The sequence below is a fragment of the Schistocerca serialis genome, chromosome 1 (assembly GCF_023864345.2).
Source record: "Schistocerca serialis cubense isolate TAMUIC-IGC-003099 chromosome 1, iqSchSeri2.2, whole genome shotgun sequence".
In the NCBI taxonomy this organism is placed as follows: domain Eukaryota; kingdom Metazoa; phylum Arthropoda; class Insecta; order Orthoptera; family Acrididae; genus Schistocerca; species Schistocerca serialis.
This window is the reverse complement of record NC_064638.1, coordinates 873,847,288-873,919,376: the sequence shown is the minus strand read 5'-3', so window position 1 is coordinate 873,919,376 and position 72,089 is coordinate 873,847,288. Positions and strand designations below refer to the sequence as shown.

General features: G+C 42.9%; 1 protein-coding gene across 1 annotated transcript; it reads right to left on the bottom strand.

Moving 5' to 3' along the window:
* Nucleotides 1-30,809: 30,809 nt before the first annotated feature.
* Nucleotides 30,810-69,002, bottom strand: LOC126442426 (proton-coupled folate transporter-like). Its single transcript, XM_050090698.1, has 9 exons — nucleotides 68,903-69,002; nucleotides 65,445-65,723; nucleotides 65,098-65,272; nucleotides 60,646-60,832; nucleotides 60,395-60,542; nucleotides 47,812-47,949; nucleotides 47,438-47,521; nucleotides 41,635-41,791; nucleotides 30,810-30,891 (listed from the first exon to the last, which is right to left on the bottom strand). The coding sequence occupies exons 1-9, from the start codon at nucleotides 69,000-69,002 to the stop codon at nucleotides 30,810-30,812; spliced, it is 1,350 nt and encodes a 449-aa protein (XP_049946655.1).
* Between the last annotated feature and the right edge of the window lie 3,087 nt (nucleotides 69,003-72,089).

Here is a 72,089-nt window from a genome sequence, read left to right as displayed (position 1 = left end):
GCTTCCACTTGATGAAATTCTTCGACTAAACCTTTTTCAGTCTTTTATAGTTTGTGCCACTATTTACTCAATTTATTACTTCCGTACAGGGTGCTGTGAAATAGCGTCCACTGTCGCTTACAGTTCTTTTCGCGATTGACTCATGCTACCGCCTTTCGTTGATGAATCCACAGTGGTCGTGGTCAAATTATATAATTTTTGTGTTAGTTTATCTACTCAGCCATAATCATACTACACAGTGTTATTTAATATTAGTACGAGAAATACCTGCCTTATAATGTTGTAAACGAATCTAACAACTTTATTACACATCAATATGGAGATTAAAATTACGTTTGGCAGGAATTACAATTGTCCACGACGGCACTACAATCTCGATCACAATTGTGTCTCCAACAGCAACATTATCTGACATGCTTCGCCTAACTATGCCTACTCATTTACAAGAAATAGAAAAATAATACATGCACTACCATCAGTAAATCTACGACTAATCATTCCGCCCGTCACTTCCTTCCTTCTTTTTATTATCTGTTTTAATACACTCCGTCAGTGTGTTTGATAATGAAACAGAAACTTACAAGAAATAATTTAACATGGAAATGCATAGGTTACAATTCAATTTCTTAGAACAAAATTAACGTTTGAAGCTGCAAGACAATGTGTTCATATCTAAAGTTGCAGTAATTCGACATCTTGATCCCCGGTGGCCACTTTTAAAATATTTAGGTGCTAGAGCATGGACTTGGCTTCCTACTACTGCTAAATTCCAGATACAGCTGATGATGGGGCTAAGATCCCGAAACTGTGGTGGTGTTTAGCGACTTATGTCGTGCAATACTTCGATCAATCAAGTATCTTACAAATGTGGCGGATTTGTTTACCACGATCATATTAAAAATATTAGTCGCTCTATTGCGTGGCAGTGGTACTTACTAATAAAAATTACTTTCACCTTAATTTATGGCTTCTTTAGTTTCGTTAGACAGGTGTACTACACTTATAATGCTGCACTGCTAATGTCGACCTAGTGAAACAGGAGTGAAATATTAAATACTGCATTGAAAAAAAAAGTTGCCGAGCCTGATGGTGATGTTTGTTTTGTGGGGCGCTCAACTGCACGGTCATCAGCGTCCGTTCAAAGTCCTAATTTTTTCACGCTCCAATTTTTTTCACAATCCAATCTAGCCACTGTCACGAATGATGATGGTGATGCAATGATGAGGACAACACAAACACCCAGTCCCCAGGCAGAGAAAATCCCCAAACTGGTCGGGAATCGATTCCGGAACCCCGTGATACAGAGATAGCAACGCTAGCCACTGCGGATTAGCCGAGCCTGGAAATATTTTCTTAACGTAACTTACCACTTCATTTTGCATCTTCGGAAACGTTCATACATGCTACACATGATCCCTTAGTCACTTATTGAGGCTTCAGACTTCCCTCCCGTCTAACAACGGAGAGAGTCTGAATCAATTTTTTCCCCAATACTTCTTCTTCCACTTTTGAAGAAAAATGAAACTGAGGTGACCACGTAGATGTAAATGCTCAAGTGAGCTTCTGAGCGGTGGAAAAATCTAAATATTACTGTAAATCACTAAAATAAATCGATCAATGCACATCGCAGGCGAGGGAGGGTTAATACGAGGTGTTTGTGACGATGTAATGTTCTGTGCGACAAACTCAGCAAGTACACATACAGCTGTCAAGTGGCAGAAATGAACTGATTTTAAGAGGACACAGTAAGAACCCGAAGCCGGTAAAAACCACAAAATCTATAGACATTTTGACGCAGTTGTAACACTCTCCTTGAACTGTTCAAAGAGGAGCGATCACAGATTCGCTTAAGCACAATAGTTACTGCATAAACTGATAGCTGGCCCAAAATAAAAGAAAAAAAATACAGGCGTACACTGAAATATACTAAAATAATGAAAGTAGCAGTATCTCTCTTCATTACTAATGAGTTACAACCAGCTTCATCATACAAGTGCGCACAAGTGACAATACACACGAATGTGAACTGAGTGTTCAAACTGAATCAGACGTGGTTAAGACATGGGGCGGCCTTTCCGTTCTTAGCCACAATATTGGGAAGTTCTCATATGTACGATAGATACTGCCTGTATAGCTCATACGCATTCGACTCTGGAATACCATTATTTTAAGTACCCCAATCTTTTCGTGGCCTCTGGTTTAATATACATTCAAAGATGTTAGATTAATGGTGAAATCAAGACACGGTTAATAATTATTAGGGTAAGTGATTTTCAACAGCTACGAGAACAGCTGTTTGATGGGGTAACCATAAGAGTATTACTGAGCGTTACTGGTAGACTTTTGTTCTTAATTTGCTGTCCCTGTGAACATACTTCCTTGCGTTGAATACTGCATCATGTAGATGTGTAATCACTCTGTCTATTAGACACATCAAATTATTTTATGACCAAAATTTTTTATGTAAAGTGTACAAATCGAACTCTCTTATGATAACGGGAGCCAAAGGACACATTCCATGACCGATCTGTTTGTAGATTGACTCAAAACCCACATTACAAAAATGAGAATGAAAATCTCTTCTCAAATAAAGTGAAGTTTCACCTGATGACGCTTAGGAACTCTATCAGTTATATCTAGACTTCAGTCATATTAACATTTATGACACATTAATCTCGCATTTGCAGCATTTTAATTAAAATACAAATGGTTCAAATGGCTCTGAGCACTATGGGACTTAACATCCATGGTCATCAGTCCCCTAGAACTTAGAACTACTTAAACCTAACTAACCTAAGGACATCACACAACACCCAGTCATCACGAGGCAGAGAAAATCCCTGACCCCGCCGGGAATCGAACCCGGGAACCCGGGCGCGGGAAGCGAGAACGCTACCGCACGACCACGAGCTGCGGACAATTAAAATACAGAAATATCTCTGCGTCATCTATCAGAAAAGACATCGGCGCGTTGCAGAACATCTTACCTGTGGCCCAGATGGTCGACTCTGCAAGACTTTCTCCTGCCTGCTGTGGCTGAGATAACTGAATGTCTCACCACATTGTTCCCCGATCGCACCAATCTCCGAGATAAGTTGCACGTGACGGTGTATCAAGAATACTGGTATACACTTGTTTTCCTCGTTTTCGCAACCACTTCTAAAAACTTCGCCACAAGACCGAATGGTTTTGGAGTGGAAGCATCGAGCCCCATTTCGACACCACATCAACAGAAAATATTTGACGCCCTGGATACTTCCTATTAAGCGAACTTAAACTTCACATTTTTACAAAAGCTAAAGAAATGTAAAAATGGCCTCTGTTTCTTGTCTAATAAAGCGGAAATTGCTCATTCTACAATAACCAAATTCGTTAATCAAGTTGAGTGTTGTCCTTCATCACTTATCAATAGTGAGGGGATCCTGGACAGTTTATTTGAGTTGACAAAAACGATTGTCACCCTTTGGGGCAAGCATTATTAGAACTTTAGACCTTGGCAGTCTTGTTCAGTTACTTCTTACGCTTGCAGCGCTGACTGACGGGAACTTTTCTTTCCGCAGTGACGTCGATACCTGCCTACATTGTGGGCCTGACCAATAATGTTCCCTCCGGATTCGCTCAGTTCTCATCGTTGGTTCCTTCTGCCGGAAGACACATCACTGATGATAAATTCAAGCTACCATTTTACAGCCTCGGATGGTGCCTGACTTCTCACACAGAGGGAATTTAGTTGGGCGTGTACATACGTTTGGACACACAATGTACGTCTGAAACTGAAAGCCATACCGTTTGGGGACACAGCGAAGCAATATCTTAAGGGATTTGACGAAAGAGACCAAATTTTTTAATCTAATTTTTGGAGTAGGTAACCTCCATGGCCAATAGAAAGAGCTATGGTTTCCTGTTTTCGTTTCCTAGTTACATGGACTCAGAATATCTCGCAAGTTTAGATAGTACGAAACTTATAACTCAATGTATATGCAACTGAATCTAAGCTGCAGAACATAGCTGAAAGTAATGCAGTCCCGTAGCTAGCGCAATTGATGAAGGTCATAAAACTATTACTTACATTTGTGTTGCACACTCAGGTAGCACTTGTAATAAAATAATTGCGGCAGAGAGGTATGCCTTAATGGGAAAATGTTTGATTTCATGTAAAGGAAATTGGGCTGCTGAGGTCTACAAGAAGGCCAGTGAGTAAGCTAACACGCTGTCCTGATGGGAGTCTTGCCTCACTGCCGAACGCAACTGTTATATGATAGTAGCGACTTGCCACGTCCAAGAAAACATGTTTCGTCTCAAAATAAATATTGAAACGTCCCCTTTGCAAAAATATGAATGACTGTGCTGGTAAACTTCTACGTTATTCGATTTTCAAACAGCTGAGCAAAACTGAACGTAATCCGACATTTCTCTCTTTAGTTATTCTGATCATCACTAAACTGACACACAATATTTTAGCGGAACGCAATCTAACTTTCAATAATCCCTACAAAAGAATGGCCCTGACTAACAACAACCTATACTTTTCACGAATCACTTACCTCACAAAAATCTTCGTTACTCGAACTACTGCAACGCAGAGAGCGCTAATACCGCCAGCTAAATAAAAGATTCTAACTACTGAAGGCACTAACTACTGATAAGCATAGTTAGCAATGAAAGATTTTGATAGAGAACAAACAATGTATTTACCTTAATAGCGTTCAAAAGCCATATATATATATATATATATATATATATATATATATATATATATATATATATATATATATATATATATTTAATTTTGTGACATCCAATTAAACAAATTTCCTTTTTCTGACGGGCACACGTATAGATCGTCCGCTCAAAACTCTGGCATCTATCTCTCTCCCCCCCCCCCCCCCTCCCACATCCACCACTGCTGGCGGCTCATCTTCAACTGGGCTGATCTTCAACTGCGCAATGCTACGATCTGTTCGCATCCAACTGCCCAACACTACACAAGAGCCCAACCAGCCACAGAATGCACACAGCGCAGTCAGCGATTTTCATACAGAGCACTACGTGGCGTTACCAACATAAAAACCTAAACAGCCTACTTACATTAGTAACAGTCTAAATCGCAATATCTTTTATTCTATTGGTGATGACCGATTATCATAGTTATCACATGGCCAAAATTAATTTACCCAGACCTTATTTTGAGCCTGTGCCCGGGGCTGCTGTGAACTAAATAGAAATCAAAGTTACTGAAAATCTGTTAGTAATGATTACAATTTAATTACAAAGGGATAGCATATTAGAATGAGTTTCGTTTGCTATGCATCGCTGTATTAACGGCATTATTGGAACCAATGTAAAATGCTACACTTTAACATACATATAAACTAGTAGTAACCTAGTGAATCCCCAATCCAGATTCTGTAAAGAACCGATCTCTCATGCATAAAACCGCTTCAAACGTCCATGAGTTGATGCAAATGAAGTGATGTGGTAAATATTTGACTTTAAATATATAAACGACAAAAAGTTTAGACAATGTTTGCAATCATGTTTAAAGTTTTTTGGAAGTCGCTAAGTGCTCTCATTATCAAACATTGAATGATTACAGTCTGGGTAATTTAAGCCCTATTTTAAGCAAAAGTTAGTTTTTCATGCATTTCTATGTTTATGACGTCGTATCTCATGAACTCTAAGTAGAACGGATACTGTCTGCAAAGTGTGTTGCGAACAGACTTAATGATACTGAAGTAATAAAATAAAACGTCAAGCCTGATGCAGCAGTTCTATTGCACGAACAGCGAAAATGTAGTAAGCGATAGTCTTTTTTGTTTTGATCATTTTGTGGGGGTTGTAAGAGATAAAATGTTTCGAAAAGTTTGAAATTATGTGTAAATTTTGTTGGTATTCGCTAAGAACTCCCGTTCTTAAATACTGGATTAATAAACTTTCGATAATTTGTACGTGACGAGTTGCACTGCCCCAAGACACATTCACCGTTTCTATCCGTAATATTTATTTTACTGTGTTAAACTTCTATCATAAGACATCCCTGTTAATGAGCAGATTGTGACAATCCTTTAAATTAGGTGAATAATGGTACAAAATACTGAAAATCAAATGTTTATTTACTGCTTGCGGAAGCCGTTTGAAAGGCAATCTGCAATTGGAAACTGCACCGTGAAACATGAACCATAACCGGCCTGGCAGTTTAATAATGAAGATGTGAAGGATAATAAAATGATGACGTCAGTGGTTCTGCAATAGTCGCCAGAATTATTGTCTTTCATCTCTGTGGACGATATGGCTACTTAAGCTCGTGTAATAAATATTCGCGTGTTGCTTACGAGTATCTGAACACAAAATTATCCTTTTTCTCATCTACTATGAAATCGAAGTTAGTGAGGTAAATCAAAAGCCATGGAGTCTTGAACATGGCAGCAGTCAACTACTGTAGAATTATGGATTCAATGATAATCATACAGCTAACCACAAATGTTTATTCAAACCTTTACCTGTCTTCCTCAGGAGAAGTAATAAAACGTGTTAAGGGGAGTACGTACGTTCTATACCTACAGTGTTAAATTTGCAATATTAATGACCCATTATCTCAGAAGCTTTGAGAGATAGAGATCTGAAATTTTAGGAAGTATAGTTTCGCTCCTTTTCTGATTACTGAACCAGGATCAGAATATGCAGACAAATAATTAGTTCGTTATTATTTTTCAAAAATTATGTTCTATTTTTTTTACAAAATAGTTCCCTGTTCCTTCTCTAAGTAAAAACCGTTACAAGTAGAGATGTTTTGATGGTTCAGCAGGTGCAGTATACTAAGAGGGAAAATACTATAAAATGAGACATATACTGTAATAGTTCCTGAGATACTGGGTCAAATATTTTAAAAAAATGTTATTTCCGGGAAATCAAGATAAACATTTGATTTTATATTAGCTCACATATGAAGCCATGCCAGCTCCTAGAAACAGCCAGGCCCATAATCAGAATTATCTGAATCGTGTACTTGATCATCCTGCAAACGTAGAAACTTCCTTCTTTTCCTACCTCTTGCTTCTTTAGTCATTTCCTCTGCAGCACGCTGCACTTTCGTGATCCTGAGTCGATCCATTCGCTGGAAGACTTGCAGCCCGTTGGCTCCTGGAGTGGTACCAAGTTGCTCTAGTATCCTAATTCTTCCCTTATTGCCATCATTAAACGTTGTCACAGCATCAAAAACATCTAAGCATAGAGTTTTCATACCTACAAATACATATTTTTCGTATGGGGTCCAAGTGACATTATTCAAAGACTTATTAGTGTTTTGCGTTCGACCGTGGAGACATTTGGAAAGAAGATCAGGATTAGTTAACTCTGTATATATTGGCTTAATTACCTCCAACACTGCAGATCGTATGCTGTTTCTGTGCCTACCCGCTGCCTGAGCTATGAGTACTTGCACCATGAATCAGCACCAGGCGGGGAAGAATGTAGCCCACACTGCTCTTTTCATTCCTTGTAGGTTATGTGTGTTGTTCCTTAGTGCCTTTCCATAATGTTTCTGGAGTTCACAAAGTTTTTGTCTGTAAGTCTTCCTTTACCATTTAGAGTCTTTCCATCCGATAACTTCTCTTTTCCTTTTGTCTGATTCAATTTTCGAAGGCTGGTTCCCACCCGTTTTTGAACGTGGCCCACACATTCAATCTTCAAAATATGCTTTTCACCATAAGGTTGGCTTTCCACGACTGATTTGAAGGCCTTCGAATCACCATCCCCCAAGTACTCAGAGCAACACACACCTCTTTCCTGCTGTGGGCGCCTGAACATAGAAACAACTGCAGCAGCCTCCATCGCCCCCTTGTTTTATTGTCAACTGATTTACATTGATGGCAGTATATAGTTAGTACTTCGATGTCCAAAATTTTACCTGTGTCTACACTAGTGACAGTTTCAACTGCATTTTTAGATGTGTGGCCTCTCTTCTGCCATGTACCATCAACTGCCACAGATAAGTCTCTCGTGTAATTTAATTATACTGCTTCTTTAGCAGCGGCTTTCATAGGAGCAACAGCAACAGATTTGTCACATTCGCCAATTACATCTGTCTACTTACTTGATCTGGTTGGTGGGTCTGACAAATTCAGCGTCACATATAATACTTGACTGCAGTCAACCCTTTACCTATGCGCCTTATTCCATAGAAGAATGTAATATTGCTCTCAAGCAAGTCATTCTTGCACTTTTGAGAAGTCCAAAATGACGTAGAGAGCCTGCAAACTTTGCACTGAACAACAAGTTTGTTAGTTAGTCCAATCCTTGCAGATGTGTTCTCAAAGATGCTAATTTGCCCACCAGAAACCTTACACAATACAGCATCTTGTAAAACTTGTCCTAACACACTCAAATACAATGAAACATAACCTAAACTTTTTACAAGATCTCCTTTCACAATAAATAAATCCTTGTGGTTTCCTAGTCTCCTCCTCGAAACATTAGAAGGTACGTCCTTTTCATGTGTCCGTGAAACATCTGTTTCAAGATCAGCTCTGGATTCAGATCCAGTCGTATGCTTATTTCCATGGAAACTTCGCTTCTTAAAAGAACTCTTTCTTTTCGCCATGTTGAAAAGAGGTATAAGAACGTCTAATAGTACACCAAACCACTATGTTTACAGTTCAACACCTATAAAACAATACACCCGCAAAGTAAATCCACAAGATGCATGTGCAATACTGCCATTTCTGTTTACACAGTGCGTCCAACCTCTTAACATGAATTCAAGGAATAAATAGCTGAAAGCCCCAGCCTTGTAGATTGAGTAGTTCCAGAGATAGCAAGTCAATGCAGAAAGACCAGATTTTTTTACACTTGCACTATTAACTTTGAAATGATAAAAGGAACACTTACAGTTGGAATTAATCACCAAATGACGCATCAAATTATTCAGAAGAGATTAAATATTATTAAGAGAAATCAGAAAACGTCACTTTCTGACAGATTTCACAATATGTACTCCCTTTAAATATTGTGTGAAAAGAGAAAAGAAGTCACAAAGTTTAGTCAACAGTAAAATGATCCATGTAAATACTATGTCGTAGCCACAACGCTTAATCAACAGTAAAAATGATCCACGTAAAACCTGAGACTATGTGCAACATACTCTAATGTAGTAAATGTCTTCGAATCCATTATTTTCTGTGAGTTCTCCAACATATAGTCACTTTGCATTGTTATTTGTAGAAATGCTGATGTCATATATTCCTTAGTCATATCCATATTTTTCCATACATTATATTTAAAGTAATTTGTAAACCTTGTCGGCACATCTGCAAGAGCTTGTCCTTTTCCCAACAGTATTGTTATTCTTTCTGCAAGGTAGTTTTTTTCACCAAAATTCCAGTCTGTGTTTTTTGACTTCCACTTCTTCAGTTTCCAGTATTCTTTTGTATCCGCATAACACATTAATTGTGCATAAAGTTGAAAATTGTTTAATAAGGAGTGGTTTTAGTCTGTATGATAGACTGCTTATTCTTCTTAAGTCCTGCAGAATAATATTACTTGTTGTAACCAACCTTAATTTAGCTACTTTTCTATTTGACAGTATTGAGGAGAACAATGTCCTGAATTGAAAAAAAAAAGTTACTCCAGCTTAAATATAACACTTATGTATAACCTTTATAGTGTCGTTATTGGAGTCTGTGTTAACAATTTCTATGTAGTTTACAGGTACATAATAAAAACTATAGGCTGACAGAACATACTTTATAATCGTTACTCAGTCTTGGTTATCTGGAAGTGTACTTTGTCTAAAGTGCACATGGTCAAACACACCATCCACTCTGTAGTTATAAATCGTAGCTTCCAGTCTGGTTACATCATTTTTTTTATCCAAGGATGACATAAAAGTTTCTCTTAGATACATATCAGGACACTTTATAAAATCTATAATATAGTAAATGGTACTTTATTCACTCCTGGGCTTGAAATTTGACATATAAGTTTGTCATATACCTTCACCTTACAACTAGAACTCATCCACATTAAAGTATCTTTTCCAACTGTCTCGTCGTTGAAAATCACGTTGCTGTTTCGTTGGTAGTCTTCTTGCACAAATATGTCGTAGTTTAGTGTTAGGCAATCACTCAACTCCATTTTGTAAAAAATCCCCAAAAAACCTTGTGATATATCCAGGTTCATAAGGTGAAAATCGCCTACATGGAGTTGCTGCAGATGTTCGAGGCATTTCGCCCATTAGTACAGCCTTTACCACGTCAATCAATTGCACCTTATACGACACAGCCACAAGAGTTTTTATATTTTTCTCTAAATGGTTTCCAGTGCTTCCTTGCCAATTGTTTTCAATATTTCCCTTGCTGTCACGTTGTTGCTTCCATGTTTCTACTTCGCACTGTGTTTCACCAAGATGAATTTGGAGAATTTATGGTGTAGATATACTACACATTCCTTCTTTAACATTACAGGCCGTCGCCTCTCTTATTTATTCTTAGCAGTCTGCTAGTACACAGTAGCTGCCCTCTGGCAGCAACATGATACATAAGCAGATCACATGTCTGTAAAATGGGGAATAAGACGTGTGCAAGTTTGAACACGTAAATAGGTCTCAACTTGTCTGAAATGTATCTGCCTAAACACACACAACCGTCTTAGAGTTACAGCCATGAGGTCACATGCATGTTGGCCCTTTCCCCATCCCCTCCACAATCTTCATCACTATCAACTGTATTTACAACAATCTCAACACTAACCTGTGCCAGTTGCTTCTGTGTGGTGTAAGCTATCGGCTAGCTTAAAGAACAGTTGTACTGCGTTTAACAATGTTCTGGAATTTGTCTACTGGGCAATAAGAATATAAGAAAGTCAACTGTGTACAAGTAAACCTTCCAAATAATTAAGACTGAGAAACAATTATAGACTTTGTTCTGTTTGCCTATAGTTTCAATTTTGTTGTTGTTGTGAAATCTTATGGGACTTAACTGCTAAGGTCATCAGTCCCTAAGCTTACACACTACTTAACCTAAATTATCCTCAGGGCAAACACACACACCCATGCCCGAGGAAGGACTCAAACCTCCGCCGGGACCAGCCGCACATCTATGACTGCAGCGCCTGAGACCGCTCGGCTAATCCCACACGGCTAGTTTTAATTGTTTACCTCTAAAATATGTGGAAATGGTTAATCAGGCCTCAACAGGGTGAACGTAATTATTACATGTAACTATTATGTTAAAGATAGAGAAACATATTATTACAAATCAAGACATTGTGTACCACAATACTGACAAATATAGGTACTGCTGAATTAGAATTGGTTGCAAAGAGTAACGTTACTCTTCGGGTCTTAAGAGAAAGAAGCAATGTACTGAACAGACCTAAACCATTCCCTAGTAAAGAAATTACTGCTTTAATTGCAATTAACGTTGTATGCATGTACGCATGTAACTTTCAGGCGTCTGGAGCGGGCACAAAACGTCCGATTGGCGGAAACGAACTAGGAAGGAGTAAAGGACAGAGATTTCGACGCCCTTGTGATTGGCTGAGAGAGTTTCCGCAGAAATAAGAGGAACGCTCCTATTGGTTGAAAAAAGCCGTGACGTGGAGATCGAAAGAACTCAGGTGGCGAAACAGTGCGGCTACGAGAAAGACAAGAGCTAAATTTTCGAGGACTCTTCTCTGAACTGGCGTCAAGTGAAGAACGCGGCGCATAACGCTCTGCACGACACAGAGGAAAAATTTGTGTGAACACTGCGTTCACTGCGGCTGACATTCAGCTAGGTATCATCTGTAGCGCCGTTTAGCTCCAACTGTGGAGAAACGAACCAGCCAGTTAGTTAATTGTCCTTGCGAGGACTGTGAGGGCATTTTAATATGCACACTGCTTTAACCATGCGCTTGCATATCGCCATATTCCAAGACTAGGGATGGGTACATGTTTTGTCGTATCACGAGAAACACAGGGAGAGTTTCTACGGAAAAAATCAGTTTTCCTAGGAATTTCAGCGGACGAGAGCAGCAGCCATGCAGACGACGGCTCATTGCAGCTAAGGTAAATACCGCGAGCAGAGGCGTAACTTGTTGGTTCACCAGCTTGCGTCCACTGTAAACTCGAGCGACCTTGGGTAATCTTTTGCGCAACTTGTCACAAAACTAACCATCCTCCGTAGACTTGATTGTCACCCTAAATAGTACCAAACTTTGAACCGGAATCGGATGATTTATCGTAGTACTGGCCAACATCATGATGTAGTCGTAAGAATAATTTTGTGAAGAAACTTCTTGTAAAAATTTCCATTATTGTGTTTAGGATTATTTCACTTTTTGGGGACGAGGTGCGTTCGTTTGACAACTGTCGAAACATTGTCACGTTGTAAACTGTGTAATTGCGTGTATTTCTGTGATAAGATTGCAACATTAAACCAAAGTTATTTACAGCTTACACAGTTGTTGTTCTGACCTCAAAACCTTACAACTGCTTAGATATGGGAGAAGCAATTTGTCGTCTGTCAGTCTTGCTAATCAAAGATATTTTCCTACCTTTAACATTCCTTGTAAAACTTGTAGTCATTGGTACTATCACAGCTATTTCCCTTCTTGACGTTAACTAATTCAAAGAGACCCCATCCGTTACTTACTGGGAGGTCTAAGACATTGTCCTCAAACATTGAGTCTTGAACAATCTGGCCGAAGTAATTTTCAAAGACATTCAGAAATATCTCACACAAATCCTTTTCACTCATACTTGTTTTAATTGCGTGCCTCCCATTCTACGAATAGCAAGGTGAAATCCTACCCTTCTACAATAGCATGATCAGGAGGCTTGCCTTTTATATTTTCCAAGTCGTTTCTAAAACACTCTGCCACTACAGCTCCTGATGCAGGTATTCAAGCATCTGATTACGTCGGCTGAACACCTTTGATGTGTGACGGCTCGGAAACTGGCAGCTGGGACAGCAGCGCAGCAACAAAATCATGCCACCGTCTGTCACCCAATGCCCTGCCAGCTCAGGAGCGTTAGCAGAGACGCCTTTTCCATAGCTGGCACTTCCGTGTCGATAAGAGAAACGTATCGAGGTCTCCTGCTGCATGACCGACCGAGCTACCTGTTACATCACGCCAGGCCATCTACTCCAGAAGTTTTGATGTGGGCTTAATATAGTGGCATTCATCAAATATAAGCACGTGGAAATGGGATTTAAACTGTCAAGACCGGCCCATCAGTGTGTGGTCACAGCTGGGGAATCCGATGACACACAGTCCGTGTCAGTCATCACTGTGTCTGTAACACTGTCTTTGTGGGCTATGAACCAGCAAGCGCTGCCTGAGTGTTCAACGCAGGTACAGCGACGTCGTCTTCCTGCCAATCCGACACCCAGCAGCCATCAAACGCCATTTGCCATCACAGTGTTGGTAGCTGGGCCACTGCTACCATCGACGGAGAACGCCTGCGCCGCCCTGGCCAAACCAGCATGCCGGAGTCTGAGGATCATCCTGACCCCCCCCCCCCCATGCCCCATCGTCTGCTGTCTGTCTTTCTGATGTTCTGAACCACGTGTGTTCGTGTCCACCAATGAAATGTTCTATCAACAGATTGGCTGCCTTCTTCAGCCACTCAATCACCAATCTCCACTAGCCCACTCTTCACCTGCAGTACACCCAATGAGAAATTCTCTGTTGTTCACTGCCTTTCATGAAGGGTTGGTGGATCATCACAGGAAAACCACCACACGACATTATCAAGAACAACATAATGGTACAGTGCAGAAGCAAGGAGAATCAACAGAGGGTTTCGTAGACCACATCAGTAAAATCAGTGTCAATATGTATGAATTAACGAATGATGATCATATCAGTAAAGCCGTTTTGCAGGAGGCAAAACAACGGGAACCCGATGCGTTTTTGTGGTGCCTGCCATCCACAATGTCCTGGAAAGTACGCAAGGAATTTCCGAGAACCCTGGCCAAGCAGTGGCAACTGCATCAGTTTTGACTGAAACTGAGTCTGTGATTAGACCAAGGGTCAGGTTGGTAATGTTTAATGCGGAGCTGTGGTGTGGATCGCTGAGCCACATTCAACGTTTCTATACGAAACCATAATGTCAGAGAAGCAGGCAAGTGGAGAACACTGTTCAAGAACGTCCATGGGCACAAAGACGGTGGAGCCAGCATAACACTTACGCCTCTGGATTAAACTGTACAGGGGACGGTGTGACCACTGTGCAACGCTCCCCGTAAATTCGACTATGGGACACCCCAGGCCAAATCAGTGGCAGACATTTGTCTGTTCAGCTTTATAAAGGCATGGTCGTGTAAGTTGTTGTAGGACACAAGATCGCATGTATCTATGATAGCCAAGTGTACTGAGTACACTGAATTTCAGCCCACCATCCTCTAGATTTAATGGTGTGGGTGGTAAAGGTGTGAATTCTCTCTGTTCCACATTGTTGGGTTTCCTAGTGGGTGGGAGGGATCTGCGAATATATGTGAATGTTGTGCCTTCTGTAGGCGTTAGCTATGACATCGTTCTAGGTCAAGACTGCCTGATCAAACTTCACATCAAAATCGATCTACATCACTGCATGGTAGAGATGGAGGGGCCATCTGTACATCTTTGTTTTAAAGCTTGACTCACAGGGCATGGCACTGAAAGCTACAGAAATGATGGTCTGAATAAACATAGGAACTGATCTGTCAATTAGTACTGTATGTGTGGTAGAGCTCTTGCAAGAGAATGAGATGCTGGATCAGGTACAATGTTTTGTACGACTTCGTTTATCGTATGTGTAGCAGTTAGATGGTAGCTGAGTAGTGCCTTTCAGTACAGATAATTTTGGTTCAGAGAAGGTGAAGCTATCGAAAGAAACACTGATAGCTAACTTAGAAGTTTTAGAGGATGAGTTAAAAGGGATTTAAATGCACAATACCAGAAGCCGCAACAGTCTTTTGGTTAATTGCACTGAGGGAAAATCTTTCACATCTGAAAGGATATGATAGAGAGATGTGTAGAAGTTATTAGAATAATATGCAGGATTGTTTAGACTGCCTGGACCACTGACCCCTACTCCTCTAAGACAACACAGAATTTCCACTACTAATAAGCTGCCTGTATACAACCCACTATTTGTAACTGGTAACGGAGGAATTCATAGACAGACACCTTCGGAATAGAATCAGAGGAAATCACTAAACTGTGGTCAGCCTCGGTAGTAATAATGCCAAAGAAGTCCTCAGACGGGACAAATGCTTATAGAATCTGTTGTGATTACAGATTTCTAAATCAGTCAGTGGTCACCAGTGCTTACCCCATGCCTAATATCACAGACATTAAACAATTTCGGGCAATGCTGTTACTTCACTGCCTTAGATTTACACAGCAGCTATCACCAATTAGAAGTAGCACCAGGAAATCTGCTCAAGACAGCATTTTGGATCATGTTGGGACGTTTCCGGTATTGTTGAATTCCTTTCGATCTGAAATACGCTCCAGCTACTTTCCAACGCTTATTAGGCGATCTACAGGCCTGAAACCAAAACAATGCCTAGTTTATTTAGATGACATAATAGTACACTCCGAGGACATCCAGGAGCACATGGTGCATCTGCAGGAAGTATTCAAATGCTGCATGCATCTTGGCTGACCCTTAACATAGAAAAGTGTCGCTTTGTATTGTATGAGCACTATTTAGATACGTACCGATCCACGACTCGTGAAAGCATGTTAAAAGAGGTACAATCAAATCTTAGAATCGCGAATTTATATAGAAAATGCATTCCAGAACTTGCAGAGGTAGCAGGATACCTTATGCATTTGTTAAAAAAAGGTGTAAAATTTAATCGGAGTCTAGACCGTCAAAAAGCATTTCAACAATTAAAAGATTAACTGACCACAAGTTTGTTCTCATTTTTCCGTACTACAAAAACGGTTTATCTTGTCTTGTGATTCAAGTAGCCATGTTCTGTGCCAACAGGTGGATAGGGAGGAACACCCCACAGTTTATGCTTCCAGGCAACTGAATAAGCAGAAGAAAACTTTTCAGCTACAGTAAAGGAAATACTGGCGCAAATTTTTGGTATCGTGAAATTTAGTTGCTGCCTGTATGCTAGGTCTTTTAAGGTCACAACAGATCACGTCGCAATAAAATGACTTCTGAGATGAAAGGATCCAAGCAGTACGCTAACCATCTGGTCTTTAAGGCTTAGTGATTTCTATTTTGTGGTAGAGCTTCGTTCAGAGAAGCCTCATAGTCACACAATCACCAAGTATGCGCTGTAGAGCGCAATGGACTAAGCCCAGAAGAGTGGCACAGAACTCAGACCGCTCATGCAGCTGCATCACTGTGCCAACCTGTTTCTAGGACTAAGTATTGAGGCAAGCCCATGTTTCCTTCTTAGCTGGTCAAAGCGGATGACGAGACACGGAACGTTGCATTGCCGAAAACTACTGATGGCCACACAGAAAACAATATGTTGAGCACTCTGTAAAGAATTGCATCCCTTCAGCTCAAAGCCAAGCTGAGAAATCAGTGAATCCCATTGCAAAGACAGCCTGAGGCAGAGAAATCCTTTCAAACGATTGGCCTTTACGTTCTTGGTTTTTCCGCACCAACATCAGCGGGAAACCGATATGTATTAACTATAATTGATAATGTCTCACGTTACTTGGCCATGATCGCCATACCAAACCAACAAGCAGACAAACTGGCTCACGCTTTCGTCAATCGTTGGCTTTTTAAATGAGGCACACCGGAAGCAATAATAACAGACCAAGGCACAAATTTTGTGTATGAACTGTTTAAGAAGCTGTGTCGACTATTGTACGTTAAGAAATTAGGAACAAGTTCCTTCACCAGCAGGCCAAAGGTAGAACAGGGAGAGTTCTTAGGAGATAGAAAAAAAAGCTAAATTATTACAAGCATAGTAGTCCAATAATACAGACATCCCTACCACAGTAAGTTGTAAACGTGTACAATTCAAAAATCCACTAAAACACGCGACGTTCACCGTATGACGTTGTTTTTGGACTTACAATATGTCTATTGACTCCAGGGGACTTTACTAAATAGCGAAAAGGGATACGGCATCAAGTGAAAAAACTGAACACAATACTCTAGAAAAACAGAAAAACACAATTAAAAAAAGCGAAATCACGTAAATTTCACACTGGGCAGTGGATTATGTTGTCTAACCGCCACGTTCTGACGGGAAAAACGAAGTTCATTCCTCAGTACCAAGGACCTTATCGTGTAGTCGAAAAGACCTCCCCAATTAATTTTGAAACAACACTTTTGACCCAAATCACGATTGTCCATATGGGTAGAATCGCCTGTTTCAAGGTGAACCAGAAGCATTATCTCAATTGCCGGCAACTCCTTCCGAAGGGGGAAGGGAACTGCGTAAAGGAAGCAGAAGAAAGGAAAGTAGAAATAAGCCAGTGATGCAGATTATACCTGAGATTGTTCCAACACATCCACACACCATAAAATCGTGAGGCGGTCTACAAACTGGATGGTCTGTTTAGATATTAGTAACTGGGTGTTATGGTTATGTCTATGTTGTGTTCACAAGTAACAATTTTTTGTGTCATTAGTCCTCTGCCTGGTTTGATACGGACCACCACGAATTTCTCTCCTTTGTCAGCATTTTCATCCCATTTTACAACCTATGCCCTCAATTATTTGGTGGATGTATTCCAGTGTCTGCCTTCCTCTACAGTTTTTACTATCTACCCTCATGGAAGTTACTCCTTATGTGTTAGCAGATGTCCTATCATCCTGCCAGTGTTTCCCATATATTCCTTTCCTCGCCGATTCTACAGAGGACCCCTTCATTTCTAATTTTCAACATTCTTTTGTAGCATTATTTCTCAAATGCTTCGATTTTCTTCTCTTCCGGTTCTCCCACAATCTGTGTTTCACTGTCATGCAATGCTGTGCTCCAAACGTACATTATTACAAAGTTCTCCAAAGTTTGATACTAGCAGACTTCTCTTGGACAGGATTGCCCTTTTTGCCAGGACAGGTCTGCTTTTTATGTTCTCCTACTGCGTCCATCACGGGTTGTTTTGCTCCCTAGGTAGCAGAATTCCTTAACTTCGTCTACTTTGTGATCCTCAATTTTCATGTTATTAGACTCTTCATTTAATGCAACACATCCTGTAATTCATCTTTACTTTCACTGAGGACAGTAACTTAATCAGCGAATCATATCATTGATATCCTTTCACCTTGAATTTTAATCCCACTCTTGAACCTTTGTTTTATTTCCGTCATAACATCTTCGACGAATAGATTGAACAGTAGTCTTACACCCTTGTTAATCCGAACACATCGTTGTTGGTCATCCAGTCTTAATGTTCCCTCTCGATTTTTGTACATATTATATAATAACCGTCTTTCTCTGTAGTTTAACCCTATTTTTCTCAGAATTTCGAATATCTTGCACCATTTTACATTGTCGAACGCTTTTTCCAGGTCGATAGTTTCTATGAATGTGCCTTGAGTTTTCTTTAGTCCTGCTTCCTTTATCAACCGCAACGTCGGAACTGCCTCTCTGGTGCCTTTACCTTTCCTAAAGCCAAACTGATCGTTATCTAATACATGTTTTTATGTGTATTATTCTTGTCAGCAACTTGAATGTGTGAGCCGTTAAACCGATCGTGCGATAATTTTCGCGCTTGTCGACTCTTGCTATCTTCGGAATTGTGTGGATGATGTTTAGCCGAAAGTCTGATGGTATATAGCCAGTCTCAAACAAACTATGGAACAACGTGAATAACCTTTTTGTTGCCACTTTCCACAACGATTTTAGAAATTCTGATGGTCTGATATCGACCCCTTCTGCTTTATTTGATCTTAAGTCGCCCAAAAAACTTTTAAATTTTGACTGAATACTAGATCCCTTATCTCTTCCCTATCTACTCTTGTTTCTTATTCTGTCGAATCATTTGATATACCCTCCTCCTCATAAAGGCCTTCTTCCCACCTATCCGCTCTCTCCTCTGCGTTTAACAATAGAATTACCACGCACTCTTCATGCTGCTGCCCTTGTTTTTCACATTTCTGGCGTAATGTTTGTACCTGTTATTTCGCTTCTTTATACTAGTCTGATGCAGACACTGTGAACTACATGAAGGCATCTAAGAGCTATTATTGTATTAATGGTTCAAATGGCTCCGAGCACTATGGGACCTAACATCTGTGGTCATCAGTCCTCTAGAACTTAGAACTACTTAAACCTAACCAACCTAAGGACATCACACACATCCATGCCCGAGGCAGGATTCGAACCTGCGACCGTAGCGGTCACGCGGCTCCAGATTGAAGCGCCTAGAACCGCACGGCCACACCGGCCGGCTATTGTATTAATGCATTCAGTATTGTATTACTTGGCCGGCCGGGGTGGCCGAGCGGTTTTAGGCGCTGCAGTTTGGAACCACGCGACCGCTACGGTCGCAGGTTCGAATCCTGCCTCGGGCATGGGTGTGTGTGATGTCCTTAGGTTAGTTAGGTTTAAGTAGTTCTAAGTTCTAGGGGACTGATGACCTCAGAAATTAAATCCCATAGTGCTCAGATCCATTTGAACCATTTTTTGTATTACTTGTTGCATATTTTTAGGACAACGGCATTTTGCTATATGCAGTTATTATTCACACTCGCAAATAATGCCATAGGTATAATCGTCTGAAAAAGGGCACTAAGTGCCCGAAACTAGTAAAGAAATTAAATTTCTTTTATGCAACTCTCTGCTTATTATTTCATTATATACGACTATAGTTGCTGAGGATGGATAAAATACTAAGCTTAACGACAGAGTAAACCTCTATATTACATTTGTATTAGACAAGTGGCGATTGTTTAAACAGTTTACTTGTGTACATCTCGCATGATAAGATTGTCTCCAGAAAATAATTTCCTTGTCCCTCTAACTGTTATGAATTAACAAAATGTTATTGCCACGACACGCATCAATACAGCAGCGCTTCTCAGATACAATTAAGCCTATCCTGCTAAAATTTCTTTCGCTTACAGCGCTACTAGCGGGAATGCAGAGGACTTCTTTCGATACTTTAAAGAGCTCGGGGAAGGCTTAGGCATTGACCCTTCTTGCCGTTATCAGCCGGGGCTCAATGTTCAAATACTTCTAAAATTCATCTTTGCCTTTAGACTTTGATGAACGCAAGCTTTCGAGCTTCATTACGGGAGAAGGAATGAAATCTCTTTCTCTCCTTCCGCGACTACTCTGATGAACAGCCCGATAAATATTTACTTGCTTCTCTTCACTCAGTACCAAGAGTTCCTTGGAAAATGGATGAAAAACTGTACCCGTGTAGTGATAATCCTGCATTTCGTTCACAAACTTCTCTTTTAGGTGGGTTTCTGCACGCCCTTTCAGCAATTTAACTACTGCATTGCCATCTTCACTTTCCATGTATTTAGTAAACTAAATACCCACGGCATCACAAAAGGCAGTGTCGGTTCTGTTTATCCTTGAGGTCAGTTGTAGCCTCTTTAAAAGGTTCAAGGAATTTAATTATGCCCTCCACTACATCATTCTGATACGAATACGACATCTACTGCTTGATTTTTTCGGTTAGTCCTCGTGAGAGGCTAATACATCGTTCCCTACTGACAATGTTGATCGGCCGTAGATCCAACGCACACATTTGAACATACTTGTCCCTGATTGGCTCTTTATGACTGTTCGAAATTGTTGTAGATGTCGAATGTGTGATACTTTTGCACGTACGTCTTTTCATCCTCGTGGTGCTCGCCTTACATACGAGTAACGCTTTGCATCCCTGTCTTGGCTCTGAACGTAACTCACAGGATCACAAGTATCCCTTTCAGCCACTATCTTCAATTAAAAATAGCACTAATAAACATCCGCTCTGTCGAATACAGCTCTTATTTTTTTCTCGTATATATGCATAACATAATGAAGCAATTTTTCGGAAACTATATGACAACAAAAGGTGAAGCGGAAAATATCATGATTATTATTCCCACAACGTCCCGTTTTGAAATCTGTAGGACAGTGCCTTCAGGGCATTATAAACATCATTCAAATCTAGATCTAGATCTACATCTCCAATAATACTCAGCAAGCCACCCAACGGTGTGTGGCGGAGGGCACTTTACGTGCCACTGTCATTACCTCCCTTTCCTGTTAAAGTCGCGTATGGTTCGCGGGAAGAACGACTCCCGGAAAGCCTCCGTGCGCGCTCGAATCTCTCAAATTTTACATTCGTGATCTCCTCGTGAGGTATAAGTAGGAGGAAGCAATGTATTCGATATCTCATCCAGAAACGCACCCTCTCGAAAACTGGACAGCAAGCTACATCGCGATGCAGAGCGCCTCTCTTGCAGAGTCTGCCACTTGAGTTTGCTAAACATCTCCGTAACGCTATCGCGCTTACCAAATAACCTTGTAACGAAACACGCCACTCTTCTTTGGATCTTCTCTATCTCCTCTGTCAACCCGACCTGGCACAGATCCCACACTGACGAGCAATACTCAAGTATAGGTCGAACGAGTGTTTTGTAAGCCATCTCCTTTGTTGATGGACTACATTTTCTAAGGACTCTCCCAATGAATCTCAACCTGGCACCCACCTTACCAACAATTAATTTTATATGATCATTCCACTTCAAATCGTTCCGTACGAATACTCCCAGATATTTTACAGAAGTAACTGCTACCAGTGTTTGTTCCGCTATCATATAATCATACAATAAAGGATCCTTCTTTCTATGTATTCGCAATACATAACATTTGTCTATGTTAAGGGACAGTTGCCACTCCCTGCACCAAGTGCCTATCCGCTGCAGATCTTCCTGCATTTCGCTGCAATTTTCTAATGCTGCAACTTCTCTGTATACTACAGCATCATCCGCGAAGTCGAAGGAACATATTATCTAATTCTGTTCGTAGAAAGTATTGTCCACTTTATATTATTTCTTTACTTTTAACAGTGACTTTCGTCCGTGCCTGAGCTTTTCAGCTTTATATGGAATTAAGTTAACTTATAAGTGAAAGAAGTGCACCAGTTTTTATAGTCTCTAATGTGCAGCGTTCTGTCTCTCTGGCGTTAATCGCGTTTTGTAAGGCTTCAAATTAATGTGAATGAGCTTGACACCGAACTCGGAAAAACAGAGCAGATTTTAATTTGTGTCGTGTTATTGCAATAAAAACACGGCACATAACGAAACGTTGCACTGCACAGCACAAGAGCAGAAGGCACATTAGGAAATTTAGAATTTAATACCTAGAGGCTCTTAGATAAACTGACATTCAGTGATGATGTGATAATTTAAACCATGAATTCAAAATATCGTGTAGACACTAATATATTTCCACTATTAAATACAGACTTTCCTAGGAAATCTTAAACAGACGAAGCGAACACAAGAAATAAGTACGAGATCAAACGAAATTTAGTTGTACCATCTTTTCGGTCAGTAAGTAGAAGTAATTAGCAACGTGAAATACAAAAGTTTCAGCTCAGCGTAGCGTCTTTGCTTCACTTACTCGCAAAGAAAATCTGACCTGTTACGAGCGCTCAAAGTTCGCATTAGTAATAATATTCGCAAATAAACTGAATGCTCCATTAATATATCACAAGCTTTAACCCATCACTGTTCAGAAAATGAAAGAAATATGAAAATAAGTCTTGACCACTCTTGTTTCGAATGTCGCTAACAGTAAACTTCAGAAAAATTGTATAACATTAACGTGGACACATCGCTCGTCTAGCATGAAATGACACAAGTTCGTAATAAAATTAAACTGGTAGCTCGAAATTATCCCAACAGGAACTACCCCGACTTGTTCCGGGTCTGTCCACCAGAACGTACGTCTCGTCTGCTAACATTTGTAGAACATATTATTTCGTCGTCATAGCTCTGTAGGAAATGGCACTCGGGGGTCTACAAGTTTCACAAGTCTCACGAGTGTAGCGGAAACTCGTCGCAGGCAAGCCGCGACAGGCACGCCGGACCCCACTGCCCCTCGTGTCTGCGAGTACAATTCGGAGCGGCAGCGAGCTACGAATGAGCCTGAAGACTAAGATGACTGTCGCTAGAAGAAACCCTAATAATGGTACAATGGGATGTACCCTCTGCTATGCACTTCTCGATGGTTTGCAGAGTATAGATGTAGATGTAGATGATGGGGATAAGACACCGAAACCGTGGTAGTATGTAGCGACTTCTCCCGTGCAAGACCTCGGTCAATAAAAATATTTTGCGACTGTGGCAGATTTGTTTACCACGTACACGTCAGTATGTCGCGACAGCTGGGCCGCCCGATGATGCACAGTCTGTGTCAATCGTTTCCGCATGTAGGACACTTCTCCGATGGGCCGCGAACCAACGACCACTGCCTAAATGTCCAACCCGCGCACGTGGACGTCACTTTGTTGCCGCGCACACCCAGCAGCCATCAGCCGTCATCCGCCGTCATACTGTGGCAACCGTGCCGCTGCTACTATCCACGGGGAACGGCCGCATCGGCAGATCCATCTTGGTGTGCTGGGGTCCGAGGATCACAGCCTCCCCCCTCCCCCCCCCCCCTTCCCCAATGTTTTGCAGTCTGTTTCTGGTGTGCTGAACCATGCCTGTTCGTGTCTGTCTGTAAAGTGTTCTATCAACTGATTGGCTGCACTCTGTTACCATCCTCCCACTCCTAACCTGCAGTACGCCCATTACAGGTGCTCACCTTTATCGGGATGTCCGTGCATGTTGGCGTGCTAGGGTCCAAGGATTCCCCCCCCCCCCCCCTCCCCCCATCCGCAACCTTCCTCCCGCCGCAATCGTCTGTCGTCTGTTTCAGATGTGTCCATCAGTTAAGTGTTTTACCAACTGATTGGCTGCCCTCTCCGCCCACTCCATCACCAACCTCCCACTCCTACCCTGCAGTACACCCATTACAGGCACTTACCTTTTTTCACTGAAGATAGAAGATGTTTTAAAGTCAGATCGCGTCATGAGGAACAACTTTTATCACACACAAAATATTCGCCGACGCTTCGTGTCGACATTAGTCTTCTTTAATTATTGATTATGTGCCTGAAGGGAGTCAGAGTGTAGGTACTCTGCAGCATTTGTATTCAGTGTGTGTTGCCTACAAGCTAGTCATGTGCCTTGCGTGTAGCGCAACAGGTCATGTTTCTAAAATATCTTTCTCCGTCCAAACACACTCGTTCTTAAGGTTGTCTTTTTGTGTACCACTCTCCCTATTTACTGGGGTAGGTAGTACAAAGCACACTTGGTTAGTAGACGCTACGAATTCGGTGAAATCTTGTCGTCCCAGAACCGGCAAATTCAATAAAACGACGCCAGGCGTCGCCAGCAAGCGTCAACGAATATTTTGTCTTCAACAGAAGTTTTTCCCGTGTCGTGATTCATCAGCCCTAGACGTTTGTAGCAAACACTTTGAAACACCCTATACATTACAATCCCGAATTAATATTTCGTTGCTGTTCATTTCCAGTTTCAAGCAGGTTTATGTTCTTAATAGGAAAGTCCGGAGAATTGGACCACTGGGTGAGATGGATCAGTGACATATTTCGCAGATGCCCTGCTGATGAGCAGCTCCCACTACGTGTGATTAAGCTCTTTTGCGAACAAACGTGGTGCAAAAGTGTTGCTGTTATTTTCGTGGTAGTTCTGGAGAAAAATCTCATTCCCTGTTCTGGTAATCGGAAAACCTTTATCGTGCAGTTACGTAATTATAGTGTTAAGGCTTAGTCTACACGATATTGATACAGTTTTTTCACTGTGAACTTCACAAATTTGTAGGCTTGAAACTAACCTAAAATGGCCGCAGAGTTCGCTATCTGCAGATAGAAATCGTGATGCTCCATCTCTCCCACTTGTTTTAATGTGGGAGAGATGGAGTGCAATTAAATTTTGCTTCAAGCCTGCAGAATAATCCCGCTGAAGATGGCCGACGTCTCAGACTTTGTCTAGTTGACAGAAGATACGTCTGTGCCAACAAATGGAAGAGCAGAATCTTGCACACGGGCCAACCAAGGACTTCAAAGACCACCAAAAGATCTAATAATTCCAAGCACATCAAAAGAGCAAAGTTACCTGCACAAGTCAAATTCCGTCATTGTCATAGCTCCTATTAAACCTAAGACTTCTAAAATTTCCACTTCAAAAACTACTGCTAAGCCAACAAGGACAAAATTTTTGCAATATATATCACCTGTTCCTTCTATTGATAAAACTAAAAATTTTGAGGGGAAGGCAGCATCTGTATCCAAAGGGCTAAACTCAGCTGAAAGTATTGAATCTGTAAGGAAAATGAGGGATAAGAAAATAAAGGAAACAGGAAAAGGCACAAAACTATCATCAAAGGGAAATACTAGTGAAGAGGAAAACAGACTGAAGAATCTATACTGTATACTCTTATTATTAAAAGTAAATACTAGTGAAGAGAAAAACAAACTGAAGAAGCTATACTGTATACTATCAAAGGGAAATACTAGTGAAGAGAAAAACAGATTGAAGAAGAAGCTATACTGTATACTATCAAAGGGAAATACTAGTGAAGAGAAAGCAGACTGAAGAAGCTACACTGTATAGTGCAAATAGCTCACTGACTTTGTAGATGATTACGAAAATAACTTTGATTAATGGGATGAAGATTACTGTGATAGTTGTTTTCAATCTATTACGAAACTAATAAAAATGAGATTGAATTCAGTGTGTTTCCCATTCAGGATGGTCAGATGAACATTGTTCAACATTTCGTAATAAGTGTAATTGCTGTGGTGAACAAAACCAACAACTAATCAGAAAAGACAAATTTTAATCAAGATTTATAATAAACGGATAAAATTGTTTGGACTAAAATTTTAATATTGTAATTCTGTATATATAGTACTCGTATATATGTGTTATATATAATTCTGTATATATCCCAAATATTAGTAAGTAATTTTAATTGACTCTTTTCTTCATGTATAGCAAATTTATATGGTCCATCTCTCGCAGTACACTCGTCCATCTCACCCATACACCTTTGGGTGAGATGGACCAATCATGTATATTTTCTTGTATCATATCTTTTGTATTTTAAGCGGCCGTGCCTCAATAATATATAGCACTTAACTTTGTATGAGACTCTATACAAAAATGCTGCCGGAAGTAAAAAAAAAAGTTGGAAAACAAATTTTATGCTGAAGAAAAAAAGTTGTCCAACTCTCCCGGACTTTCCCTACAAATGTGGGTATTATTAAGTTTAGTGAGCAAGACTAATTCTAGGACCTTATCAAGGATGCTCTTGCTGTTTACTAATAGCACGTTAATATTTCACATACCCGATCTGCAGGGCCGAAAGTTGTCTTTTAGAGTTGGTATATCTTCGATTGTAAGATGTTGTCTGACATCGTAGAAACTCCGAAGGAGTGCCATACTTGTACTAAACCAATACCCTCAGCTTAAGCATTAATCGTTTCGGCACTCTGTTACGAATTAGGAAGTGTAGTGCTGCTATCCTTTTCTGTTAAAGAATGAGAAGAACACTTCCTGAAATTGGAGACACCCAGAGCAGTATTGACAGACGACACCTGCGTTGAAATGTATGGTTTATGATATGATATATTTGCAAAATGGGGGCACCCTATCAATGAAAATATTGAATTTCAAGCTCTTTAGTATACAGGGTGGTCCATTGATAGTGACCGGGCCAAATATCTCACGAAATAAGCATCAAACGAAAAAACTACAAAGAACAAAACTCGTTTAGCTTGAAGGGGGAAACCAGATGGCGCTATGGTTGGCCTGCTAGATTGCGCTGCCATAGGTCAAATGTAGACTGACAATGGCAAGGAAAGCGTTTCTGAAGAAGAGAAATTTGTTAACATCGAGTATAGATTCAAGTGTCAGGAAGTCGTTTCTGAAACTATTTGTATGGAGTGTAGCCATGTATGGAAGTGAAACATGAACGATAACTAGTTTGGACAAGAAGAGAATAGAAGCTTTCGAAATGTGGTGCTACAGAAGAATGCTGAAGATTAGATGGGTAGATCATATAACTAATGAGGAGGTATTGAATAGGATTGGGGAGAAGAGAAGTTTGTGGCACAACCTGACTAGAAGAAGGGATCGGTGGGTAGGACATGTTCTGAGGCATCAAGGGATCGCCAATTTAGTATTGGAGGGCAGCGTGGAGGGTAAAAATCGTAGAGGGAGACCAAGAGACGAATAAACTAAACAGATTCAGAAGGATGTAGGTTGCAGTAGGTGAAGAAGCTTGCACACGATAGAATAGCATGGAGAGCTGCATCAAACCAGTCTCAGGACTGAAGACCATAACAACAACAACAGGTCAAACGGATATAAACTGCGTTTTTAAAAAATAGGAACCCCATTTTTATTACATATTCGTGTAGTACGTAAAGAAATATGAATGTTTTAGTTGGACCACTTTTTTCGCTTTGTGATAGATGGCGCTGTAATAGTCACAAACGTATAAGTACGTGGTATCACGTAACATTCCGCCAGTGCGGACGGTATTTGCTTCGTGATACATTACCCGTGTTAAAATGGACCGTTTACCAATTGCGGAAAAGGTCGATATCGTGTTGATGTATGGCTATTGTGATCAAAATGTCCAACGGGCGTGTGTTATGTATGTTGCTCGGTATCCTGGACGACATCATCCAAGTGTCCAGACCGTTCGCCGGATAGTTACGTTATTTAAGGAAACAGGAAGTGTTCAGCCACATTTGAAACGTCAACCACGACCTGCAACAACTGATGATGCCCAAGTAGGTGTTTCAGCTGCTGTCGCGGCTAATCCGCTCATCAGTAGCAGACAAATTGCGCGAGAATCGGGAATCTCTAGAACGTCAGTGTTGAGAATGCTACATCAACATCGATTGCGCCCGTACCATATTTCAATGCACCAGGAATAGCATGGCGGCGACTTTGAACGCTGTGTACAGTTCTGCCACTGGGCACAAGAGAAATTACGGGACGATGACCGATTTTTTGCACGCGTTCTATTTAGCGACGAAGCATCTTTCACTAACAGCGGTAACGTAAACCGGCATAATACGCACTATTGGGCAACGGAAAATCCACGATGGCTGCGACAAGTGGAACATCAGCGACCTTGGCGGGTTAATGTATGGTGCGGCATTATGGGAGGAAGGATAATTAGCCCCCATTTTGTCGGTGGCAATCTAAATGGTGCAATGTATGCTGATTTCCTACGTAATGTTCTACCGATGTTACTACAAGATGTTCCACTGCATGACAGAATGGCGATGTACTTCCAACATGATGGATGTCCGGCACATAGCTCGCGTGCGGTTGAAGCGGTATTGAATAGCATATTTCATGACAGGTGGATTGGTCGTCGAAGCACCATACCATGGCCCGCACGTTCACCGGATCTGACGTCCCCGGATTTCTTTCTGTGGGGAAAGTTGAAGGTAATTTCCTATCGTGATCCACCGACAACGCTTGACAACATGCGTCAGCGCATTGTCAATGCATGTGCGAACATTACGGAAGGCGAACTACTCGCTGTTGAGAGGAATGTCGTTACTAGCATTGCCAAATGCACTGAGGCTGACGGACATAATTTTGAGCATTTATTGCATTGATGTGGTATTTACAGGTAATCACGCTATAACAGCCTGCGTTCTCAGAAACGATATGTTCACAGAGGTACATGTATCACATTGGAACAACCGAAATAAAATTGAAACGTCCCCTTAGAAAATTTTATGAATGACTGTGCTGGTAAACCCCTTACGTCATTTAATTTTCAAACAGCTGAGCAAAACTGAACGTACTCAGACATTTCTCTCTTTACTTATTCTGATCAACATTAAACTGACACACAACATTTTTAGCGCAACGCAATCTGGCTTTCAAAAATCCCTACAAAAGAATGGCCCTGACTAACAATAACTTATACCTTTCACAAATCACTTACCTCACAAAAATCTTCGTTACTCGAACTACTGCAATACAGTGAGCGCCACTACTGCCAGTTAAATGAAAGATTCTAACTACTGAAGGCACTAACTACTGATAGGCATAGTTAGCAAATGAAAGATTTTGATAAAGAACAAACAATGTATTTACCTTAATAGTGTTCAAAAGTAATGGCTCTGAGCACTATGGGACTTAACTTCTAAGGTCATCAGTCCCCTAGAACTTAGAACTACTTAAACCTAACTAACCTACGGACATCACACACATGTATGCCCGAGGCAGGATTCGAACCTGCGACCGTAGCGGTCGCGCGGTTCCAGACTGTAGCGCCTTTAACCGCTTGGCCACCGCGGCCGGCTGTTCAAGTCATGCGCTGTTAACAGCCAATTGCCCAATACTACAATAGCAAATTCCAACCATGCAAACCAGCCACAGACTGCACACAGCACAGTCAGTAATTTTCATATAGAGCGCTACATGGCGTTTCCAACATAAAAACCTAAACAGCCTACTTACAAAATGTTCAAACGTATCTACGTTCTGTATTTTAATTTAAAAAACCTACCTGTTACCAACTGTTCATGTAAAACTGTGAGCCATATGTTCGTGACTATTACAGCGCCATCTATCACAAAGCGAAAAAAGTGGTCCAACCAAACCATTCGTATTTCTTTACATACCACATGAATATGTAATAAAAATGGGGGTTCCTATTTTAAAAAAACGCAGTTGACGTACGTTTGGCCTATGGCAGCGCCATCTAGCGGGCCATCCATAGCGCCATCTTGTTTCCCCCTTCAAGTTAGAGAAGTTTCCGTCTTTGTAGTTTTTTCGTTTGACGCTTATTTGGTGAGATATTTGGCCCGGTCACGATCAGTGGACCACCCAGTATACGGAATGGTGATTCGTGTAAAGAAAATAAATAAAACATTACACTACTTTCAAAAACTTTATCAAACGAAATATTTGTACGCATATCAGACACATTTTACAGAAATTTTACACGTATGTATAATCGTAAAATCTTATAAAACTTACGTATTACCTCTAATGACTTCCGTAATAAACACCTCATTGGTCTTAAATAGGATTGAAAATTTCAGTGAAATAATCTTTACTTTGCTGTAATTGTGGCAATGCAAATTCATATACAAATAATTACAATTTTATATACAAAAAAATGGTTCAAATGTCTTTTGAGCACTACGTGAGTTAGCTTCTGAGGTCATCAGTCCCCTAGAATTTAGAACTACTTAAACCTAATTAACCTAGGGACAGAATACACATCCACACCCGAGGCAGGATTCGAACCTGCGACCGTAGCGGTCGTGCGGTTCCAGACTGAAGCGCCTAGAACCGCTTTTTTTTTTTTTTTTTTTTTTTTTTTTTTTTTTTTTCGTTGCAATTGTTCGTGGCGGACGTCCCCTGACGCCCGTTGAAATTCGTTATAGATCCATTCACTCAGCTTTTTTTTTTTTTTTTTTATTAGAAAGGGCTGTTAACCCTCTGACGGAGCACGCTGAGCCTCCGTGCCGGCTTAAACCGCTCGGCCACACCGGCCGGCTATAAAGAGGCACACACAAGCATTAGGATGTGACGCAACAGAACGAAAGAGTGGTTATGTTGTGCCACGTCGCACTCGCGCAGCCAGCGTGTAAGCCGCCCCAGCAGCGTCACTAAACGCCGGTCGAGGCCGTCATTGAGCCTGCAGGCAGTGTCCGGTATAGAGCACGAGACTGAGGAACCCGCAGGCAGACAGGCAGGCGTCAACAGATCCCTTCAGTACTCTGCCTTCCTTGGTGGAATCCATGACTCTTCTATCCTTGTGCTCTAGCTTCCGGAGATGTGTTTTGGCTCCTCAGGCGGGCAGTGGGTACGCCTCCTCTTGTTGCCGCTGCTGCGGCTCCTTCTTCGCCCCTCGGTTTAGAAAAATGGCAAATCTGCAACAACGAGCAGTCTCTCAAAACTCGTACCCAACACATTTAAATAACGATATACAGGGTGAAAAGTATTTAAACCGACAAACTCTGGGAGGTTGTAGGGGACATCGAAACAAATATTTTTTCCTAATATCATTTTAAACCGGTAGAGGAAGATTTCTCTGGCTACGAATTAATTAAACCAACAAACACTTTTCCATTTTTTTTATGACCAAGAGACAACACATTAACGCAATCCAATTTCAATTACAGTAGATTTTCAAAATTGCCTCCATTGACACGTAAACAAAGGTTACACCGTCGGATCATGTTCTTTCTGTCTGACACGGGAAAAAACCCCAGGAGTACACTGAACTGTTCCTGCTGCTGCTGCTGCTGCTACTATCCAGGCAACCAGATCCTCTTCTGATGCAACAGGAGTTGCGTAAACAAGATTGCGCATCTCTCCGCACACAAAAAGTCCAGAGGGGGCATGTCTGGTGATCGAGCAGGCCATGGTACAGGACCACGTCTGCCAATCCACGTTTCTGGGGACTGTCGGTCCAGGAATCGACGCACACGACGACTGAAATTTGCCGGCGCCCCGTCATGTTGGAACCACATGCGTTGTCTTTTAGGGAGCGGGACGTCTTCCAGCAATTCTGGCAATGCTCTGACGAGAAAAATTGCTATAGTGCCTGCCATTTAATGGTCTAGGTAGCAGATACGGCCCAATTAAACAGTCCCCAACAACACGGACCCACACATTAACGAAGAACCGCACTTGATGAGCGCTAGTAACTGTGGCATATGGGTTATCCTCACTCCAAACATGCGAATTGTGCATGTTGAAGACTCCATCACGCCCGAACGTTGCTTCATCGGTAAACAACACAGAGGATGGAAATGTAGGATGCATTTCACACTGTTCCAGGTTCCACTGCGTAAACTGTGCTCTGGGTGGATAGTCAACTGGTTCCAGGTTGTGGGCACGCTGTATGTGAAATGGACGTAACAACTGCTCTCGAAGGACTGTTCGTACATTCGTCTGATTCGTCCTCATGTTACGTGCAATTGCACGAGTTCTGATTGAAAGATCCCGCTCCAAATGCTGCAAGACAGCTTCCTCAAATTGCAGCGTTCTTACCGTGCGACGGCGTCCCTCCCAGATAATCTGCAAAATGACCCGGTCTCACGCCGACGTTGGTACAAAGCAGCAAAGGTTGTATGATGCGGGATACGGCGATTAGGATATTGTTGTTGATAAACCCGCTGTGCAGCTCGTCCGTTGTGGTGCGCTACGTAGTACGCACCAACCACATCAGTGTACTCACTCCAGGTGTATTGCTCCATTAGTAAACAGAGACAATGCACTACTACACTAGTGGACAGCAGTTGCCTACAACTGAAGAGCGTAATAAGCCCTCTAACAACTGAAGATCGTAATACGGCCTCTAACAACTGAAGAGCGTAAAACGGCCTCTACTGGTTTAAATAATCCTCATAGGAAAAAATGACACTAGGGGAAAATATTTGTTTAGATATCCCCTACAACCTCCCACAGTTTGTCGATTTAAATACTTTTCACCCTGTATACACTACTGGCCCCCCAAAATGTAACTACAAGAAAGACCGAAGATATCACAGCCAAATTTATTTGGGAGTTCACATATTGTACAAAGATAACACGATTGAAAATACAGCCCCTTGTGAAGTAAGGAAGATGTTGACGTCAGTACTGAATGTAGCCGCCATTGCTGGCTGTAACTGCTGCTAGACGTCTTGACACTGAATCAAAGAAGCGCTAGATGTGTCGCTGGGCTATAGCAATCCATGCTGCTTCCACATGTTACCAAAATTGATCTGGCGTAGTAGCGGCTGGTATAGCCCGGACCAGTCGTCCCGCAATCACCGACCAGATGTTTTCCATAGGCGAGAGATCGGGAGAATAGGGAGGCCAAGGCAGCAATGCAGTCCGAAGAGCGACGAAGGATTCTTGAACATTGCACATTATCCTGTGGCAATGTGGCGGGGGTGGCACCGTAGCTGTGGGAGGACAACAGACCCCAACACTTCAGAGATGTAACGCTAGCTGTTTAGTGTACTGCCAGTGCGTACTAGGGGAGTGCGGGAGTGGTATACAGTATCACTTCAATCCATAATACCAGGTGCAGGAGCAATATGACGTTGCACAAGGCAACAGTTCAACAGTGTCTCACCACGGTGTCTCCAGACTCCAAACCGACCATCTTGGAGGTGCACGCATAATTGGAATTCGTCGGTAAAAACCATCGTTCATCGCATCACTGCCGGTACAAACGCGTATGGCTTTGACTCAGTGTTAAACGCAGCAATGGATGCCTTATGGACAATTCATCCTGCATACGACATCAATTGGTACCCGCGGTAACTGCTTTTTGAGCAATACACCGCATTTTTTGTGAAATGGTTCGTGATGTGACAGAGCGATCCCTCACTGTCATGCACAGAATATACCTGTCGTCACGTGCATTGCTGCAGTGGGATGAGTGCAATCGATACTCTCGGATCACCGTTCCCTCCTTCATCCAGAAATTACAGATCCGCATTACAGTGGCTTGGTTCCGTCCGAAACGATCACCGATTTATCTGAACGGTAATCCGCAATCCCCATAGGCAACTATTCTTCCTCTGTCGAACACCGAAACGTGCACGATAGACGCTCGGTCTCTTCTACGGGGCATACTGAAGATGCATACACAAAAAAGCCTAAAGAAAGAAGAATTCCAGTGCGTCTGTTACCCCTTTATACACTCCTGGAAATTGAAATAAGAACACCGTGAATTCATTGTCCCAGGATGGGGAAACTTTATTGACACATTCCTGGGGTCAGATACATCACATGATCACACTGACACAACCACAGGCACATAGACACAGGCAACAGAGCATGCACAATGTCGGCACTAGTACAGTGTATATCCACCTTTCGCAGCAATGCAGGCTGCTATTCTCCCATGGAGACGATCGTAGAGATGCTGGATGTAGTCCTGTGGAATGGCTTGCCATGCCATTTCCACCTGGCGCCTCAGTTGGACCAGCGTTCGTGCTGGACGTGCAGACCGCGTGAGACGACGCTTCATCCAGTCCCAAACATGCTCAATGGGGGACAGATCCGGAGATCTTGCTGGCCAGGGTAGTTGACTTACACCTTCTAGAGCACGTTGGGTGGCACGGGATACATGCGGACGTGCATTGTCCTGTTGGAACAGCAGGTTCCCTTGCCGGTCTAGGAATGGTAGAACGATGGGTTCGATGACGGTTTGGATGTACCGTGCACTATTCAGTGTCCCCTCGACGATCACCAGTGGTGTACGGCCAGTGTAGGAGATCGCTCCCCACACCATGATGCCGGGTGTTGGCCCTGTGTGCCTCGGTCGTATGCAGTCCTGATTGTGGCGCTCACCTGCACGGCGCCAAACACGCATACGACCATCATTGGCACCAAGGCAGAAGCGACTCTCATCGCTGAAGACGACACGTCTCCATTCGTCCCTCCATTCACGCCTGTCGCGACACCACTGGAGGCGGGCTGCACGATGTTGGGGCGTGAGCGGAAGACGGCCTAACGGTGTGCGGGACCGTAGCCCAGCTTCATGGAGACGGTTGCGAATGGTCCTCGCCGATACCCCAGGAGCAACAGTGTCCCTAATTTGCTGGGAAGTGGCGGTGCGGTCCCCTACGGCACTGCGTAGGATCCTACGGTCTTGGCGTGCATCCGTGCGTCGCTGCGGTCCGGTCCCAGGTCGACGGGCACGTGCACTTTCCGCCGACCACTGGCGACAACATCGATGTACTGTGGAGACCTCACACCCCACGTGTTGAGCAATTCGGCGGTACGTCCACCCGGCCTCCCGCATGCCCACTATACGCCCTCGCTCAAAGTCCGTCAACTGCACATACGGTTCTCGTCCACGCTGTCGCGGCATGCTACCAGTATTAAAGACTGCGATGGAGCTCCGTATGCCACGGCAAACTGGCTGACACTGACGGCGGCGGTGCATAAATGCTGCGCAGCTAGCGCCATTCGACGGCCAACACCGCGGTTCCTGGTGTGTCCGCTGTGCCGTGCGTGTGATCATTGCTTGTACAGCCCTCTCGCAGTGTCCGGAGCAAGTATGGTGGGTCTGACACACCGGTGTCAATGTGTTCTTTTTTCCATTTCCAGGAGTGTATAAGCACTTGCAGGTCGCGCTACTGGGGTCCGTGATGTGCGCCTGCGCTGAAATGCTAATCATGTGCATCTCTCGTCGCCACAAACGCACGCGCACGCTGCAAATTTCACTTGAATGGGATGCTTCTTGCAGGGTGATGCATTTTGGGTGATCAGCAGTGTATATATCGTGTACACGATCTCTATCGACAAAATTTCGGAGGCTGCTCTGGAACGTTCTCTGATTATTTCGATATAATGGACCTGTTGTCTCCAGTGACTCGTTGCAGAGTTATAGTTATTTGCTTTGTTACTTAACGTGATGAAATCTTCTCAGGTCGCGCGGCCCCCACCACCAACCCACGCGTGGAGGGGGGGATGGAAGGGGGGTGGGGGTGGGAGATGGCGGCCGCTCAGCTATATAGGCGGGACGCCCGCGCATCATCGACACTTCGCCAAAAGATGATGAGAATGACGTCGCGGAATGTGAACGCAGCCACCCGGATGGAAGGCCCAAAAGATTTCATCATCAGTATACGCCGGGAAGGCCTACATTCACGTTACAGTTAAGTTACCTTTGTTTCTGTGACAATGGTTCTGTAATAGTGGAAAAGTCTGTAATATAATGTACAGCACAAAAAGCTGACGAGTGCAACAACCGTCAGACAGATGCAAAGGTACTGTGATGTGATTGCCGTCACTGCTGGGACAGCTTAGCATGGCGCCTTTTTACCGCTTTTTCCACTGCAGTCAGTGAACCCATGCATGAAGTGCACAGTGGCCATTACGGTCAAAGTTTGATGAACGTTACAGGATAAAAACCAATAGAGAACCGAGCAGTACTGTTCGAAGAGTAAAGTGGAGATTATCGATGAGAACTACAAGTAAAGGGTTTGAGTAGCACAAGTTTGTTTCCAAACAAAACAGACAGCACCTATCGGAAACATTTGCACTGTTCTGCAGATATGCCAGTTCAACACGGATACAAAGATGTTCAAATATGTGTGAATTCCTAAGGGACCAAACTGCCGACGTCATCGGTCCCTAGAGTTAGACACTACTTAAACTAACTTAAACTATCTTATGCTAAGAACAACACACACACCCATGCCCGAGGGAGGACTCGAACCTCCGGCGTGAGCGGCCACCCAATCCGTGACATGGCGCCTCAAACCACTCGGCCACTCCGCGCGGCGGATACAAACAGACACGGGAGTAAGAAATACGACAAATACACCAAGTCGGTAACGAGCCACCAGAAACCACGAGTCTCTTGTGCCAAAATACTCAGATAGTATCTCTGAACAACCTCTGATATTTTGTAGAACGAAGGGAATGCAATCTGTGCAGGGTGTCTCAGGAGCAGTGGACAATATTTACGGATTTGACAAGAACGATCATTCGAAGCAAAAAACTTTGATAGAAATGGACTGTAAAACTCATACCTTAAGAGCTATGAGCACGTCCTCATCTTCCATAATATGAAACAGATCTCTTCTACGGCAGTCTCTTTGCTTTCCTTATTTTAGGAGGCAGTATGGACCAAAACAAGAAGAAAATTCATACATTAAGTGCTATGAGCACTTGTGCCACAGAAGAGATGTGTTTCACAATAGCGAAGATGGACAACTCCTACTAACTCTCAAAACAGTTTCTGACACCATTACCCCTGAATGCAGGCAGGTATTAGCTAACCCCCCCCCCCCCCCCCCCCACCCAACACACACACACAAAATCAAAAAAATGGCTCTGAGCACTATGCGACTTAACTTCTGAGGTCATCAGTCGCCTAGAACTTAGAACTAATTAAACCTAACTAACCTAAGGACATCACACTCATCCATGCCCGAGGCAGGATTCGAACCTGCGACCGTAGCGGTCGCTCGGCTCCGGGCTGTAGCGCCTAGAACCGCACGGCCACTCCAACCGGCACACACAAAATCACCCCAACATTAGTGCGTAATTGAACTTCAGAATGAAGACGAATTGTTTTTGAACATTTTTAATTTTAAAATGAACTAAGCTAACTTACGTTTAAACAATGGAAAATCCAAGATGGAATAATGGCAGTATTATCAGGAGGACAGATTGCTATCACCATGTAGTGGAAATGTTGAGTCGCAGACAATCACAATAAAAAGACTGCTAATCGGGTGAGCTTTCGGCCATAAAACCTTCTTCTGAAGCAGACAACGCACACACACTCACATTCACGCAAATCCAACTCAACAGAGTCGGCAGTCGGAGACAATTGTAATGTGCGTATGAGCTGTGGTTGTGTGAATATGTATGTATGTCGTCCACTACAGAATAAGGCTTTTTGCCCGAAGCTTTCTTGTTTAGCAGGTTTTTTGTTTTACCTATCTGTGACTCTACATTTTCGTATGGTTGGCAGCAGTCTATCCTTTTTATACACTCCTGGAAATGGAAAAAAGAACACATTGACACCGGTGTGCCAGACCCACCATACTTGCTCCGGACACTGCGAGAGGGCTGTACAAGCAATGATCACACGCACGGCACAGCGGACACACCAGGAACCGCGGTGTTGGCCGTCGAATGGCGCTAGCTGCGCAGCATTTGTGCACCGCCGCCGTCAGTGTCAGCCAGTTTGCCGTGGCATACGGAGCTCCATCGCAGTCTTTAACACTGGTAGCATGCCGCGACAGCGTGGACGTGAACCGTATGTGCAGTTGACGGACTTTGAGCGAGGGCGTATAGTGGGCATGCGGGAGGCCGGGTGGACGTACCGCCGAATTGCTCAACACGTGGGGCGTGAGGTCTCCACAGTACATCGATGTTGTCGCCAGTAGTCGGCGGAAGGTGCACGTGCCCGTCGACCTGGGACCGGACCGCAGCGACGCACGGATGCACGCCAAGACCGTAGGATCCTACGCAGTGCCGTAGGGGACCGCACCGCCACTTCCCAGCAAATTAGGGACACTGTTGCTCCTGGGGTATCGGCGAGGACCATTCGCAACCGTCTCCATGAAGCTGGGCTACGGTCCCGCACACCGTTAGGCCGTCTTCCGCTCACGCCCCAACATCGTGCAGCCCGCCTCCAGTGGTGTCGCGACAGGCGTGAATGGAGGGACGAATGGAGACGTGTCGTCTTCAGCGATGAGAGTCGCTTCTGCCTTGGTGCCAATGATGGTCGTATGCGTGTTTGGCGCCGTGCAGGTGAGCGCCACAATCAGGAATGCATACGACCGAGGCACACAGGGCCAACACCCGGCATCATGGTGTGGGGAGCGATCTCCTACACTGGCCGTACACCACTGGTGATCGTCGAGGGGACACTGAATAGTGCACGGTACATCCAAACCGTCATCGAACCCATCGTTCTACCATTCCTAGACCGGCAAGGGAACTTGCTGTTCCAACAGGACAATGCACGTCCGCATGTATCCCGTGCCACCCAACGTGCTCTAGAAGGTGTACGTCAACTACCATGGCCAGCAAGATCTCCGGATCTGTCCCCCATTGAGCATGTTTGGGACTGGATGAAGCGTCGTCTCACGCGGTCTGCACGTCCAGCACACCCGCTGATCCAACTGAGGCGCCAGGTGGAAATGGCATGGCAAGCCGTTCCACAGGACTACATCCAGCATCTGTACGATCGTCTCCATGGGAGAATAGCAGCCTGCATTGCTGCGAAAGGTGGATATACACTGTACTAGTGCCGACATTGTGCATGCTCTGTTGCCTGTGTCTATGAGCCTGTGGGTCTGTCAGTGTGATCATGTGATGTATCTGACCCCAGGAATGTGTCAATAAAGTTTCCCCTTCCTGGGACAATGAATTCACGGTGTTCTTATTTCAATTTCCAGGAGTGTAATATTGTCATAGTTTTCCTGAATTGCTTGGTCAACGATGCAGTTGATACCGCTTATTTCTAACCACAGTTTTCATGATGATGAAGTAAATCTCAGTGCATCACACGTGCTTCCCACAAATCCTCCTCAGAAAAGAAAGCCAGCAACTCTCCACATCTACGGTGGACATGTTTTGCAATTCCAGGTCTATAGCAGGCACTACCTATAACATGCGATGCATATGTCTCAGTTTTACTATCGTAGATACGTGGTACAAAGGGCTATGTGGGGAAGATAATATTCCTACATTCGTTTCTCAAGCTGTAACCTTCACAATATTGTGTTACGTAATAGTGCTAGTACTTAAAAAAAGTTGTTGTTAGTAACCTATGGAATAAGTATTACAATCTTAGAAAATAGTGACAATAGTAAAGATCTATTAAAAATAATTTAGTTTCGTGACCGAAACACAACTGAACCCTTTCGTTTCTAGCCGGCAGAAAATTAAATTTTGTTCCTGAGGGGTTCATTAACCCCAGGTTGGGAGACATTGGCTTAAGGTATGCACTGTAGAGCCCATGTTTATTAGAGTTTTTTTCTTTCTTTGGTCAATACTACCACCTCTCAATATATGCAAAGCAAAGAGCTTGCAGCAGAAGAGATTTGCTTCACAGTATCGAAGGTGAAGTAGTGCTGAGAGCTCATAAGGTATGCATTTTAGAGCCTATGATTACTTGACTTTTTTCCTTGCCATAACCATGAATATTGAGCATTCCTTCTGATACACCCAGTTTATGTATATAAACCGGTATATGAGTGGCATTTCTTTCGTGGAAAGTGTCCACTTATCGTTCATCTGTTACATCTTAATGATTCGTGCCGTTTAAGAGACATGTGTGTGTGTATACATGGAGCCAGGTGTCTTAATTTAAGTGGAAAGTACAGAAAAAATGGCCCCAGGAAGAGAAAACAATACCCACCACATGGAAGGAAAACTTGTGCTTCTGAGAGAGAGACAGATAGGCAGACAGAGAGTGGGACGAGAGAGAAACATTTTTGGCTAAATTTGCAAGAACAATATTGCCAATAATTTTTTAATTTGGCGAATATATGGTGTTATTTAGCACCCACTCACATTCGTATTCCTTGTTGTGGTAACACTTATCTGAATGTGGTCTGGGTCTCAGACATAGCACGCTGTATTAATATGTGACGGGAAACATAGATGAATTGAAAATACACGCCGGCCGCGGTGGTCTCGCGGTTCTAGGCGCGCAGTCCGGAACCGTGCGACTGCTACGGTCGCAGGTTCGAATCCTGCCTCGGGCATGGATGTGTGTGATGTCCTTAGGTTAGTTAGGTTTAAGTAGTTCTAAGTTCTAGGGGACTGATGACCACAGCAGTTGAGTCCCATAGTGCTCAGAGCCATTTGAACCATTTGAAAATACACATTTTGTCGGTTACTTCAAGATTCTATCACTAAACTATCGATGCAACAAATTTATTATTTGACGTTTTTTTTCGGACTTGAGTAGAGGGAATAATCTCGTTTTGCTGAAGGCATCTATCCTCAGAGATATAAACTTGATTCTGTTCTTATAAAATGTAGAAAAAATGTGGTCTGTGTCTAAAATAAATACATCGCCTGAATCTCATCAGTCAGTCGTCACTCGAGGACACAGATTAAAGAAAGAAAATCTGAAACCCGAAGAGTGTTGCACAATCTCTCTATATAGTTGTACTGTTAGTATGCCAGCAAAGACGATCGGACCGCCTATACTTTTCACCTTTGGCGATGTTGTAGGTTACGTTGGTCCTGCAAGTTTCTTTTACACCTACATCGTACGTCAAGACTGTATTAAGTGACCTGGTTCAATGGGTACCCCATTCTCGAGGGCGGTGATTTAACTCTCCGTAAGCCCATCCGGCAACATTTCCCGTGAATTTCTCAAATCGCTTGAAGCGAATGCCGGGGCTGCTATATTTAAAATGGCACGCCGGTCCCCTCTCATTCTGTTCCAGTCCAAGCTTTACTGCGTGCCTAATAGTCTCGTTGAGGACGGGACGATAAACTCTAGTGTTCCTTCCATCTGTTAAGGCTGCTGCACCTTATCATCATTCGAATCCACGGACGCTTTCCAGCTAAGCCCCTCTCTTTAGTTTTTTGCGGAACAGTGGGAGTCATGAACACTAAGATACAAAGTTTTCGAGCACAGTACTTCCACCTCTTAGAATTTGCGCAATGAACGTAACAGCGATAAAGATTTTACGCAAATTGAAAATTGAAGTGCGCTTTCAAGACACTTAACACTGTCAGTGGAACGACAAAGTTAGGCGTCACATATGCGGTAATAATTTGAAATATGTATTTTTGGTTGCTCCTCTAGCTTCAAAAATTTCATTTTTTCGAGCAATATTTTAACAGTTGTTCTGGTCGTCTTACACTCAAGCCGCTGCAAGCAAATGTCGTACAAGTGATTGCCACCTGGAGTCCACACACATTGTGCAGACATGTGGCATCTTCAACACAGCAGGACATTTGGAAATATTACCGTAAATGAAGTCAGAAAAATCTGAAGAACACAATCACGTCTCCACTGCCTTGGCGAACACCGTTGGACATGCAGATTGTCTTCTTTAAAAGCGTCGAAATTCCACTCTGCGTTCTATTAAGTGAATACGACAAAATTTTGTCACATGGGTCTTCCAGCCTCCTCACTGTTATGGACTAGGATCTATTGGTATAAGAGTACTCACAGCAGCACGACAAGGTCGAGTGCCATGATCCCGACGGACAACAAGTGGAAAGCTCCAGGGAAGTAATCGATGGACGCCCTGAAGATAGCGTTGTAGATGGGAGGCCCCACCAGCGGGGCCAAAGCCTCCAAGGTCACCGCCAGCGCGAACACCTGGCCTGTGGACACACAAAACAGAGGGGCACTGCAACGACATACAGTCGGACGCTATAAGTCTACATACAACCCATTTTGTAGCATGTTGCATACAGCCTGGAAGCACAGAGGTAGACGTGCAACTCTGTGCTTACAACCACATCCACAATAACATAAACCAAGGTCTTCAGATTGGTATCTCCCTCATCCTCTGGTTGCTCCTTTCAACCCCCACCCTCTGCCGCACCTTCACCATCGTGTGTCCTCTACCCTTCACTTCTGCACCCTTCGTCTCCTTTCCCAAGGTGGCTTCTGTCGACTCCCCCTCCTGGATGATGCCCACTCTCCCTCCATTTATCCCCCCTATCAACTCTGATCCTCATCTCCCCCTCCCTTCCTCTGTCCTTTCCCCAGTCTCTCTCTCCCCCCCCCCCCCTTCCATCACGTTTTTTCCCTACCTATCCTCTCTCTGCCTTCCTTCTCTCCCCTTCCCTGCCTTTTCCACTCCTTCTCGCATCCGCCCAGCCCCCCCCCCCCCCCCCCGTTTTCTATGTCCGCTCCCTCCATCGGCTCCCCCTTTTTTCTTTTCTTTCCTCCCCCCTTTTTACCCCCTCTTTGGTCCAGGTCTCCCCCCCCCCCCCATCTGCCACTGTGTCACCTGTATAGTGCTGTTATAAATGAGTGTGCACTGTTGTGCGTCCCCTGTCAGTGTTGCAAACAGCCACCATACTGTCGCTAGTTGTGTTTTTTATCTCATGCGAACAGAAACCACACCGTCGCCATTTTTTAAAGTTGTGCTTGCCTCCTTCTTGAGTATCTTCATCCGCATCGTCACCTCAGTGTTTTTTATATTTTAAATTCCACAACTTTCCGCCATTTTACAGTTTTTTACAATGTCATCGTTTTATCGCCTGTTTTACTTGTTTCTTTATATTCTCATTATGTTTCTTGCCTTTTCTGTAGGCTGTAGAGAAGCATATTACGCTGCTCACAGCCCCCACCCCCCTGGGGGGGGGGGTTTCTTGCACTGCAAGTGTGATAGATGCGTTTGTTTACTGTGATACAGAAGTCAACATACACTTCGAGTCTGTCGCTAGTTGCAAGAGAGACGTTGCAGAGAACACAGTGCAAGTGGTGTGGTTTGTTGATATTAAAGACATGTATTCCAATACATAATTCGATCGTGTAACATGGATTCAAAAAGAACCGACATACCAATAGAGGTGAGGAAAAATATTATTGAGTTCAGTAAAAAGGTCTTTTCACTACAGAAAATTGGGGAAATTGCTTTAAGGAGCCATGGAAGTGTCCAAACCGTAATAGGAAATTACGGGGATCGAGGAAGTGTAGAAAACAAAGCTAGATGTGGACGACCACCAAAATTATCTAACAGGGAGCGCCGACACATCATTAGAAAAGTGAATGCGGATCCCAGAATTACAGCTACGGAGTTGGCATTACATGTCGCAAATAATAGTGGAAATAATGTTCATCCCATAACAGTACGAAGACTGCTGCACAATCTTGGATTTGAAAGTAGAACAGCAAAGAAGAAACCATTCATAACCACGGTAAATGAACAGAAGCGCCTAGAATTTGCAACTCTGCACCGAAATAAAGATTCCACATTACTTACCACGGATGAGAGTAAGTTTATCATCTTCCAGTGTGATGTACAGCAAAAGGTGTGGCGACAAAGGAATGAAAGTTGGAAGAAGAGAAATCTTGTCCCATCAGTGAAGTATGGTGATGGAAATATTCTTGTGTGGGGTTGCATGTCTGGAGCTGGAGTTGCGAATTTAGTATTTACTGAAGGTATTATGGGTAAAAGGAAGTATATCACCATCTTAAAGGAGAATCTGAAGCAATCTGCGGAGAAACTGGGACTAAGAACAGACTGGATGTTTCGGCAAGACAATGACCCCAAGCATACGGCTACTTTACAATGTACCAAAAAGTTGCATTCGCCTCCCCAGTCACCAGACATTAAACCAACTGGACATCTTTGGGGAGAACATAAACGTAGGATAAAAAAAAATACAAAATCAAAAGCAAAAATGATTTAAAAGCAGCCTTAGAGAAAGAGTGGAATAACTTTACACCTGCGTACATAAAAAAAATTGTAATCTATGCCTCGACGTTTGGAAGCTGTGATCGAAGCAGAAGGTGGCAATACAAAATATTAAATTGTGCCTGAAAGTGAAGAGCATCACAGTGTATGTTTACTTTTGTGCCTGACCGCTGTTTCATTTGTATGCTCAAGATATCAGTATATGGAATTATTATTAATTATGCAGTGTATATGTTGTTTTTCAGTTCCTAACATGTCTGTTTATTTCACAGAAAGTGAATACATAATATTTTCTCTATTGATTTTGACATCAAGTGTTATTTTTAGGGTGTATGTGGACTTTCGCGTCCCACTGTATATAAAGCGCACCTCAAACAGGAGACCATATAAACTTTTTTCCTCAGTTTCATGAGCATTAAACCCAAATACAACCAGTCAGTAGAGTCTGAACCTACACTTCTACCCCAAAACGTTCTCTGCAAAAACTGATTAGTAGGTCTATCCTACCTTAAACTATAGTTTGGTATCTCTCAAGATTCGGTACCTACATAGATGATACTGCAAAGGTTATGAAGTGGACAGAAACATATTACATGATCATATCTAACGGTACAGAATCTCTGTGACACTGAAAAGTCTTTTATCAATGAGGAATTCAACTATTACCAACTACAAAAATCAAACACTGTCGACCCACGTGTCGCACAAGCGAATATTATCTGTTACGAAATCAGGTTCTCGTATTCGGAGTAATTTTGAATGTGTGACGGTGTAAACCCTTGTAAATGTTTGGTCATTATTACAGACACAAACATTGGTGTTATTCGGCATTGGGGTAAGAACACAGAGACGCAAGTGCAGGTTTCGAAGAACCTTTTCCAAAGATAAACTATTTTTACTCTACACATCTTATTTCGTTAATACAAATAATGAACTACAGTCTACCTTGAATTATATCCAGCGAGAATAAACTTTTTTTAAAGCTTTAAACAATAAGCAGAAAATTGAAAGCTTAAATTTCAGACCTTCTTTCTGCTCACCTGTAAAACTAACGAAGTAATAAATGCGCTACAAAACATTTTGCATTGAAGGGAATCAATTCGTTCTAATACATATTTTTTTTGTCTGGAAAGGTATGTATCCACCTCCCACACTCTTGACGCAAACTCGATCTTGTTTGTAAGAAGTTGCTTTTCTCTCTAGATTTCTTTGAGCATATTCTTTATATTTTATCATTCCTAAATTTATTCTTTGCTTAAATAAAATTAGTACATCTGTCAAGTTTCGAAATATCACATTTGAATTAACTGTTTTCCAAAATGTACTTCACAAAACTTTGGTTAATTTTAAGTTGTAATTGTAAGTTTGTCGTTTTTAATTTAATTTTATTATTTTTTTTTGGGGGGGGGGATAGGTATTATCTCATGAGTAATTACACTCTGCTCTGATCCCACACTTCATGGTTTCCTCCTATGCGTCAATCTACTCATCTCAGAATAGCTCTTGCACCCATCGTTCTCAATAATTTGTAGCATGTATTGTAATGTTTCTCTCTTCCCCTACATTTTCTGTCCTGTAAGACGCCCTCTAGTGCGACACGAATTATTCCCTGATATCCTAACGCATGTCCCATCAACATGTTCCCTTTTTCTAGCAATTGTTTTCCCAAAGATTTGTTTCTTAACCGATTCTTTGGAGAATCACCTGATTTTCTATCTTGTCAACTAATTTCATTTTCAGCTCATTTTGTAACGCCACATCTCAACCACTTCGATTCTTTTCTTTCTGGTTTTCTCATATTGCGTGATTCACTCCCATACAATGGTGCTCTGTTACTGATAGACATTCTCAGAAACGCCTTTCTAAAATCCGGCCTGTGTCTGATATTAGCAGATTTCATTTGGCGGGGAATTATCTCTCTTTCTGTGCCAGTCTGCTTCCTATACCCTCCTTGCTCCACCCATTGTCCTTTACATTGTTTAAAAAATAGCAAACTTCCTTCACCTCGTCTTCTAAATCGTGCCCCGTTTTAATGTTTAGTTTGTCACTAATCAGATTTTAGCTGCTCCCCATCATAGTCGTCTATCTTGGTTCCCTTTGAATCCATATTATGTGCTCATTAGACTTTTCATTCATTTCAACAGATGTAATTTTTCCTGACTTTCACAGGGGATGAAGGTCATCAACGAATCTTGTTATTGATATCCTTTCATCCTCAATTTTAATCCTACTTCTGAATCTTTGTTTTCTTTCCTTCGTTATGTTTTAGATATACAGGTTGAACAGTAGAGGAGAAAGGCTGCATCCCTGTTCACGCCTTTTCTAATCCGAGTACTCCTCTGTTGAGCTTCCATTCTTATTGGCTCTCTTGAATCTTGTAAATGTTCTGCATTACCTGTCTTTCCTTAAATGCACTTATTTTCCTCACAATGTCATACATCTTGCACTGCTCTGTCACAGAAAGTTTCTTTAGACAGAGTCTTGATTTTTCTTAAATCTTAAACCTTTTATCATGCATAACGTTAGAACTACCTCTCACATTATTCTGGTCAGTATCTTGGACGTATGGACGGAAGCTCATTGTATGATACTTCCTGCATTTATCTGCCGTTGTGGCCCACGGGTTTGTGTCGATAATTTCTTCCGAAAGTTCTCTATGTCTAGTCTGGCATTATACACAAGCACTTGAATAATCGCTAGGCTGCCTCATCTCCCAAATATTTTAGATATTCCAAAGGAATGATAGCTAACGTTTCTGCCTTATCTGATCGCAAGTCATCCGAATCTCTGTGCAACACAGATTTTAATGCTGGATCTCGCGTGTCCTCTTATACTTCTATCGTACTGGAAGATAATTCCTGTGTCAAGGCCAATCCACAATCTCCTCTGCCTTTCACAATGAAATTTATTTTGCCCTCTGAATGTCTCCCGATTCTCTTCACCTTCAGCTTAATCTTTATTACTGCTAAACTACGCGTCTGCACCTGGTTATCTCCACAGTTCAATAACTAATTTCGCAATGCCTGTCTCTCCGTTACTTAAGTCAATTAGTATCCATCTGTACCGTCAGTACTTTTCTAAGTATACCTACCGCTCATTCGATTTTTGAGCAGCGTATTTGCTAGTACTATAAAACTCTTATGGAACTCAAGTAGTCTTTATCTCGTCTCGTTGCTATTGCTGAGCCCTTACTCTCCATTAGCCTGCCTTGTATTACTTCCTCTAGTGTTCCTATTCCCTACGTTTGTCAGTTTTGAGTCCCCCTTTACACATAACGTTATCTATTAAATTATTTTATGTGTTGATTCCGTCTCGTCGTCTTCTCCTTTTGACGTTAGTGTGTACATATGAAGTATGATTGATCGCGTTCGTTTGGTTCCTATCGCTGCGCTGTTCATAATAACTATCTCATTGCTCTTTCTTCCTATTCATTACGTATCGTTCTCCCCTTACAACAGTTTCTGTTGCTTCTAATATCATCATATTTTCGTCTGACCACACATCAATATATTCATTCTCACGTTAACCTCCCCATTAGATAAAAAAAATCCGTAAAACTGCTGTTATAAAAGTAAGATGATTTCTGAACTGCACTCACCTATCTCGTCCTTGGCGACCAGCTTCGTCAGCATTGCCTTGATCTGAACCCAGATCAAGGCTCCGAAGCAATTTATAGCTCCGCCTGCAAACAAATCAAAACTCATTTCATTGAGAGGTGCCATGTAGCGTCGGACAGGATAAGTAGGACCTTGGTGAAGGAGAACGCTACACAAGGTTTGTTTTGTCTGAATATACTTTGTATAATAAGACAAAGAAACACAAAGCAATATGTAAAGCAGCAATACATAGGATCTAGATACGTTACATAAACAATGGAATATAGAGCAAGAGCTAGGGGATATGATAATTGTTAATTGACGCTATATGATAAATCATACACAATAAGAAGTCGCAGGATAGGTAACAACTTACCCAAGTACATGTACCACCACTCCGGTGATATGGCATAAATAATGGAGGCAGCGATCTTGCAGGAGAAGGTGTTGAGGGCTATCCAGCCATCGGCTAGTTTCAGCCACCTCACAAACAGCATCACGCCCACCATGGTACCTGCCGATATCGAGCGGTGTTTTTTGAAAACAGTGATTCACCTGTTCATTGATAGAGCGATGCAGGGTGACAAATATTAACTAACGTTATTCTTGTTAATATTCCTCTTTCTCGTCAAACAATCTTTATAGATCGTTGCATGGTGCTCTTACGACCTTACTGAAAGACAATTGTTCTGCATGTATTTACAACAAAAGCTGAAATAAGTTCCCAATATATACTATATTTACTCAAAGTGTCCTAAACGCTATAAAATAAAATTCTTTAAATAGAAGACAAAACAGGACTGAAGATCTCAGGATGACAAAATTTATGCAGATCGCACCAAAAGAACAGGACACGCAGGAATCCACAATTAAATGCTTCTGATGGTTACTTGCGGTTACACTTATAGTAGCTTTGAGTACACGGAGGGGAAAAATGTTTCTTGATCAATCAATGACTATGTTAACTGAAAGTTTTAGTATTAACAATGTGTACAGTATGCTTAACTGAATTTCCAATACTTTTGGACATATCTAAAACTATATATACTAAGATGGTATCTGTTCTTTCGGACATGTCCGAAAGAACAGATACCATCTTAGTACATATATAGTTAAGGCTCACCGGCCAATTGACCATCTTCTGCTTCTGTGCGAATGCACAAACAGAACCCGAACTCCTGCGGGAATCGGCAACGCGCCGAGAGTAATGAAAATAATGGGCGGGGCACTACGAATGTAGCGCGGAACAATACGTTGAGAATGTGGGTTTCGCGGGAGGCGTGCCAGAGATAAATCCCTGCAGTCGCGTTATCCTATGTGTCCTCGGTGGCTGAGATGGACAGAGCGTCTGCCATGTAAGCAGGAGATCCCGGGTTCGAGTCCCGGTCGGGCACACATTTTCATCTGTCCCCGTTGACGTATGTCAACGCCTGTAAGCAGCTAAGGGTGTTCATTTCATTGTAATATCTAAAAGTATAACTAACGCTAATCCCTCACCTACAGCAGTGGTGCCGTTGGTAAAGAATCCGTAGAGAAGGAATGTGTCCAAGGTCCAATGGAACTTTCCGTTCGCGAACGGGTAGTTGACTGCGCCTTCTCCTGGAAATGTAGAATTCATTTCGTATTTATTATGATATTGTTTCCCACATGAGTTGCTGATCTTAGTTGATTAACTGTATCTGAATAATGAATGTGTCATCTTTCCTTTCAACTTAACTAGTTCACAATGCCAAAACGCTGAAAATCACTTGAACGGCTGATATGCCCTGCTGATAATATTGCACTAGTAACGGAAACAGCTAGTGATTGTGTTTCAAACATTTACTTCTGTCTTCTCCATTAACTGCAAATAGCTTCGTGGAAATCGCTCGACGCTCATGAACTCAGCTTTCGAGAGCCGCGCAGTCTCAGGCGTCTTGTCACGGTCTGCGAGGCTTCCTCCCGTCGGAGGTTCGAGTCCTCCCTCGGGCATGGGCGTGTGTGTGTCGTACTTAGCGTAACTTATTTAAGTTAGATTAAGTAGTGTGTAAGCTTAGGGACTGATGACATCAGCAGTTTGGTCCCATAAGACCTTACCACAAATTTCCAACTTTTTCAGCTTTCGAAAAGTGACGATGGAGCAGTAAGCACAGGGTTAGAGAAATTGCTAATCTGTTGACATGAAATTTAGAATTCATTCCTTACTGTTTCTACATATCGTTGTGGTCTTCCGTCCGAAGACTGGTTTAATGCAGCTCTCCCTTCTGTTCTATCCTGTGCAAGCCTCTTCATTTCTGAATAGCTAATGCAGCCCACCTCCTCCTGGATCTGATTACTGTTGTCATCTCGTGGTCACCCTGTACGATTTCTACCCGCCACACTTTTCTCCAATACTAAATTGGTGATCGCTTGACGTCTCAGAATGTGTGCTATCAACTAATCCCTTCTTCTAGTCAGGTTGCGCCATAAACTTCTTCTCCCCCCAGGTTTGTTCAGTACCTCCTCATTGGTTATGTGATCTACACATCTAACTTTCAGTATTCTTCGTAGCACCTCATTTCAAAAGCTTCTTTTCTCTTCTTATCTAAATTGTTTGTCGTCTACGTTTCACTTCCGTACATGGCCCCACTCCATATAAATAGTTTCACAAAAGCTTCCTAATATGTAAATCTATATTCGATGTTAACAAATTTCTCTTCTTCAGATGTGCTTTTCTTGCCATTGCTAGTCTGTTGTATATCCTCTCTTCTCTGGCCATCATCAGTTATCATGATGCCCAAATAACAAAACTCATCTACTACCCTCAGCAATACCTGATTTAATTCGATTACGTTCCATTATCACTGTTTTGCTTTTGGTGATGTTCGCTTTATATCCTCCTTTCAGGACACTGTCCATTCCGTTCAACTGCTCTTCCAAGTCTCTGCTGTCTCTGATAGAATTACAGTATCATCGGAAAATGTCAATATCTTCGTTTCTTTTCCCTGAACTTAAGTTATCACTCCAAATTTGCATAGCATCGGCGATAAACTACAAACCTGCTTCACTTTCATGCCTCTTGACTCAGTGTCCTCTGATTTCTGTATAAGTTATAAATAGCCTTTTGCTCTCTGTAATTAACCCCTGCTACCTTCAGAATTTCAAAAGGAGTATAGTCCAGTCAAAATTTTCAAAAGCTTTCTCTTTGTCAACAAATGCTACACGCGTATGCTTTCCTTCCATTAACCTATCCTCTAAGATAAGTCGTGGGTTAGTATTTCCTCGCGTGTCACTACGTTTCTTTGGAATCTAAATTGACCTTCCCCGATGTTGGCTTCTACCAGTTTTTCCATTAGTCTGTAAAGAATTCGTGTTAGTATTTTGCAGCCGTGACTTATTAAACTGATAGTACGGTAGTTTTTACACCTGTCGACTCCTACTTTCGCCTGTCTCACACAACTTGATCATCAGGTGGTAGAGTTTTGTCATGGCTGGCTCTCCCAAGGCTACCAGTAGTTCCAATGGGATCTTGTCTGCTCCCGGGGCCTTGTTTCGACTTAGGTCTTTTAGTGCTCTGTCAAATTCTTCACACAGTTTTATATCTCCCAACTGATCTTCATCTACGTCCTCTTCCATTTCCATAATATTACCCTCAAGTACATCGCTCTTGTATAGACCCTCTATATACTCCTTCCACCTTTCTGCTTTCCCTTCCTTGCTTGGGACTGGTTTTCCATCTGAGTTCTTGATATTCATACAAGTGGTTCTCTTTCCTCCAAAGTTCTCTTTAATTTTCCTATAGACAATATCTATCTTACCCCTACCCATACATTTGTCCTCTAGCCATCCATGTTCGGCAGTTTTGCACTTCCTCTCGATCTCATTTTTTAGATGTTTGTATTCTTTTTCGCCTGCTTCATTTACTGCATTTTTATATTTTCTTCTTTCATCAATTAAATTCAATATTTCTTGTGTTACTCAAGGATTCCTACTAGCCCTCGTCTTTGTACCTACTTGATCCTCTGCTGCCTTGACTAGTTCACCTCTCAAAGCGACCCATTCTTCTCCTATTGTATTTCTTTCCCCTGTACTTGTCAATCGTTCCCTAATGTTGTTTCTGAAACTCTTTTATGCAGGTCCCGTCTTCTTAAATTCCTACCTTTTTGCAGTTTCTTTAGTTTTAATCTACAGTTCATAAGCAATAAATTGTGGTCAGAGTCCATATCTTCCCCTGGAAATATCATATGATTTAAAACCTGATTTCTAAATCTCTGTCTTATCATTATACAGGGTTCCCATAAAGTAAGCATCCATTTTGCGGAAAACGTACATGTGGGTTATTTCTGTTACAGGTACCTTGAAGAGATATCACAATGTTAACAAAAAAAAAAAAAAAAAAAATGGTTCAAATGGCTCTGAGCACTGTGGGACTTAACTTCTGAGCTCATCAGTCCCCTAGAACTTAGAACTACTTAAACCTAACTAACCTAAGGACATCACACACATCCATGCCCAAGGCAGGATTCGAACCTGCGACCGCAGCGGTCGCGCGGTTCCAGACTGTAGCGCCTAGAACAGCGCGGCCATCCCGGCCGGCCAATTGCCGAAAGAATCACAATTCTGGAACAAGTATGGGAAGGATGCCCCTACAAGACTAGCCATTCGGAAGCTCGTCAACAAATACCAGCGTACAGGATCTGTAGCTGATGAGAGACGTACTGAGTGACCACCGGTCAGCCCACAATCTGTACAGCGTGTGAGGGAAGCTATCGAAAGAAGTCCAACGGCAGCTACCCGCCAGCTGAGTCGTCAACTATCCCTGCCGAAATCCACAGTGTGGAAAGTGCTTTACTACACTCTTAAAAAGAAGGCATATCATATCCAGGTGCTTCACCAGCTAGAGGATGAAGACCACGCGGTACGAGCAGCCATGTGTCATGATCGGCATATGGACAGAGGAGCATCCCCATGAAATCACTGAGTGGCAAAGGGACTCTCCCAAAGTCAGTGTGTGGCTTGGCCTCATGAAAGATAGGATCTATGGACCGTTTATGTTTGCTGAAAAGACAAACACCGGAGCAACCTACCTGGACATGCTGCAGTTTTTCTTGGAGCCACAGTTGCAACAGGATGGTATCCTTGCCTCTGTCATGTATCAACAAGACGGGGCACCACCCCACTACGCAAACATTGTCCGGGACTACCTGAACAAGAACTTTCCTAACCGTTGGATAGGAAGAGCTGCAGGTCGCATGTGGGCTGCTCGCTCCGCCGACCCCACTCCCCTGGACTTTTTTGAGTGGGGTTTCATCAAGAGCCGAGTTTATGCTACCAGGGTGCCATATTTGAATGAAGTGAAACGGTGAATACGAGAGGCATGCTTGCTAATAACCTCTCAAACGTTACAGCGCGTGTTCCACGCAACCACAAGGCGATAGGAACATTGTGTTGCCAATGAAGGTGGACATGTTGAAGAGCTAGCTACTCTCTCTAAATATAATGTTTATTTTGTTGTAGCACATCTGGAAAATGAAAATGGATGCTTACTCTATGAGCACCTTGTATAATTTATCTGAAACCTTCCAGTGTCTCCAGGACTCTTCCACGTACACAACCTTCTTTCATGATCCTTAAACCAAGTGTAGGCTATAATTACGTTATGCTCCATGCAAAATTCTATCAAGCGGCTTTCCCTTTCATTCCATGTTCACCTACTACTTTTCCTTTTCCTCCTTTCCCTACTATCGAATTCCAGTCTCCCATGACTATTAAATTTTTGTCTCCCTTAACTCTCTGAATAAGTTCTTCTATCGCATCATATATTTCTTCAATCTCTTCATCATCTACTACTTTAAGTGTCTCATTTCCTAAAGTAATTCAATCTCTGCTACTGTGGTAGGCGTGGACTTTGTGTCTAACTTGGCTACAACAATGCATTCACTATGCTGTCCGTAGTAGCTTACCCGTGCTCCTATTTTTTATTCATTATTAAACCTACTCGTGCTTTACCCCTATTTGATTTTGTATTTATAACCCCGTATTCACTTGACCAGAAATCTTGTTCCTTCTGCCACCGAACTTCACTAATTGCCACTATGTCTAACTTTAAGCTATCCATTTCATTTTTAAATTTTCTAACCTACATGCCCGGTTAAGGCATCTGACATTCCACACTCCGATCCGTACATGCTAGTTTTCTATCTATTGATAATCACGTCCTCCTGAGTAGCCCCCGCCCAGAGATCCGAATGGGGGACTATTTTACCTCAGAAATATTTTACCCAAGAGGGCGCCATCATCATTTAACGAAGCATGCCCTCAGGAAAAATCACGTCTGTAGTTTCCCCTTGCTTTCAGCCGTTTGCAGTACCAGCACAACAAGGCCGTTTCGGTTAATGCAGGGCCGGCCAGAAATTCCGCACGCGTGCGGTGCTCCTGCACATGTGCAACTTCCAGATCACAGCGTGCACGCCGCAGCCGTCAGCGTTCATGTAGTGCATGTTTCTACGCGCAGATGTCGCTTTATCCACTTGCTGAGATACTCTGTACCGGCGCATTCTAGTGCTCTTTCCACAGCTTGCAAGCCAACCATGGGAAAGTATGTGGCGTATTAAACATTTAAAATACTGTCACAGTCTACTCATTGAGACGTCTACTTTTGTGTTAACAGATTAACCCAGTAAGACAAGTAATACAGTTAACAACCGTGGGTTTTTATTAAGGCAGCTTGACTGACGGTACGTAAATACGCGTAATGTTTTTGATCTAGTATTTAAGAAAGAGAGCACTTAACGACTTCCAACGAACCTTAGTCATGATTTGAAATAACATTAAACCAATGCAAGGTTTCCTATAACTAATTCTCGGTGCCCTCAGTTACACCCACATAATTTCTGTCTCGCTGACCTCTCGATGATCACCTGTACCATTATTGCTATATGTTTCATCAGTTCCGTCTGAAATCTGCGTAATAACCGACAACTAGATGAATGTTATGTTTTATCGACTTCAACTGAGCATAGCCCTTCACACATTTAAAAAAAAACCCTAAATGTTAGTATACAATAATCGGTTTAATGACCAATTTTCCTGATAATAATGTAACATGGAGCAGAATAAGGCAATAATACACAGTTAGTAAACAATAATTTTTAATTATGAAGGGAATAAATCCAAACACGTTTATCACTGGTCATGCGAAATGATATAGTTAATATTGGGCACAAAAGCACGGCTCATTGACAAACGCAAGCAATTGCGGGAGATTTTCATCATTGATGCTTGATCGAAACGACTGAGAACATGCTGCCGTCCTTTGCTTTTTCACAGTACCTGCCATTTCTCAGTACTTCTCTGTTAAGGTTACGATCACCAGGGGTAAACGAGACAGGGTATGTTGTGCTCTTGTTTGTACCGCCGCCGTTCATTTAGGACACATGTCTAATAACAGATGTCACTGTCGCTCGCTGTCGCACACGTGCGCACATGTGCAGCACTTCGCACGTCTGCACACTGTGCAGCGTTTGGCCGGCCCTGGGTTAATGTTACAAGGCCAGATCAGCCAATCACCCAAACTGTTGCCCCTGCAACTATTACTGAAAAGGCTGCTGCTCCTCTTCAGGAGCCACACGTTGGTCTGGCCTCTCAACAGATGCCCCTCCGTTGTGGCTGTACCTACGTATGTCTATTTGTATCGCTGAGGCACGCAAGCCTCCCCACCAACGGCAAGGCCCATGGTTCATGGGGGGCACATAGTGAGACACGCTTCTAAATCCTTACATACGTTGCATAGCCATTCCTGGTTCAAATGGCTATGAGCAGTATGGGACTTAACTTCTGAGGTCATCAGTCCCCTAGAACTTGGAACAACTTAAACCTAACTAACCTAACGACATCACACATAACCATGCCCGAGGCAGGATTCGAACCTACGACCGTAGCGGTCGTGCGGTTTCAGACTGTAGCGCCTAGAACCGCTCGGCCACTCCGGCCGGCCATTCCTGTTTAGCCGTTTTGCACTTCCTATCAATCTCATATTTTAGACGCTTGTATTCGCTTTCATTTACTACATTTTTATATTTTCGCCTTTCATCAAATTAATTCAAAGTCTCTTGTGTTATAACCGGGTTTCTACACGTGTCTTTTTGCCAGTTCGATCCTCAGCTGCTGTCACTACTTCAGCTCTAAAAGCGACCCATTCGTCTTCTACTGTGTTCCTTTCCCCCGCTCTAGTCAATCGTTGCCTAATGCTCTCTCTGAAACTGTCAACAACATCTGGTTCTTTCAACTTAATTAGGTCCCATCTCCTGATTTTCCTACGATTTTGCAAATTCTTCAATTCATAACCAATAAATTGTGGTCAGAGATCACATCTGCCCCTGGAAATTTCTTACCAGTTAAATTCTGGTTCCGAAATCTCTGTCTACCGTTTATAGTTAGTCTGAAACATTGCGGTGTTTCCAGGTCTCTTTCACGTGTACAGCTTCTTTCATGCTTCTTGAACCAAGTGTTAGCGATGATTAAACTGTGCTCTGTGCAAAATTCTACCAAGTGGCTCCCTCTTTCTTTTCTTTCCCTCATAACTACTATTTTTCCTTCTCTTCTTTTTCCTACTATCGAATTCTAGTCCCCGATCACAAACAAATTTTCGTCTCCGTTAACTATCTGAATAATTCCTTGTATCTCATCATATATTTCTTCAGTCTTATCAACTGCGGAGCTATTTGGTATATGAACTTGTACTACTGTACGATGCTGCAGTGCCTATGTAGTTCAGAATTACAATGTAATGTTCCTTCGGAGATGCACGCATGCCCGAACGAACAGGCATTGCGGTGACTGCAGCCGTTACGAAATACATTAAATGTATTCGCAGTTGCGAATATGGATAACCGTCAGCTGTGTAACGAAGTTTGTGCCGGACCAGGACTCGAACCCGGATTTCCCGCTTATCGCGAGCGATCGCCTTCCCGTTTCGCTATCCGAACACGACTCACGTCCAGACCCAATCTTCCATGTGTCGTCAACCATGTGACTACAACCTGCACTCGTATATTTCATATATTTCATAATGTCTGCAGTCGCGACAAAAATGTCATTAGCAACACCGCATTCAGTTTGAACGAAGTCGCGTAATCGGGTTATGAAAAGCTGGATGCTCCTTCTGCCGCACAGCAGAAAGAGTTGGCACGAATGTAGCCAATGTACATGACTGCTGCCAGCGGTGGTCACGTGAATGTACGGTCGTAAGAACACCAGGCTTCAAATGGCTACATAGCACTACCGAGGTCTCTAGAAGAGCGTAGCGTTCCAAAGGATTGGAAAAGGGCACAGATCATCCCCGTTTTCAAGAAGGGACGTCGAACACATGTGCAGAACTATAGACCTATATCTCTAACGTCGATCAGTTGTAGAATTTTGGAACATGTATTATGTTTGAGTATAATGACTTTTCTGGAGACTAGAAATCTACTCTGTAGGAATCAGCATGGGTTTCGAAAAAGACTGTCGTGTGAAACCCAGCTCGAGCTATTCGTCCACGAGACTCAGAGGGCCATAGACACGGGTTCACAGGTAGATGCCGTGTTTCTTGACTTCCGCAAGGCGTTCGATACAGTTCCCCACAGTCGTTTAATGAACAAAGTAAGAGCATATGGACTATAAGACCAATTGTGTGATTGGATTGAAGAGCTCCTTAATAACAGAACACAGCATGTCATTTTCAATGGAGAGAAGTCTTCCAAAGTAAGAGTGATTTCAGGTGTGCCGCAGGGGAGTATCATAGGACGGTTGCTATTCACAATATACATAAATGACCTTGTGGATGACATCGGAAGTTCACTGAGGCTTTTTGCAGATGATGCTGTGGTGTATCGAGAGGTTGTAACAGTGGAAAATTGTACTGAAATGCAGGAGGATCTGCAACGAATTGACGCATGGTGCAGGGAATGGCAATTGAATCTCAATGTAGACAAGTGCAATGTGCTGCGAATACATAAAAAGATATATCCCTTACCATTTAGCTACAAAATAGCAGGTCAGTAACTAGAAGCAGTTAATTCCATAAATTATCTGGGAGTACGCATTAGGAGTGATTTAAAATGGAATGATCATATAAAGTTGATCGTCGGTAAAGCAGATGCCAGACTGAGATTCATTGGAAGAATCCTAAGGAAATGCAATCCGAAAACAAAGGAAGTAGGTTACAGTACGCTTGTTCGCCCACTGCTTGAATACTGCTCGGCAGTGTGGGATCCGTACCAGATAGGGTTGCTAGAAGAGATAGAGAAGATCCAACGGAGAGTAGCGATCTTCGTTACAGCATCATTTAGTAATCGCGAAAGCCTTACGGAGATGATAGATAAACTCCAGTGGAAGACTCTGCAGGATAGACGCTCAGTAGCTCGGTACGGGCTTTTGTTAAAGTTTCAAGAAGATACCTTCACCGAAGAGTCAGGCAGTATATTGCTCCCTCCTACGTATATCTCGCGAAGAGACCATGAGGATAAAATCAGAGAGATTAGAGCCCACACAGAAGCATACCGACAATCCTTCTTTCCACGAACAATACGAGACTGGAATAGAAGGGAGAACCGTACTCAAGGTACCCTCCGCCACACACCGTCAGGTGGCTTGTGGAGTATGGATGTAGATGTAGATGTAGAATTCGGCATGTGGCTCTGGCGCATCGTACTGCATCTGAAGCAGCAATCCGAGCAGCAGTTGGCAGCACAGTGACACAACGAACACAAGTCGGTTACTTCAAGGACAGCTCCGAGCCAGCTGAGGACCTGCAACTAACATGTCTGTGTGCTAGACACACTGGACCTACACCTGAAGTTACGGTCTGAGGTGCGATTTCGTATGACCGTAGGACCACACTCCTGGTTATCTCAAGCATCCTGACTGCAAATTTGTACGTCAATCTGGTGTTTCGACCTCTTGTGCTGCCATTCATGAACAGCATTCCAGTGGGTGTTTTCCAACAGGATAACACTTGTGCACATACCGCTGTTATAACACAACATGCTCTACGGGGAGTCGACATGTTGTCTGGGCCTGATACATCACCACATGTCTCCAATCGAGCACGTATGGGACATCTTCGGACGACAACTCCGGTGTCATTCACAAACAGCATTAAACGTCTCTGTATTGACCGACAAAGAGCAGCAGGCATGCAACTCCTTCCCACAAACTGACGTTCACCACCTGTACAACACAATAAATGTACATTTTCTTGCTTGCACTCAGGGTTCTGGCGGTTACAACGGTTATTTTACATTTGCAATGCCTTATCTCGCGCTTACATTAACCTGTGACTTTGCAGTGCTGCCCATTTAAATATCTTACCTACACAAATGTAATCCCGAAAATTAATTACTCTCGAAACAAGGCCCCAGGAGTAGACAACATTCCATTAGAACTACTGACAGCCTTGGGAGAGCCAGTCCTGACAAAACTCTACCATCTGGTGAGCAAACTGTATGAGGCAGGCGAAATACCCTCAGACTTCAAGAAGAATATAATAATTCCAATCCCAAAGAAAGCAGGCGTTGACAGATGTGAAAATTACCGAACTATCAGTTTAATAAGTCACGGCTGCAAAATACTAAAGCGAATTCTTTACAGACGAATGGAAAAGCTGGTAGAAGCCGACCTCGGGGAAGATCAGTTTGGATTCCGTAGAAATATGGGAACAAATGAGGCAATACTGACCCTACGACTTATCTTAGAAGCTAGATTAAGAAAAGGTAAACCTACGTTTCTAGCATTTGTAGACTTAGAGAAAGCTTTTGAAAATGTTGACTGGAATACTCTCTTACAACTTCTGAAGGAGGCAGGGCTAAAATAGAGGGAGCGAAAGGCTATTTACAATTTGTACAGAAACCAGATGGCAGTTATAAGAGTCGAGGGACATGAAAGGGAAGCAGTGGTCGGGAAGGGAGTGAGACAGGGTTGTAGCCTCTCTCCGATGTTATTCAATCTGTATATTGAGCAAGCAATAAAGGAAACAAAAGAAAATTTGGAATAGGTATTAAAATCCAGGGAGAAGAAATAAAAACTTTAAGGTTCGCCGATGACATTGTAATTCTGTCAGAGACAGCAAAGGACTTGGAAGAGCAGTTGAACGGAATGGATAGTGTCTTGAAGGGAGAATATAAGATGAACATCAACAAACGCAAAACGAGGATAATGGAATGTAATCGAATTAAGTCGGGCGATGCTGAGGGAATTAGATTAGGAAATGAGACACTTAAAGTAGTGAAGGAGTTTTGCTATTTGGGGAGCAAAATAACTGATGATGGTCGAAGTAGAGAGGATATAAAATGTAGACTGGCAATGGCACGGAAATCGTTTCTGAAGAAGAGAAATTTGTTAACATCGAGTATATATTTAAGTGTCAGGAAGTCGTTTCTGAAAGTATTTGTATGGAGTGTAGCCATGTATGGAAGTGAAACATGGACGATAAATAGTTTGGACAAGAAGAGAATAGAAGCTTTCGAAATGTGGGGCTTCAGAAGAGTGCTGAAGATGAAATGGGTAGATCACATAACTAATGAGGAGGTATTGAATAGGATTGAGGAGAAGAGAAGTTTGTGGCACAACTTGACAAGAAGAAGGGATCGGTCGGTAGGACATGTTCTGAGGCATCAAGTGATCGCCAATTTAGTATTGGAGGGCAGCGTGGAGGGTAAAAATCGTAGAGGGAGACCAAGAGATGAATACACTAAACAGATTCAGAAGTATGTAGGCTGCAGTACGTATTGGGAGATGAAGAAGCTTGCACAGGATAGAGTAGCATGGAGAGCTGCATCAAACCAGTCTCAGGACTGAAGACCACAACAAAAACAACATTAATTATTGTATGGTGTTAAATTTTTTTCGTCAGTGCATGTGGAATATTTTCTGCAACATTGTTAACTACCAGATCCAATATTACTGTAATAAGAATAAGTTCGTAATATTGTTTCGATGGTGAATGCGTGAACTGGCCGTACCTTGGGCAATGAGGGAACCAGTGACGGTCACGAAGACGAGTATGAGGATGACTGTGCGTCCGTGGTGAGGCCGCTTCATCACAGACGTCTTGAGCGCATCGATCACCAGCTGTGGGCGGAAGATCCCCTTGCAGCAGCCGCAGCTCTCCTGAACACACGACAGACATTGACGTCAATTTCTGCAAAAATTATGGATCTTTTACGGTGCGAGTAATGCGTTCAGTTCGGTCGCCGCAAGGCCAGCAACTCACGTCTTCAGGCGGCGTGTAGGGCGCAGTGGTCTCCGGCAGCAGGAAGATGGAGTACAGCAGACACAGCAGCATGAGGCCTGCGGCCAGCGCGAACACCCCGTAGTAGTTGAGGGCCACGAACAGCGGCGACGACAGCGCTGACGCCAGCATCTGGGCCGAGTACATCGAGACGTCCAGTATGCCCAGTCTGCAAGCAGAGAGTTCTGGGTGTCAGGAGGGATCCTTTCATCAGACGCGAACAGCTCCATGCTGCAAAAGCTCATTTGTTCTCCCACAAAGACGACGTGCTACACACAAGAAATTTAACCGACAGGAAGAAGATGCTGTGATATGCAAATGATTCGCTTTTCAGAGCATCACACGAGGTTGCTGCCGGTGGCGACACCTACAACGTGCTGACATGAGGAAAGTTTCCAACCGATTTCTCATACACAAACAGCAGATGACCGGAGTTGCCTGGTGAAACGTTGTTGTGATGCCTCGTGTAAGGAGGACAAATGCGTACCATCACGTTACCGACTTTGATAAAGGTCGGATTATAGCCTATCGCGATTGCGGTTTATCGTTGCTGACGTTGGTCGAGATCCAATGACTGTTAGCAGAATATGGAATCGGTGGGTTCAGGAGGGTAATACGGAACGCCGTGCTGAATCCCAACGGCCTCGTATCACTAGCAGTCGAGATGACAGGTATCTTATCCGCATGGCTGTAACGGATCGTGCAGCCACGTCTCGATCCCTGAGTCAACAGATGGGGACGTTTGCAAGACAACATCCATCTGCACGAACAGTTCAACGACGTTTTGCAGCAGCATAGACTATCAGTTCGGAGACCATGGCTGCGGTTACCCTTGACGCTGCATCACAGACAGGAGCGCCAGCGATGGTGTAGTCAACGACGAACCTGGGTGTACGAATGGCAAAACGTCATGTTTTCGGATGAATCCAGGTTCAGGACCATCATAATGGTCGCATCCGTGTTTGTCGACATCGCGGTGAAAGCACGTTGGAAGCGTGTACTCGTCATCGCCATACTGGCGTATCACCCGGCGTGACGGTATGGGGTGCCATTGGTTACACGTCTCGGTCACCTCTTGTTCACATTGACAGCACTTTGAACAGTGGACGTTGCATTTCAGATGTGTTACGACCCGTTGCTCTATCCTTCATTCGATCCCTACGAAACCCTACATTTCAGCAGGATAATGCACGACCGCATGTTGCAGGTCCTGTATGGACCTTTCTGGATACAGGAAATGTTCGACTGCTGCCCTGGCCAGCACATTTTCCAGATCTCTCACCAACTGGAAACGTCTGGTCAATGGTGGCCGAGCAACTGGCTCGTCACAATACGCCAGTCACTACTCTTGATGAACTGTGGTATCGTGTTGACGCTGCATGAGCACGCTATGTAAGCTCTGTTTGACTCAATGCCCAGTCGTATCAAGGCCGTTATTAGGGCCAGAGGTGGTTGTTTTGGGTTTCACAGGTTCTGTTCACCCAAATTGCCTGAAAATGTAATCACATGTCAGTTCTAGTATAATATATTTGTCCAATGAATACCCATTTATCATCCGCATTTCTTCTTGGTGTAACAATCTTAATGGCCAGCAGTGTATATCACCGCTATGGTTCGTATTTACACTATGTGAAAGTTAACCTGGTTATACGCCATGCCGCTGGCTTTACGAACAAGTGTACACGCCTACCCTAAGATACCTTTCTAATGTCCCACTACATTGATGAACAACTAATGATGACTGTGTCATTATTATATCAATGACACAAAAAATGGTTCAGTTTAATCATGAGACACTAGTTCCATTGCGTACTGATCGCAGATAAATGATTTATAAATCCGTGGTCTTCCATCGATTTTACCAAATCCAAAGACTACATCTGACTGTGAGCCAACAATGTTAGCAGCATCAAACATTTTTGTTAACAGTATGAGCAACAATGATCGATTTTATTGCACAGTATTTACACTCCTGGAAATGGAAAAAAGAACACATTGACACCGGTTTGTCAGACCCACCATACTTGCTCCGGACACTGCGAGAGAGCTGTACAAGCAATGATCACACGCACAGCACAGCGGACACACCAGGAACCGCGGTGTTGGCCGTCGAATGGCGCTAGCTGCGCAGCATTTGTGCACCGCCGCCGTCAGTGTCAGCCAGTTTGCCGTGGCATACGGAGCTCCATCGCAGTCTTTAACACTGGTAGCATGCCGCGACAGCGTGGACGTGAACCGGATGTGCAGTTGACGGACTTTGAGCGAGGGCGTATAGTGGGCTTGCGGGAGGCCGGGTGGACGTACCGCCGAATTGCTCAACACGTGGGGCGTGAGGTCTCCACAGTACATCGATGTTGTCGCCAGTGGTCGGCGGAAGGTGCACGTGCCCGTCGACCTGGGACCGGACCGCAGCGACGCACGGATGCACGCCAAGACCGTAGGATCCTACGCAGTGCCGTAGGGGACAGCACCGCCACTTCCCAGCAAATTAGGGACACTGTTGCTCCTGGGGTATCGGCGAGGACCATTCGCAACTGTCTCCATGAAGCTGGGCTACGGTCCCGCACACCGTTAGGCCGTCTTCCGCTCACGCCCCAACATCGTGCAGCCCGCCTCCAGTGGTGTCGCGACAGGCGTGAATGGAGGGACGAATGGAGACGTGTCGTCTTCACCGATGAGAGTCGCTTCTGCCTTGGTGCCAATGATGGTCGTATGCGTGTTTGGCGCCGTGCAGGTGAGCGCCACAATCAGGACTGCATACGACCGAGGCACACAGGGGCAACACCCGGCATCATGGTGTGGGGAGCGATCTCCTACACTGGCCGTACACCACTGGTGATCGTCGAGGGGACACTGAATAGTGCACAGTACATCCAAACCGTCATCGAACCCATCGTTCTACCATTCCTAGACCGACAAGGGAACTTGCTGTTCCAACAGGACAATGCACGTCCGCAGGTATCCCGTTCCACCCAATGTGCTCTAGAAGGCGTAAGTCAACTACCCTGGCCAGCAAGATCTCCGGATCTGTCCCCCATTGAGCATGTTTGGGACTGGATGAAGCGTCGTCTCACGCGGTCTGCACGTCCAGCACGAACGCTGGTCCAACTGAGGCGCCAGGTGGAAATTGCATGGCAAGCCGTTCCACAGGACTACATCCAGCATCTCTACGATCGTCTCCATGGGAGAATAGCAGCCTGCATTGCTGCGAAAGGTGGATATACACTGTACTAGTGCCGACATTGTGCATGCTCTGTTGCCTGTGTCTATGTGCCTGTGGTTCTGTCAGTGTGATCATGTGATGTATCTGACCCCAGGAATGTGTCAATAAAGTTTCCCCTTCCTGGGACAATGAATTCACGGTGTTCTTATTTCAATTTCCAGGAGTGTATTTACGAAATGGAAAAATGGTTGCCTGGTCATCCAGTACCAGCTGCAGGTTGCATATCTAACGACTTCCTGGGGAACAGAAATTTCATTTTCAGTATTTCTTGTGATTATTGGCCGAATTTAAAAATTTAAAATGCTGTTATAATTCAACATTAAAAGGTATAATCTTACGTTAAAGGTTTAATATAGCATTATTGTTACGCGCTGTCTATATGTTTTGAGGCACGCAATTTCCCGACTATATTCATTCAGTATTTCGGAATGATAACACTTTGCGAATTCTAACAAACTATACACATAATTTTAGACCCTTGCGAACTTTTTCTCGCTGACATCCCCACAAAATAACGAAAGAAAAGGTGTCTATCGCTTCCTGTATTTTTGCTGTTCATGCAGAAAACTTCTGCATTTATTGCATCTTTACTGCTATCGTTATTCGGAACAGATTATGTAGACAGTATTGACAAACACCACTGAACGCGACTGCAAAATTATATCGTTCTTAGACGGATAGTTCAGGAGATACGATGTCATAAACATTGACATATGCCGAAAACTGCAATGTCTTCAACCATGAATAGTTTACATACTTAAGGTCAAATATTTAAAACATTAACTCATTTTAAAGTAATCAGACGGTCTGAAATTGTTTATATTTAGATGTTCGTGTCTTTAAGTAGCCATGAGTGCCGATTTACTGTTTTAGGTTACAAGGTGATACTCTTATTGAATACGGGGATGCGGGATTAGCCCAGCGGTCTGGGCGCTGCAGTCATGGACTGTGCGACTGATCCCGGCGGAGGTTCGAGTCCTCCCTCGAGCATGGGTGTGTGTGTTTGTCCTTAGGATAATTTAGGTTAAGTAGTGTGTAAGCTTAGGGACTGATGACCCTAGCAGTTAAGTCCCATAAGATTTCCCACACATTTGAACATTTGAATACAGGGACATTGACATAAAAAAATAAACCTTGAACTGATGTTGCACATGCTTCATTAACAGCTTCATGCAAAAGAGTATGTTTTGTATTAAACCTCGAGTATCTACCTGAGCTCTTTCTGCCCCACAGGGCTGACGTCGGCGATGTAGACATTGGCGACAGCCATGAGGATCAACAGGCCGCCGCTGAAGGTGGCCGCTATGGACGGCATCAGCAACCACTCCGGCGCTAGGCCTGGAATCGCAGACAGCACGGAGAACACGCCGTACGTGATGGTGTTCCCTGCAAGAGAGCGGTCGATTTTGAGACTGACACACACTAGCAGAACGTTATTCAGAGACAGACCAATCACGATAGATCTTATTTTACAAGTGTGTACAACTCGCGTTAATTCTGAAGCAAGGGCAGCTTTGAAATCTAGTTGAATAGTCAAAGACACCTGCTCTGGACATACCGGCAAAGGACCAGATGAAGATGGGTCGCCGTCCAAACTTGTCGCTCCAGCTGATAACGAAGAGCGACACAATGGCGGGCACGGTGGCCTCGATGATGCCTCTCCAGGTGTTGAGTGTGCTGGAGTAGGTGCGGTCCTCGTTGGTGCACACGTTGGGGTCACTGGAGCCACACACGCGCTCCAGGAAGAGCCCGTTAACCACCGAGTGCGTCAGCTGGTAGGAGAACATAAACAGCAGCACCAGCGGTTCCACCGTTGGCCGGATGCGCCACCACTTCACTGCAACACGACGCACTCCTTCATTTCCTAGATCACTGCTTAACTGCTTCCAGTGAGCTTTTTACCTACTGCTAGGAGCAACCCTAGCAGGAAGCGCTTCTATGACAAGTAGGAATGCAAAATACGCTAAAATAGGCCCAAGAGATGCCACAACTGTTGTCTACATAAAGCGACAATGAGGTCACAATCTAAAATGGCCGTACCCCACGATCCTTTATCTATCAAATGACAAGTCGCACTCCCCTGGTCTATGACATTCATATTCCAAGAACCCACAGCTCATTTATAGAAATGGAGGTGGCCATTAAATCGAATCATTCAGTCACATCCCCGTACTTTACAGGGCATTAACATGAATCTGCCAAAACACAGTGTTTTCCAGACCAGCCAACTAGATGTGCCCAAACGTATCCAAACAATATGAACCTTTTTGAGCAATCCTGAAAGTATTTATCCAAAACAATTACACAAAGGTTGTAATTCGTAGTATTTCCACATGCAGCAACACACACACACACACACACACACACACACACACACGACAAGGTGGCGAGTGTGCCTAAAACATAACTGTGAACCCCAAAATTAAGTGCCCCAGTGTTATTTTCTGCCTATCCATATTTGACTAGAGAACAACATGTTGAACAGGCAGTTGATATTTCACGTTACGCCTAAATGAAGTTATGTAGCAAGATTAAGCTGACCAAGACTATATCTACAGGGAACTCATGTAAGCTAAATTACTGTGCTAAGCAGGCAAATAAATTCAGTCTCAATGTAAATACTTACACGTTTAAACTGTTCTATGAGGCTTGTCCAGTGTTACAGTGGTATCTCCACTTCTAAAAAACATAAAGGTTGTTGGTATTACAACCCGCAGATGTGTCATTATCTATGGTTCCAAGAACGAGTTGACATCACCTAGCGTTTTTTCTAGCTTTTTAGTAATGCTTCATCTTAGCAGCACCATTGTAGGGGGAGGGGGGGAGGAGGCAAAGATAATACATCATGTTCTATGTTTTAGCCTAATATTGCTTTTTATTTGCTTTTGAACTAGACCTACTAGAGGTTATGTACAAAACATACGTTTGAGGGGAATGCTGCTATATTAACCAACGGAAACTATGGTGCCAAGATTCTCCAAAACGTTCAAGACCGTATTTCCTATAATCAGCTACTAAGTAATACCAAAGTATTCTAGCCAGGGCAGACGCCTTGATTAAGCGAAGTGCTTTTCAACACAAACCGTACGGCGTTGTTCCTGGAAGTCTGATTAAGAGTGAGTTTCATTAACATTGTCCCATAGGCCTATTGTTTTAGTAGTGTATCCTTAGTAAGCCGTGGTAAAGTTGCCTGGTCACGTGCACTTAAGGGGAGCTATGAGCTCGGCAATGGAGTCTGTCAGTCTCGGCGAGTCGGTCAGTTGGTCAGCCGGGTCAGTTTGGGGCAGTCAGTGTTTGTCTGTCGTCCGGAGTGCTAGTATGTGTTAACCGCCAGTCTGCTCGAGTTTGTTCAAGCAATGGTCACTGGCGGTTGGATCGATCGGTTGGTCGGTCGCGCACTGGGACACAGGATGACTTATCCGGCACATGTGAGGTCGCCACGTCAGTCCTGTGGGCCGCGCTGTATAGCGAGGGGAGTGGCTTCGCGGCCGACACGAGAGCAACAGGAGTCGACCCACGACATCGGTCTGGCCGGTGTGAGCTGCGACGCCTTGAGACGGGAGATCGGCGCGCCTGCCTGCGTCCGTTGAAGCTGCTGGCAGCGGGCGGTTCGGGAGAGGGATTTTGGGGTGCTACGCCAGGTCTTCTCCAGACGTCGCAGTTTATTAGAAGTTAAGTGATTCGTGATATGTTGTTTCATTTATTTGTTAAATTCTACTTGTTTTCTTGGTCAGTCTCTCGTCCCCAGCTTGCTCGTCTGTCTCCCGTCCGCATTTGTCAGGCAGTTAGTGTCTGTCTGTCGGTCTGCCATACGTTAATAGCTGCCCCTGTCATGTTTGTGGGATTCGGTGTTAACGAATTTATTGCTTAAGGTGTAAAGGCCGAATTCCTGAAATATGTTTTTATCTTGCCTATCATCTTGAGAGGCGGTATATGTGTAATGTACAGCATTTTTGTACATTTTATGTAAGACTGCATTTCATGGGTTTTTATTTAAACGGTCATTTTAATATATAAAGTTACCACCCTTCCACCGTAAGAGTTTCCTTTTAAAAACAAGTTGCACTTTCGGTGGCAAGTAATTTTTTTTTAATGTGAGTGTTTTGTACCATTTCCATCCCTCCTACGGGGTGCATAGTTTATGTGTTTGTGTGAATTGTTAAAATTTTTAGTTTAAAGTGATCTGGTGTGTTGCAGATTTGCACCAGTGTAGTCTTTCAGAGGTTGTTGTGAGCGGTCGTGACTACGGCCGTGTTAAAAGGGAGCGGCAAGGTTCTCAGCCCGAAAGCTCAAACTGTCAAAAAAATAAAATTGTTATTTCTGCCTCTGAATAAATTGTAACTTGATATTTAGAGGGTGCTTTCTGATTATAATTTTTAAATCTGTTTTTAAAGGAAAAAGGAAAGGGTTTTTAGGAATAAAATTTCCATTTGTTGCAAGAAATTTGTTTTCGTCAGTTACCCACTGGCAACTACTTCCACGATCACATAGTGTGATTAAATGTGTTAATGTTCTTGATGAATCGCTAGTAAATAAAGTAAATTCTTTAAGAAAAGATTTTGAAAATAAATCTACGGTTCACTTAGCACTGAGAGAGTTAAATGAAATCTGGCTAAGTATGTCCACTTCTTTTCCTATGAAAAGAAGAACCAATTATATTGGGAGATGGCAGCTATGTGGCCTGAGAGTAGGCTTTAATTATGAGCTGTTCCACAGATGTGTACCAACATTTCAGGGCAGCAGGAAGCTCTGTTCGTCGAGAGGTAGCTTGTTCTCGTACGTCGAATATTGAAATTTGGCTCGCCTCAAAATCAACCCTTCATTCCTAACAACTGTTAAGGCTTCCGAACAGTTGTGCCAACATCAACTGATGAGGGTGACTGCTACCTCTAGAGCTAGGAGGCCTGCACCTGTGTCCCTCCATCACAAGGCTAGCTGTGGGTCCCCTGCCACCGAGGTGTGATCGCAGCAGACGACGAGGTGCGGCTCGCATCGCACGCCTAGACACGCACTCACCTGCGGCTGTTGGAGACTCTTCTGCAGGCTCATCCTTCACGCTTCTCTCGTCATCAGTGATCGCTTCTTTCGGCGCTGCGACGTTGACCGTAGAGTTCATCGTGGCGGCCACCCAGTACACTAAAAAACAAGCAGTAAAATATGAATGCAACGTAACTTTCAACAAAGTTATTTCTGATGTGCTGCTAGCCACAGAAATGGCGCAGATTGCCGTTATAAGATATACGCGGGAAAACTGTGAGTAGGGCAGTGGTATTTCACACTATGTCACACGGATAGTCGTTTCGTGAACTGAAATAATCTAACATCACATAATTCTAAATTATCCCAAAAACAATATTTAAATGGCTTTTCGAGAACAATTTCTATAGAAGCGGAACTTTCAAAAAAGAGAATTAGTCTGGAGCATAAGGAAAAAATCTTGGATAATTATCCAGCGTTAGAACTGTCTAAGTTAACGACAAGTTCTCATGCTAATTTTCGCGCTACAATCTCGCCAGCGTTCCTATACGGCTACATATTGCTGCAGTAGAATTTCCCGTGAGGTAAGCAGGGCTTAAGAAATCTCTTTGAGGCTGGTATTACATTTACTATTATAATGGTGATGTTGAATATTATTATTATTGTTATTGTTAGCTTACTGTTATTACTATTATTATTATTATTATTATTATTGTTATTATTACTGTAATACTCGAAAAAAAGATCCTTTGAACGAAAACGAGTTGAAGTTTGTTACCTAGATGTAACATACTAAACAAAGATCTTTCTCTCAGCAGAAATGTAAATCTTTTTTTTATATATATATTCCTATGCCTCCGCGCTAGTGCAAATTAGCTTCGTTGGGGTATGTTGTATATAAACTTATGTTTATTGTATTACAATATGAAGTGCTTTAAAATCTAAATCCTGTTCATATTACATACTTCAAAAATATATAGATGTGGCTAACTAGCTTGTCAAAAATGGAATGGACACCTAGTTCAACAATTTTCAACCAGAAGATATGCTATATTCCTTGCAGATAAGAGGTAAACAGAAGTTGCAGAGTAAGTATTTTCAAGACGTGTGACGTGCTACAAAAATGAATCAAGACATATGGAAGGAACGAATGCAATATAAATGATAAGCCAGAGATCGAAAAACTAAAATGGGAAGAATATTTGAGCGAACGAAACAAATGGAGTTCCAACTATCTTGCTTGAGTATAGGTAAGCCAAAAGGGCGACGGTGTGTAGGAAGGCCTCTCTCCAGAAGGGTAACCAATTCCCTTGAAAAAGGAATAGGCCCGCAGACGGATGCCTTGAAGTTGTGACGATTCATATCTTATACATGTTCAGCAGCCAGGTCATATGTTACGGACCAGTTTACAACGTAATGTCTGCGAATTTTTCAATATTCACAATTTTCCTAGGCTTTCATAGTGACTTTGCATAGCAGACGATACGCTAGCAACATATATCACATTCAAGTGCACTTTGTAAAATTCATTTCGAATATTACAAATTTCATTGACCCGACAACTCCGTGACAGGAGTGACAGAATAATGTAACGAGAAATACCAACTGACGCTGAGGTGTCTTTAGAAAATGATTAAAGAAGAGAACGGATTAGCTTTATTGACGCCTTATCTTAATGATGTGGAATAAAATATCAGATGTAATCTTACCACACGGCAAGTGACGCATCTATTTTTGCCACCGTCTGAAATTATTCTGAATTTAACTCGGTAATATTACGGAGGATGCCAGACGACAATCTCCGTGAGTAGATGCACTGTTTTCGTAGTGATCGGAATTGCCTGAGCACAGAATAGATTCGATAAGCTCAATGAGTGGACGTACTAATGTCGTAGTGGATGGAATTGTCTGACCTGAAAACGGATTAGTAAAAAGCAGAAATGTCTAATAACAGAAAATTTCTATTGTATTTAAGGTTAATAACTACTCTGTTAAAATGGTAAAATGTGGAATGATCATTGTTTGTCCATGACACAGGGTCCTTTTTCATAACATGAGAACTGACCCTAATCTGAGAAACATAACACTTTGTATGAAATTTATTCAGACGCGAATAATGGAAGTCCTAAGCTACATCGATACCGAGTCACGGGAATGGAAATGCGCCTGAATGTGAACCGAATGATTAGGTTGAATAATTTTTGGTTAAAACAAGTGATAACCTTTTCATTCGTAGACACAATACCGGGAAACAGCACCTCATTTAAAAAGTAATTGCTTACAAAGCTCTTGTGCAATGGATTCAGGAATGTTGCAAGCATGAGGGAGATATCTACGGAATACCTGGAACAGCAGTTACTGACTCATGAGAAAAGAATATTCTAAATTGTCATAATGTTATTTAACTCCAGGAGAATGCTGTAGATGCGAAAAATTTGAAATGGCAGGCAGGGGGCAAAATAAATACCACCAGCAGAACTCTACTCTTTTAATTTCAAAAAGCAGCCTCTCCCAAATGTAACACGTTTGATTTCAAGTCTTGTAATCAAATGCAAAGTAAGGCGGCGAAATAAAACCACGGAAAATAATAATCATAATAAATGTTCTGAAGAGCGACTGAGAACGGATGTTGTGTTACGGAGGTGTCTTACCGAGTTGTTGATGGTAACGTTGTAAGTTCTTCGCAATTTGCTGTTTCTGTCAGCGATCACCCATGTGTTCACTAACGGGTAGTGATGCCCTTTCAGCACGCTGTCAACTAAAGGTACAAAACTACTGCACTTTGATAATTTATTTTTTTTTCTTAATTTTGTTGATGGCAATATCACATTAATTTACAATTTGTTGACTATTACTTTCGGTTGCTAGACAACCATTTCCAGATAAGTCTTACTATAGACAGTACCTGTGTACACATAGGGTAGAAAACCATCGTTAGTGAGTGTTTCTCGAAACATGCTCACTCACGAGCAAGACTTTAAGGACACTGTTGATCATATTAACAAAGTTACTCAATGCTGGGCCATGCTGTAACGCCGGAAATGCATATCCTCCTATTTCCATCTATTGTACTATTATTTTTTTCCTTGTTTTGTTACCTCAAGATATGACATTTCTGTCTCTTTATATATTGTAATTGTTTTACTGTTGGTATATATATATTTATGCACTTATGTCGATGTACACTCCTGGAAATGGAAAAAAGAACACATTGACACCGGTGTGT

Excerpts from the sequence above, each read along its gene's own strand:
- LOC126442426 (XM_050090698.1), bottom strand. The coding sequence starts at position 69,002 with ATGAACTCTACGGTCAACGTCGCAGCGCCGAAAGAAGCGATCACTGAT. Across the intron at positions 41,792-47,437 it reads GGTCGCCAAGGACGAGATAG|GCCAGGTGTTCGCGCTGGCG; the intron begins GTGAGTGCAGTT and ends GTGTGTCCACAG. Across the intron at positions 30,892-41,634 it reads CTCGACCTTGTCGTGCTGCT|ATTTGCCATTTTTCTAAACC; the intron begins GTGAGTACTCTT and ends TCGTTGTTGCAG.